Below are 71,197 nucleotides of genomic sequence, written 5' to 3'. Positions count from 1 at the left end.
GTCTTTGGTCTGGACTCTGGAGAATTCAAAGTTAAAATGTGCCAAGCATTCTGAGCAAGTCAAGGTACCAGATGTTTTCAAATTTAAATCCCAAAGGGTATAGGTCACTCGCAAATGGCTTATTTGAAATAACGGAGTAATTTACATATGCAAACAAAGATATCAAAATCAGTCTGGAAGACGGAAAGGATTATGGACCGAGTGGTGACAATTTTATGACAATCAAGTCAGGATACATTTTATAAAACTGTAAAAAAAAAACACCCCAGAATTTCTGGATTAAAATAACTAGACCTACGAGACTAAGTTCTATTTACAAATAATTATTTACAAATGAATCGGAAATTTGCAAAGTATGCCTGCTTTTTCAACCACAAGGGAATATGTGGTTTTGGGAATCCTTGCCGGGACAAAATGCGCATGCCCCCTAATCTATGTTTGTATTGTGAAATGGTTTGAAGAAAAATGCGTTTGGAACAAAAGAAAATCCTCATCGCGGTTTTATAGTTCAGTCATCAGATTCCGGATAAAATCATCACTTTGTGGCCGGTTCCATGGCGACCTGACCGGTCGGCTTAGCCTTTTCGGATGGAGCAACACAGAATGAAGGACAGGACAATGCCCAGAACCTGCAAGGTGTCAAAGCCCATTCGCAAATGGGTAAGGAAATTAATTATTAGAAAAATAACCATATTGCCATCTAAGAGGGTGGGGTTGTGTTTGCGGGGGACTACACGTCTAAATGTCCTTTGCTACGGCCGGCTAGAAATGAATGCAGCCGCTTCCATGCATAATGCGCGTGTGTAATTTCTAGCCTTACAGCCAAGTAATGGACCGATCCAGTAAGCCCCGCCCAATGCGCACGTGGGAAAATTAACAGGTGCTCCTCTCCAATGCCATGCTGCATTTTCCTGCCGCGCGCATCATACGCGCGTGCACGCATGTTGGACTTTAGTGCACGCACGTCGGACATAAATCACGGCTGTCATTGGTCAGAACACCATGGGGTGGTACTAGATCAGTCCATTCAGACACGGCTTGTTGCTGTAGCTTTAACCTCAGCTAGCCTGTAGAAATGAACTAATATGTAGTGTATTCAACTTTCAAACGCTAGGCTACATAGGCCTATTTGGACTTATAAATTCCAGCACTTCAATTTAAACCCCCAAACTAAAACTCATTTTTGCGAAAAGGCATTCTAATATCACATCTAAAAGAAAGTCCGTATTTTTGGCCGCTAGAAAAGAGGGACATTTCGCACACTCGAGCATTTTGGGGTGTGGTTGTTACCAATCAAGTTGTGAATATTAATTTCTGTTTTTGTTCTCATCTAACTTAGTTATCCTGGATTGTGGAGGGAGGGGGATAGCAAATGTTATGACTTATTTTACCTGAAACACTCCCACACCAATTAGGATTCCCGCCACATATCCCACGTGACTCCGTATGTCGGCAATTAGGGCATCTTTGCATCCCTTGGAAACAAGAAATAAAAATCACGATTTCGCATGATGGAATTAACAAGCCAACAACAAATGATATTTGCCGTCATGGCGTCACGAGGGTCGAGTCTACCTCTAGAGAGCGGTATGGTTTCAGACGCCCTGGCTTTCCAACCTCGTTCCATGGGTCAACTCACAATTTCGAGACAAAAGGGAACAGGTAGTACCATAGCAGTGTACTGCTTGATGCATGTTGACGAGGTTGATGGCTTTCTTTTATCCCCCCAGTTTTGTTATTTTGTTGATGAGATTTAAAGCGAACACAAGACAAAAACCACATGTATGGAGATGTCATCATTATAGTTTTACTGGCTTATTTTGCATAACTTGAAATATTTTAAGATGCGAGAAAGACTCTTGATTGAAAGGCACATCACTGAAATTGCTCCTTTTTTCACATAAAGGCAGCTTAAAAATAAAACCTTGGCGGGATTTATGTTTGCACTATTTCAAAATACTGTCGCATAAACTATGATTAAGGGCAAGTAGTGACCCCGAAATGTAGAGGAGCAGATATTCATTTTATAGGCGATTCACGGATTTATTCAACTCTGAAAGTCTGAACACAAAGTTGGAAGCCAAATGCGAGTCTGAGAGGTATAGAGTTTGGTATTGTCAGAGTCCGAGTCTAGGTCATTTTACGACTTTTTCCGACTCGTCGGTGCAATCGAGTCTTAAACTGGAGTGCCAGACTATAACAACAATGTTGAACACATGTTCTTGAAAGCATATCCAATATCCATGACTTTCGTAATCTTCCATTTTTTATGTTAATAAGAATAATGAACAAAATCAAGAAAACGTACTTGTACTTTGACTGAAAATACCCACCTTTTGCCACTTGCTAACGACAGCTTCCCTGCCACAGCCCGTGAAGAGATGATCCACGCAGCAGGAATCGGGCGTCTCCCCAGGCTGGCTCATACTGGGGTGGAAGCGGCTCCAGTCGGCCGAATTGTTGACGCCACAGCAAGACAACTAGGACGGACCCATTCAAAATGCAATACATGTATTATACAACTGGGCCTTCTTGTTGTCATCCCCACCCAACCTTCCGTCCCTGCCCCACCCTTATAGGTTGGGTGCAGTGTGATGGGAGGCCCCTGGCATGGTTGGGGGATATTAGTCATCATTTTGCATGCAGTTAAACATTTATCACGTATTGATAGAGATAGTTATGGAGTCCAAGGGTTGGAGAAGCACGGTATCACACTTAAACGAGGCTGTATATAGTTACAATGGTTTCATACAATTACGAATTACGATTCTCTGCTGGACCCGAAGAACCAACCTATAGACCTGCTGCCAACATTTCAGTCATGTTCCCTGTATCCAATAACAGTACTGAATGGTATTATCACTTGTGCAAAAAGGAATCAGCCTGTTTTTCCTTCCAGCCTCGCTTTGGTTAAGTTGATTTGAATGGGAAAATATCAAGATGGCCGCAACACGATAATGGCCAATGGTCTTTATCCTCCTGAGTGACTGATTGACTCACTCACTGAGTGACTGACTGAGCCACTGCCGTATGAATAATGTCACACGCTGCTAGGTACTGTCGAGCTTTCCAGTCTAGCCCTTTCCCTACTCTTTCCCTCATCTTTTGCAGTGTCAGCGGTACGGTTTACGGACACTTAAGTCGAGGAATTGTTGCTGGTCCAAGGTTGGCCAACATATAATCCTCTTCAAGTTCGTATATCTCTGGCTGACTGACTCACTGACTGAAAATTGTGAAGTACAATTGCATTAGCCGCACCTCACCTTATAGCCTAACAAAATGAATCAGATGACTACCTAGAAGCTTTAGACTACATTGGTGCAGGACCAGCTTTTACTATATTCTTTTTCTATCGTAAACGTGGCCACTCACCGAGGTCTGCAATCGATCCCAGGCCGACGTCAGGCCGTGTTGGCCCGCCTTGCCGTACAGCGGCAGCCCATTATGGCTCATGTCCTGCTCGATGAAAGCTTCCACCTCTTTCCTGTTGGCAAAGCCTAGCCCGCCAGCTATCATCTCCGCGGTCAAGATGCCAACCATTATGATAAAATACTGCCCAAGAAAAAAAAGGTTCAGAAAATAAGCCATACTTGTGAGCAAATTAGGGCAGTGTAATCATGAAGCCATATTGGGGTACAACCGATGTTAATTTAAGGCTAATACTCACCCTGTATTTCAATCGACAATTTGAGTGTTATTTACTCTAAATCGACTGTCCCTAGTTTCACTCTTTGAAGTTTAGAGAGTAATATTTGACAAGTGGTTAGACGTTGCTTTTGCATGTATGGATGATATGCCATAGGCCTAAACATCCACTTTAACCTTTTTTAAGAAAATAATTTTAATACGTCCGAATTACATATTGTCGGGTTGCCGTCCGTTATTTTGGCTCATCAGATGGAAAATGTACTGTGATAAGCAATAATATGAGGGATGAATTTTGTAGTACACTTTTCGCCGCATGATAGGTTTTTTTTTATCATACTCACGGCAGCCAGCATGCACTCGCTTTCCTTGATGGCGCCACAGCAACCCAGGAAAGACACGGCCATGATGATGCAGCCCACGACCATGGTAAGAGTGGTCACATTGAGGAAGGGGAAACTGGGAAGAAGGGTCGCGAAGGGACCCTCACGGCTGTATAAGTAAGCACCTACGGCTAGCACGGCCACTCCGGCAATCTGTAACGAAACGGGAGACAACTGTCATTGTTGTTTTGACTCATTTTCTATATAGTTTATTTCTTCTTCACCATGTTCACTATGCTCCAATTCCAGAGATTTATAGTCAACTTCTCAGAAGTATATCACAAGCAAATCATAAGTCAATCACAAGCAAATCATGTGTCAATCACAAGTTAATAATGTAATGAATCGATCACAAGTAAATCATAAGTGGATCACAAGCAAACAATAAGTCCTTCACACATATGTCATCGCAAGTAATCACGAGTCAATTTCAAGCAAATCAAAAGCAAATCGTGAGTTAATCACAGGCAAATCATAAGTAATTCATAAGTCAATCACAAGCAAATCATACGTCCATCACAAGTAAATCATAAAGTCAATCACAAGCAAATCATTAGTCTATCACAAGTACATCATAAGTCAATCATAAGCAAGTCATAAGTAATCATAAGTAATTCATCAGTCCATCACAAGTGAATCATACGTCAATCACAAGTAAATCATGAGTCAATCACAAGCAAATCATACGTCGATCACAAGCAAATCATAGGTCACGTACAAGTAAAACATGTCATCAAAGTCATCACATAGTAAAATTTGCGTCAGCAGAAGGCATCGCAAGTCGTCTCAGGTAGTCCAATCACAAGCCATGCCACAAGATAATCAAATAATTCATCTTTGTAGCCTTTGTTCCTCTTGATCTATTGTTGTTTTAACATGTCGTTTCCACTCAGCGTAGCTGCTATGCTAATAAAATTAATCACGAGTCGACTAGTCTCAAGTCGAGGGACGAGAAAGTCCGTTCATTTCCTCTAATACTTGTGACCTGGCTTTTGATCATGACTATATAAAGATATCGAATCCCCTCCGTACCATCCTGTAAATGAACTTGCAATAGGTCAATTGCATCACCATCATTACAATTATTATCACAACCATAAAGCCTTCATCATAACTACCATTTTGCCATTACTAAAAATTACTTACAAAAAATAACAAGTTGAACACGAACAGGAAACATTTCGCACAGTCTCTCGCCCCCATGTTGAAAAGAGACAAAAACCTACGGTTGAAGCTATAGCAACCTGTTACAAGAATTGAGAAGAAAATTTCAATGCATTTGATCTTTCTCCGAAGCCTGCATGTTCGTGCCCCCTAAAATGTCTCCTTCCTTTTTACTCTATATCGATCGGTACATTCTGTCTCTGGGTAAATAGAAAACGGATGACGACACTTCTTCCAATTACAGCAGTGCGGTGTGGATATTTTCACGGTACATATACCTTTTTTTCCGGTTTCAAATTTTGTTCAATGTCAGCAGTCAGAACTGTCTGTAAGGACACTTTTTTTTTACAGCACTGAGTTTTGAAAGAATTAAAATCTTCAATTGTTTACGTACTATGTTTCCAGATTTCTTTGTTATAGGGGTAACAATATTGTTCCCCAATGTTCAACCCCTGTCGCCGCACAAATGTTCCCTTTAAAATGCGCAAAATGTGTTCATGCATTAATTAAAATGTGTGCCAAAATATTTTTGGAGGAAAATAAAGAAACCATGCATTTACAAAAAGGGTTCAAAATTAGTCGCACAATATTAACTGCAGACAGCATTTCACAACTGCCGTTCTTAATATTCAAATACTGCCGTTCTTTATATTCAAATAAAAATGAATTTATTGCACCTAAGGAATACGTTGCACGAACAAGAAAAGAAGTACTCACCTCTGCTTTACAAAAAAGCTGGAAACGACACGACTTTCAAATCAAACACCTCCGTCAGAAACTTCTCGAGCTCCGCGATCCAGCCCAGGGGTTTTGGGAATTACACAAGTTGATGCAACTCTGAATTATGAAGTTACGCCCATTATGCCGCATTACATGCTTTCCATTTCAACGTTGAGTGTTCTTCTCTTATGACGCAGACTTCAACACCCTTCCCCTGTGTTGATGAAAGCTTCCCCCTTCCTTTACCGGATCGAAGCTGGGAAACAGGATTTGACTTTTTGACTAGACGGAACTGACCTTTCGTGAACTAGAACGAGCAACAGCCTCATAAGTTTGGTTCTGAGATTTCATTGGTTGCCATTTTGTAGTCCGATTCGACAAGTTGTCAAATACGCCCCAACCTCGTTCCCATGTGTAGTGGTGGTTGGAGCAGTACGCGCGTACTGCTCCAACCACTACCTGCTCTCTCACACTGGTATTAGATCGTTTGCACTATGCAAATAAGGAATAGTCTGGGGCCTGGGGTAAAATCGTCGGGGTGTGAGATCGGAAAACACGATTGTCCTCAAAGTTAAAATGTCACAAACTTATCCAATATGCAGTATCACATTACATATTACATGTATTGTAAGCAAAATGAAAGGGGATGTGTTTTTGAGGTGGAGTGGACGTAATAATTCACATTACAGGTTAAAATACGTAGCCTATAAATGGTTACTGTTGGAAACGAGGTTCAAAATAAAGTAACCCTGGGGACGAGTGTCGAATACGCGCAGACGCGTGCGACACGCATTTTGCTGCCCAAGGTCACGAAGGAAAACAATTCTCTCGACGAGCCGGCCGATGTCTGACTCATAACGTGGGGAGGGAATCTCGATCAGACTGTCACGTTGACAGTCTGTCGGGATATGGCTACTCGGCATGTTCTATCTTGCCTAGATGACGAATTCTTCCATCATTTTGGACTCCCTGTTCCGTTTTGGAAAAATTCAGCATGATTAGTCTCGGTCCAAGCCCGTACTTGGATTCTATGCCCTTAACATGCAGCCCAGTCGGTCCCCGATCTGAAATGTCATGCTTGGATACAGCGCGTGAGAGGTAGGCTGGGGATTCCTTGGGTCGAAGTGCCAAAGTTCCCAAGATAGGATTTGAACCATTTTGTTGATTGCAACCCTCTACCGTCACGGTGGCTTGCGCCGCGTGCTTGCCAAGAATCGGGGGGAATCTAGAGCCAAGACTACATGGTATAGACCTTTCTGCGCTTGGTTGGCAAACTGCATTTTTGCCAACCACGGCCTGCAAAACTATGGAAGGTCCAACACTGCAAAAATGAAGAAGAGTTATTACAGATCACCACAATATTATTTGATACTTGAAAATACAACATTTTCAACAACGCTACAAAATAATTCCCACAAATGTCTTTTTACCATGTGTTGGTGGCGTTATGAGGACTTTTTGGGAAAAATATGTTGCCAACCACAGCTTCAATTTATGCGCTTACGGCAGCCCATACAAAATGGCGCCAATGTTTACAAACAAAAGAAAGGCCCATAGTACAGTACTGCAGGCAGATGTGGGATTGTGTCTTTGATGATACAAGTATGGAATTAATTGGCACACAGTCAGAGATATTTGGCTATAGTGCCATCGCAGATTTTTGTCCTTCGAAAAAAATATAGGTAGAATAACAAGCAAATAAAAGGCAGCCATTTTGAAAACCAACTAACAAACAATGACACAATTTTAAAGAAATAAATCGGATAGATTGGCTAAAGTTGTTTCGGTCTGTTTTAATGGACATTTAAGAACAAACTTCCAGTTCAAGTAAAACGTAGAAAGTAAAAGGTATGAGCATGCTCTTGGGAATTCTACATAGTTGGAAGCAAAGTTGAGACTGTTATTCCAAAACAACGTGACTATTTTTGACTAGATGAAACGAATAATAGTTGATTTCGGATACAAAAGGTGGCCCTTAAATGAAATGTACAACATTAATTTTGGTTTTGCTGCAATTTTCAGAAATAAATGGATTTTGAGGATTAATATGTTGTAGCAAATATTGTTAAATTGACTTGTTTCACGTTTTGGGCTTGCAGATGTTGGAAAAAAACCAAGAAAACCAATCATGCTCTTGTAGTCTGGTTAACCCCAATTAAGATGAAATGGAGCAATTTATAGACTTTGGGGAATTGTAAAATTTTCAATCTCAAAGGCTTGTACCCCTTCACAGGTGTGCAATCAATTGCAAAGAAAATAAGGGAAAGGAAATGCGGAATAACTAAATATGACAAATAAGAAGCAGTTTTTGTAAAAAGCCAGTTCCTCCATTGCTGGTGGTTCGACCATAGTTCGACCAGCGTTGGAAAAGTACAATTTTTCTTGAAAATGCCAGCACACACGGAGCCATGATTTTACAGGATGCTTTAGACTGTCATTCCCTAACAATCCAGTAAGGTATTTCGTGATAACTTTATCATTTCGTTTTCCGTGTTTGCAGATGTTGTATTTTCCCTTTAGAAGACATTGTCTGGTATGTTGAAATGATAGTGATGGAAAAGAACAGAACAATTGTTTGAAAAGCTAAATACCCAAGGCACAAAAAAAAATGGATTTTCGTCCAGAAAAATCTTTAAGGCAATGGCAAAAAAATAATAATAGTAAGAAAAACTTTATTAACACAACACTAACCAATAAAGGCATGTGTAAGAAACCAGTACCTTTTTCAAAGAATAATAACGGAAAAAAGTCATCATAAGATAATATAAATAAGTGTCCACGTTATAAAAGCACAAATTACATGTTCCACTATGGTTGTAATATACCATTACAATTTCATATTTTTAATACCCACATTTCTTTTTAATTTATTCAAGCAAAGCACTTCACATTCAACCAAGTATCAACAAGTGGTCATGTAAAAAAAAAAAAAAAAAAGCTGAATTACAATTTTTTTTAGAGCACTTGATGTGACTTGTTATAGCATTATTAAGGGAACTGTAATTACTATATGATGTCCTGGTTATTTCAAAAAAAATCAATTTCGTCCAAGAAACGAAACAAATTTAGTGATTTACCATTCAATTTCAAAGTTTGGTCACCCATTTTAGTCACCCAGTCAAGCGTATGCGTAATTATACAGATCAAATTTGACTAAGCTGTTGCCGAATGACAGCATTCAAAGATCGAAGTTTGTCTTCTATAAATCAATAAGATAAATCTGATTTCTGAACAACAAGGTTTCGCGTAGACGAGACAAAATCGAATACTTTGAGATGAAAGCGTGTGCTCATTGTTTGAATTTGCTTGAACTGAATTTGAAATTGTCTCACAAAAGATGAAATTAAACATTGAAAGTGTACTAAAACAATGTTGATGGACTGTGGACGAATTTGAATATTAGAAATGGTGAATTCTAAGGCTAAACGTTTCAAAATAGCCGGGAAAACCTGTCAACAATTTTCTTTCTTGGCATGATGGAACATAATTCACGAGGTGGGACATTTGAAAACTGCTAACTTAACATGCTGATCTGTTCTAGAAATCTTTGTAGCCACTAAGAAGTACAAGTATGCCGATAGTGAGGGCACTACATATAAAAGACCATGCAGGTCGAGGGGGGGGGGTGCTTAAAAAGCAAGTACCAGATTGTATGCAAGTATGTTTGTATTACCTACAATCTCAGATGTTATCTAATGGCAGTATGGTACGCAGAGTGGCATAAATCGGTGTCGGCGAGGGGGGGGGGGGGATGACTGTACCGCAAAATCCTATTATTGCCTCGCTGTGTAAATTGCGAAGAAAACAAAAGGGGTTGGGGATGGACACCACATGACACTAGGGGGCGCTGTTCATGATACAAATGTACAAGTAACAGAAACTTGCGCGCCTGAGTCCCTTAACCTTTAAGCTTTTGAAAGCTTAAATTGAAAGCTTTTGTACTGTTCTCCGTTTCAAAAATGCATTAAAAAAATTGGGACCATTGCAAAGTTACAAGATAACCTCAAAATGGTCTTATTTTGGGGTTTTTCACCACACCAATGGGGGTGATCCAATGGGCCAATCACGCATGTATGTAAGAAGCGCTAGAATAATAAACACTAAATAAAAGCACATACAATGACAGTGAACCTCAAAAGATTTCCAGTGGCATTTGATTGAAAGACAGGCTGGCTACATATCATACTTTGGGGGGGGGGGGGGGGGGGGGAGAGAGAGAGATGAAGACGACACACTCATGCAAGGCACTCAGAGCACTTCGGTAGTGAGTCAATAAGCTAGGAGTTTGGCTTGGTGTTAATTTTTACCGCAAGCTGCATTTTGGAAACAGAGACTGTGTGGTAGTCTCCAAGTCAGCCGTTAAGAGTTGGTTGTTAAAGTGATCGGGGTATTACTGCTTGCAGTTGCAGTCATCAATTTGAGAACCAATATAACTGTTTTACAAATACATGTAGTGCAAATAATGTAATACTCAACATGACATAATAATGTTGTAATTTCAGCAATGAGTGATAACTTCAACATTCAAGGGCGGATCCAGGACACAATTTTTTGGGGGACCAAAACATTTTTTGGTCCCCCAAAAAGTGGGTCTAAAAATATTACGGCGAGGGGTTGAAAAATGTTTGGATTCTAGATGCTCTGTGATGTGATCTGAGGCAATTTCTGACCACTTTAACCGAATTATTTTGAGGAAAAGACGGTGGTGTACGCAGTGCCCGCCTTTATGCCGACGTCATTTAAAACAAAAAAAATGGGGGTTTGTGGGGGGGGGGGGGCATGGCCCCCGTAGCCAACCCCCCCCCCCCCCCCCGGATCCGCCCTTGTCTACCCTATGCAAAGTGATTCGACAGAATTTGTGTTGTTTTCTTGCATTTTGGCTACTAGGTTTTCCGTCACTTCACATGCTGTTGAAACATTTTCATCTGAAGCTCATCGAAATGCAGCACTAAAAATAACCCCCTTTTTTATTCAATATTTTCTTTATTTTTGAAAAACAAAAAATACAAGTTTACTGTACATAATAAATCTATATTGCCGTATGTTCTCGCGACGAGAAATACCTGTAGAGTGCTCATCAAATGAAGTCGTCCATATCGTCATATCCGCCGTCGGCATACGCATCGTCGATTCCTTTGCCTGACTTTCCACTTCCTGCTAAGACCGCCTTTTTACCTTTTTCTTCCCCTTGCCAGCCTGGAATAAGATCGTCGTGAATGTAGTTTAAGGGATTCGGGCGGTTCACAATGCAGTGCGCCACCAAGAGTTTGCCATGGAGAGTCCACTTTTCAAGTTTGCCGTCAACAAAACATGTCCCATTTGAATGAGTGTCAGTAAACAACTTGAGCTAATTTGTTATAGATTGGGGCACAGCGTTCTGCCACCTTACAAAAAACACGATATTGATAAAAAAAAGAAAAGAAAAAGGCAAACAGATACTCGAATCATACGCTTATGAAACCACTGACCGGAAAACTAACAAGTTCAATTAGCCCGCGCTGCGAATTTGTCAACCATCTCCTACAATGTACTGAAAAAAAATGAACTTTCCGTGGCAAACTCTTGGTGGCGCACTGCATAGTGAAACGCCCGAATTACAAATGATTAATGCACCTAGTCAGTTTCGTGTGTGGTTTATTTGCAAATAAAAAAAATAAAACATTTATATTCTAAAATGACCTAATTGATTGCAAGTAAATAATAGGATCAAGCAAAATTTGTTCCGACTTTTCTGAACGCTAACCCTAATTTTACCTTATCCAACCCCAACGATTTTTGGTATTTTTACGAATAAGCTAGTTCGGTATTTCAACTGCGCATGTGCACAAAGATGTGGGTCACGGGTCATTCAGGATAATCGAATGTTTTGAAGGCACATGAACGCTGGCGCACGACGCTTGCGTGTAAATTACCAGCAGAATGGGCGTGCGCGTAACATTGCATAACATCACGTCAGCAGTGTTATCCCAAATGACCTTGGGTCATTAAAATACAGTAAACTCCGGCTAAGGCGGCACTCTCGGGATCCGAGAATTTGTGACGACTTAAAACGCTGAAACGAAATGGCCAAGACGTTAGTGCGTGTAGGCCCGCTAGTCTAATTGTTGTGCCGTTAGAGGGCGCACTATGCACCATCCACTATCGATCACTAGCGACTTGGGCCAAGACTATGTCGCACGCAAACGGTCCATTGTCAAGGATCTTACCTTTTGCGCTTTCGATTTCTCATTCGCTATGGCCGTTAGACTTGATCCTAGTCTTTTAACTTGATCTGGTTCCACTGTCAATCAAAGCAAACCACAATTGGAATTGGTCATTTATTACGGATCGTCCAATCAGTCTGGTGCCGCGACTTGTGGAAAGAATGTATTGAAAATCAGTTTCGGTACCAGACATTGCTTTTGACACTCTTTCCTTGTGCAGTAGTGGAGCAGTGATGCACTGCTTGTTCCATGTGCCAGTTGATTTTCATGCATTCCAAAGTACCACTAGCATAGGTTTGAAAACCTGTACACAATATCAAGACACCAGAGCCACTTGTCAAACACTACCACATTAGATATCCAAAAATTAATAAGGGAAGAAATGTGTGCTTGGCTGGTGTTAAACACTATGTTTAAGACCGGTTTGGAACCTGGATGCTGATAATAACACATGCCAACGGCGAGGGTCGTTATCAACATCCAGACCCCAAACCGGTCTTAAACGTAGTGTTTATGATACCGGGCGAAGCACATATTTATTCCCATTGATAAATAGGTTTTCAGTCAAACAGTCGAAATTATAAATATTTGAACGATTTTGTTCAACAAGTTTACTTCATGTTTTTTAAAACACCCCTCCAGTTGTGTTATGGTATGTGCCTCTCAAGAGAAGTCATAAACAACTCCTTATATGGAGATTGGCATGCGCATTGTGCATACTGTGTTGTGTGGCACATAATGCAGCTGTGCTGGTGTAGTGTGAATTTAGATGAAAGACTGGCTCTTTGGTTGTAGTGCACATGCCTAACCGAGGATTATGAATGTCCAACCAATAAAAGGGAAAAAGGGACTGGATTGCACAGAAGTCCAAATTTCATGCGACACTGGAAAAGTGAATAATACCAGCCAGCTGCTGGTTTATCAACCGTTTAAGACCGGCCAAGTGACGGGCTCTTGACCAACAGGAATGGATACACTGTCTTAAAGGTATAGTCCATCATTTGTAATTTGTGCATTTTGTTCGTTTGAAGCAACAAAAGTGCTCAAAATCTAAAGAAGGGTGCTGAACAACTAACCTGATGAAGTTTCAGCTCAGCTTTAGCTGTACATTTTGAGAAAAATAGCATTCTAGTATCTCGATTTCAAATCAAAATATTGCCGAATCGTGTTTTGAATTGGGCCTGAATTCAGCGTCCTACACACGTTTTCACTGAGCAAATTGCAGCTACGCGAAGTCGCGCACTGATCCGACGAATTATAGCAACCGAGCGCGCGTGTGCGTCGTGCCAATGCTTGTGCACTTCGCCGAATAACAAAACGAACTACTAATTTGAATTTCCTATGGTGCTTCTTAAGAAGCACCGTTGGAAAGGCCTTCTTTTGTTGATTTCTTCAAAATGACAGCTTGCCAGAAAGAATAATTTCACAGGGAGTTTAGTTCCCTTACTATCTTTCAACCAAGTATGTTTTTCAACAATAATTACGCCATTTACTTATTGGATAGCTGCAAATGATGGACTGTGGCTTAAAGTATTTACGAATAATTGTTAAATTGGCCTTATATGGTCCAAATCTCGCTGAAGTCCAACTCATCTTCAACTTACAACTTAAGCTGCACCCTTGGAACACGTTGTCGAGCATGTCTACGTAGTGCGGCGATTTCTCAAGCTGCTGTAGCTTTTCTTTCAGTAGTTTGGCAAATTCCTCGAACTCCTCCTCTGTCGTGGGCTGCATGGCGTCTATCCTACCTTTGACGTCTTCTGTTACGCCTGTGATAGGGGGATGTAGCGAGTCAAAGATTTGTGCAGTGAGGAGGATTGTAAGGAAAACAACTGAGTTGTTGTCATAGTGATCACAAGTCATTCGCATGTTACAGGTACACATTCTTGCCGAGATCGCCCTAATTTAGTGTTATGATTGCTTCTAAGCACTGGTTAACTAAGGTTAAGGTCAAGGGGGATGAACCTGTGTTCACAGGAACGGAGTGCCCATCTCTCTTTCGTTAGCGATTGGGCCAGACTCGTATGCTGCTGTGGGAGGATCGCCACACCTCCTCCACAGCGAGTCTGTTACCTTCCCAGCATTGAATAATGCCGGTACCCATTTAACACCTGGGTTGAGAGGAGTAATGGAGGTAAAGCGCCTTACTCAAGGGCACAACACGCATGGCCACGGCGGGGCTCGAACCACTGATCTCTATATAAAGACTGGATAGCGGATATGCATACAACATTCACACAGTAGACTTTGCATATTGACCAATTCGCCCCCGGTCTCACGAAGATGGCCGCGTATAATACGAACGTTCTACGCGTAAATACGCGCGCGTTGTATCAACAGTTTACGCGCATTTTGGTCACGTACACATATTATGATGTTCTAAAAGGGACACATTTCCGTAGTGATTATTATTTCAAAAACGCCGAAAAAGTGATTTGCGGCATTTTAAAAAGTAACCACGACGTTAGAAAAATTGTAGTAAACCTTGGTCAGTGGGGGTGGTCAAAATATAAGTCAAGTGAACCTTGACGTTACAAAAGAAATCATGCTGTCTATAAGACGGCAACTTGTCCTTTGTAGATCACCAGCCGGTCTCACCAATATGGCGTCAAATTCATTCATTGTGCGGCTCTTTATTAGCTATCCAGTCTTTATATAGAGATCAGTGGCTCAAACCCACAACCTCACGATCATGAATCCTGTGCTCCACAGCTAGACCACATGTGCCCACTGGTTAACTGGACACTCACAAACTTACTGTGCTATATTTACAATTCGATGACAGATGGAATGTTCCATTCCACTGGGCTCTGTCTCACTGAACGGAACATCCAATCTTTCAACTCATGAAAATATTCTCACCATTCCACTCATAACCACTCATTATTTGTATACTGACTCATGAGAATGTGACAGCAGAACTTGAGAATAGTTATTTCTTATGGACTAATTTAGGAACCTGAAATAGAAGCTATTACTGAGGTAGCTGCATGTCGTACGCACACGCACAATGCTCCTTCCACCATTAGGGTTACCAAAATGCACACAACTCACGGCTCCTGGGACATTCACGCAAACATCCACCCGTTATTTGCCCTTTGCACGCTTCTGCCATAGGCATGTAGAGCCTCGATCTGGCAACTTTACACACTAAATACAGCCGGTTCAGATTGATTCCCGTGTATACGCGGGAATCACTGAACCGGCTATATTTATTGCGTTAAGTTGCCAGATCGAGGCTCTGCATGCCTAAAGCAGAAGCGTGCAAAGAGCGAATGGCTTCTACTTTCTTTGCCAGAGTAGTAATTTACACGGCCACATATATGCCAAGTATGTCCTGTAGAACCTTGCAAATATTTCCCTGCATGTAACGTATTTCATTGCCGTTGTGTTTACCAAAAGCCTCCTTTGCAAGTTCGAGATCGGAATCTTCTTGTAGTTTCTGTTGTCTCAATTTCTCTGCAAGTTGCTCTTCTGCACTCAACTCAACCCTTTGTTCCTGCAAGGCATATGAGAAAGAAAGAGCAGATAGTTACCCAAGACAACTGTACAAATGAATCAACTAAGGAGTTGATTAATGAATATAGCAATCCAAGACAACTGTACAAATGAATCAACTAAGGAGTTGGTTGATGAATATAGCAATCCAAGACAACTGTACAAATGAATCAACTAAGGAGTTGGTTGATGAATATAGCAATCCAAGACAACTGTACAAATGAATCAACTAAGGAGTTGGTTGATGAATATAGCAATCCAAGACAACTGTACAAATGAATCAACTAAGGAGTTGGTTGATGAATATAGCAATCCAAGACAACGGTACAAATGAATCAACTAAGGAGTTGGTTGATGAATATAGCAATCCAAGACAACTGTACAAATGGATCAACTAAGGAGTTGGTTGATGAATATAGCAATCCAAGACAACTGTACAAATGAATCAACTAAGGAGTTGGTTGATGAATATAGCAATCCAAGACAACTGTACAAATGAATCAACTAAGGAGTTGATTAATGAATATAGCAATCCACTTTGGTTGGTCCAACAGGTTTTGAATCGGGGAGTCAGGTTGGCGTAGTGGTACTTTCCTCGCCTTCCACCGCTATGACCCGGGTTCGAATCTCGCCTGGGCCAACATGTGGATTGGGTTTTCAGTCCCTACCTGATTCCGTAGATTTTCACCAGAATATTCTTCTGGGCTTTTCCTCCCACCTCTAAAACTGTAAATTCTTCACACTGTCTTCTCTCTAAGTTGGTGTGATGATTCCCATGGGATGCTTTGCTTACTACATGTATATGATACAGATACAGAATTCCCTTTCCATGATTGCATTCGGAATCCATTCACAATCATGGAGTAGGAACAGAAGTACTCGGAAGACTTCCATTTATATCACCAATGACCTATAGCAAGATCATCAATTCTTTCCCTGAAAATACCAGCGATCATTTACCTCTGATCACAAGTTTAGAATTACAAGTTGAGAGCTCCTGTTCTAACACTAACGATCAGCAACTCATCAACTCTGACCCGCATTCATATCCTAAATGCCACTGGGATGATGAAGATTTTTGTTCGCAATTTACTTGTAACATTAATATTGCTCTTGATAAATTTGATTGTTCTATTTTATCTTGCAGTCCAATGAATGATGCTCAGGGTGTCGTTGACAGTGTCTGCAGCAGGTTGACTACTGCCATTCACGATTCTGCCAAAAATTGCAACACCAAACCTTTTAAAAAACATCACAGTAAGAGAGCTCATTGCAGGCAGAGTGTCACTAACGTTACTCGTGGAAAATACAACCATCTCAACAAATTGTATTATCACAAAAATCCAAAGAAATTCTGGAAGCTGTTGGTGACTGCAAAAAAGCTAAACGTGATTTTCATGACTCTGTCTCAATCGACAGTTTATCAATTTTTTTTTAATCCAAATCACTAGATGAATCTAAATCACTAAATGCAAGGCTATTACAAGGTTTTATCTCCTTCTTAGGCATCTTCATCTACCACAACATTTCTATTTTGAGGTAGCTGGAATCTAGTCTTGAAAGGAACTGAAATTTGATAACTACAGGCTGCTTGAACATTGTGGGCAAGTGGAGATGCGAATCAGATTCCAAGCGTGGAATCAAACTGATTCAATTGGAGTCTCCCAAACCTCTACATCAACCAAATGTTTCGATTGTCCCTCCTGTCTCCCTTCTACTGAATCTGAAACTAACAAAGTTAAACTAAAGGCCCTTTGTTTACACGAGAAAATACACCTATTAACCATTGTTTGATGTTGCAGGAATTCTGCAGGCTTTGGTTTGGGATAAAACACACTTGACTTTCATTAATATAAATACACAAAATATAAACGATGAAGTGTCTTTGGAGCTGATGTTAACATCTTTTTACCTGTGCCTTCTTTTTCTTTTCATCAAGCTCTTTTTTCCTCTTCTCTTCTTTGGCTTTCAGGGTTGCTTCTAAACTCTTCTTTTTCTTCACTTGGACAGCTTTAACTGTTGAAAAACATAATATTAATAACAGGTTCTTATATAGCGCTTTTAACTAAGATCAAAGCGCTTTACATCATTATTACCCCGATCATTGGGCCGTTTAAACATTTGAAATACCATCTCAGCTCCCTGGGAAGTATACAGCTCTATGCTGCCATTTCAGCACAAAGCAGCTACAATCAATCAATATAACCATCTCTGCCCTCACAGGTACCCATTTACTCCTGGGTGGAGAGAAGCAATGAGTGACAAAGTGCCTTGCCCAAGGGCACACGCACCATAGCCCCAGGCTGGACTCGAACCCCACAACCTGCAGAATTACCCGCAGACCACAAATTCAATGCTCCAGACCACAAGGCCACGGCACTCCACTACATAATAATATGTCAATATTAACAATAACAACCAGTATTAAAGGGAATGTACATCATTGGCTTTTGCTGTAATTTTCAGAAATGAACTATTTGAGAGGTTGGTATAATAGATCTAATATTGTTACACTGACATTTTTGAAGTTTTGTGTTTGAAAAGGTTGGAAAAACCAAGAAAAACAAAACTTTTCAAGTAGTCTGGTTCCCTGACTCCACAAAAGATAAAATGGATCAATTTATAGATGATGGAAAATTGTAAGGCAAGGGAACCAGTCTAGCTGGCCTGCACCCGTTCATGAACATGTAACCAATAGCAAACAACATTTGGACTGAAAAAATGGTAAATTTGGAGCAGTAGTTGAAAAATAGTGAGGTTTTTTCCAACGCTGGTCGGCCGACCACCGTTGGAAATGTATACAAAAATACCATTTTCTTGAAAATGACTTCACACCAGGTGCCATAATTGTACAAGATGCTTGAGACTGTCATTTACCAACATCCTAGTAAGGTATTTCGTAAAAACTTGGTAGTTTTATTTTTCGATGTTTGCAAATGTTGTATATTCCCTTTCAGACAATCACCCATATTTCTGAAATGTAAACAAATGTTATTTCACAATTGTACAATGAAATTTGTGTCATTTAATGTATGAAATTACATGTATAAGTAATCATAATTGAAAAAAAAAAAAATTACCTGTTTCTGTTGTTTCATTTTCTTTCTTTTCCTCGTCAGACTCATCCCAAGCACCCTAGTCGCACAATCAAGAGAAGATTAAATTAAGTGTAGGCCTATGTGTATACATGTATAGTTCATCTAGTAAAGAACAGTTAGCTTTAGATTTACTGAACACCAAGATGGCAATATAGGTCTACCTTCAACTGCTTAACACCACAATCTTCAGTTTAAGTTTAACAATTTCCTTACTCCACTTCCTGAATGATTTTCGTTGTTCTATAATGACCTTTCAACTTAAAATTTAGGGAATATTTTGTCTCAAAAGCTCCTCTGAAAATACAAGGATACTTGACATCTGAATATGCCCTCCAAGCAAACAAAATCTGTCTCGTACAAAGGATTTGCCGAGACTGCAAGGTTGCACGCTACTATCGGTTAAAGAGGTTGTACAACAAACAGCTATCACATCGCAACTTGTGCAGGCGGAGCAACAAGATGATTTGCATAAATCATCGACGTCACAACATTGGGGTCATCAAGTTCTGACATTCAACATGGTTGCCAACAGCAAGCGTTGCACATTTGCACATACATTGCATATGGAATCCAGAATGGAGAGTCAAGAAAAGTTTCTAAGCATTCTCTAACAAAATTAGAAACATTTCTCAGTCCCAGAATATCATCTCATTGACGGTCAATCATTGCAAAAATGATGACAAGACATGAATCTGGGACTGAGAAATATTTCCAATTTTGTTAGGAAAAACTTTGACAATTTTCTTGACTCTCCATAGACTTTGAACACAACCGCTGAAGTGGCGTCAGGTTGCAAAATTATTTCCCGAGGATCCTACACTACACGGCTTATCATGATCAAACAACCACAATTCAGATGTCACTTTTATTGGGAATTGATCATTCCAATGGCCTGCATCAATGTCAAAGTAGTTATAGCCTATCTTTCCAGTTAAGATTACAGTGTTTTTAGTTCAAATTTGCTGAATAAAAGTAAAAAAACCTGTGTGTTTCTAGGGTCTGCCTTTCACGGCAAAATACCTGGCAGAAGGTTCTACGGACTTTGAAACTTCAAAAGGCTGTAAGTTGTTATAGAAACAATGCATCGGCATACGGTTTGCACCATTGAATTTCTCTGGTTACAAAAAATACAAGCTTTAATTTGATGTAATGTGATGTATCTTTTGAAAATTATAATTTTGGGGTATTATAATATACCTACTCTGAAGAGGTACCGAATTTAACGATTTTGTGCTAGGCCTATGTATTTAGCAGTCATACTATCAGACTATAGCTGGGTTGATTTTCTGCTGACAAGCTAATTTTTATCTTTAATTAATTTTTGGCTCCCCTGGCCCTAGCAACGGGATCATCCGTGCACATACCACATGTGGGATGTGTGACGTTAAATACGGAGGTAGGCCTAGTCCAGTATTTCTGTCACATTTAAGTAACCCAGCATGCCCAGGTTTACTACAACTTCAAATACAACTCTTAGTCTTACTCTTATTTATTTGATCGAAACTAAACCATGTTAACAGGGGCCCTACACGATCGCCCACTAATCGATCGCCAATTAACAAGCGCGCCATCGCGCCACGCCGTCACAAGGCGCCCATTCAACGGCCGACTGATCGGCCGACTGATCGACCGACCGACCGCCTCTCATGACGCGCCTGCGCCTCAGCTCACCTTGACTTCCTCCTCGTCTTCTCCCTCCCATCTGTCACTCGCTACCGGCTTAGAAAAGCCTTGATCGGGGTCGAAATCTTCGGAATCTGTCACAGTGCCAACAAACAACAATTACTTCATTATTTTTGAACTGAAAAGCCTAAGACAGGCTGAAAACAGCGCACATAAAGAGCGATGCAAACGATCAATTTCGCGCACATGTTACTCACCCCAATCCGCCATCTTGATTGTTGAGCAATAATATGGCAGAGCATTCTGGGAAATTCCGCGAACTTTACTCATATACTGCGTGTACAATATATACAGAGATCGCTCCAGTAAAGTAGACGCATTTCTGGGGGCGTGGTGTTGGGATGGGAGGGGGAGTTGACATATACAATGGCCATCAAACCTGATACAAAACTCGTAATTCGTATCCAACCATTCAATGATAGTTTTTGAAAAAAACTGAACATTACATCATTATATTCTTTTGGAAAGAGTGTAGCATCCAGACGCCGCTTCTTTGGTTATGTACAAGTCTATATACGGAGAATCAAGTGCATTTAAAGTTTTTTTCTTACAAAATTGGAAATGTTTCCAGTCCCAGATTAATGTCTTTTCACCTTTTTTTTTGCAATGCAACTGACCTTCAGTTAGACAATATATGATAAATTTAAAAAAGGATTCTTTCCATGTTTTTTTCCAAATCCCTTTTTGTTTTGGCACAAACAAGTTCATTTTTTTTTATATTGAAGTTTAGGTGTATTGGCCTACACTTTTATCATGGAGGAATAAAAGACATGGTATTGTTGCGTTCCTCACACCAACACGAGTCGCTTACAGTTTATATGGCGTTGTATTCTTTCCATTACATTACAATTGGAAATCATAGTTTATGAAGAATGTGTATGAGAGTTAAGCAACTTGACAACAAAGAGAACGACAGACTTTGTAGCATTGATTTTATTACAGATTTATCAGCTTTTTTACCATAAATTTCATGCAACAAATATAAGCTCGAGTGTGAACCTTTAGATGACATAACAAACGTCATTATTACAATTTTAAATGGCATTTCCAACAGACTTTAGCATAAAATATGAGAACTAGTGCAGTGAGAAAGGAATAATTTTTGATAACTTTGTTTACTGCTTAGAAATATACATGTGTGTAATTGCTTTTCTGTTATAAACCGTCGGTTTTTGTGTAATGGCATGCATGATACAAGCTATGCTTTCCAGGTTTTGCCACCTCTAGTGGCCTTTATATCTTGTTCAATACTTATGTAAATATAAACCGTGATTAAAGGGAAGATACAACATTTGCAAACATCAAAAAATGAAATGATCAAATTATCACGAAATATCTTACTGGATTGTTAGGGAATGACAGTCTAAAGCATCATGTAAAGTTGTGGCTCCTGGTGTGCTGACATTTAAAAAAAAAAACTCTATTTTTCCAAAGCTGGTCGGCCGACCAGCGTTGGAAAAAAACTGGGTTTTTTTTCAAAACGTGCTCCTAATTTTCATATGTAGTTCGTCTACATTTTCTTTGCAATAGATTACACACCTGTGAAGACTACAAGCCTGCTAGACTGATTCTCTGAACTTACAATTCCCAAAGTCTTTAAATTGCTCCGTTTCATCTTGAGTGGGGTCAGGGAACCAGACTACAAGAATATGATTGGTTTTCTTGTTTTTTTCCCAGCATCTACGAACCCAAAACGTGAAACAAGTCAGTGTAACAATATTTGCTATATTTATACTAATCTCCAAATCCATTCATTTCTGAAAAATGCAGCAAAAGCAAATGTTGTTCATTCCCTTTAAATCACTAAAAAAAAGTTGTTTGAATTTATCACATCCTGATTAATAAATGGACCACAGAATAATTGTTTTTTAGACATTACAATTTGTTTTCATTGCTATTGTCACATTCACTGAAATATCCAATACCTAACAGAGAAGTGAGATATTATAACAAGCAAAGAGTATCAAAAGAAAAGCTTATAACCCATAAAATTATAACAAAATTCTTATCCCAATGTTGCGAACCCTGCACCAAAACCAAAAATAAAACCTTATAGATAAATAAACCCCCAAAAAAGCAATAACATAAAATAAAAACCATAAAACTTCAATTCTAACTGTGTCATTTTCACGGTCACCTCTACTACCCAACAAACACCTTGAAACTGACAGTTATAGTGATAAAATGCAGACTAAGTTTAGAAACAAAAAATTAAGTAGTGTATTTCATAATACTTTTTCGGCAAAACTGAAATATATTTGGATTACCGTCCGATGTAGACCCAATAGTCCCACCAAAGCAGTAAAACATTCTTCCTATCTTGTAGAGATTGCATTAATGCATTCACAATGAACAATTCAGCCGATTAAAAATAACAAAACGATTTTTCTGCATTTATAAGGCTTTTCAATGTGTTTTTTTTCATTATAGTGTTGCGACGTGATACGAAAATACCAATTATTTGTAAATCATTAAATGATTGAGTAGAGCTAACAAGCAGCAAACCCACGACTCGTTACTCAGACTTGAGTCTAACTCGAGTCATATTTTCCATGACTCGGCCTCGAGCCACGACTCCGACTCAACCCTGCGGATTCTGACACGACCTGCGCAGGCCTGTGAGACTCAGGACTCTACGAAAATTACCATAAATCACCTATTTATAAAATCACGATTTACATGCAAACATTGCACCATTCCTACAGCTTAAGTATATATTGTTTTATTTCTGGTATCCACATGCCATATTTGTTAAGGAGAATCAACAACTTTTAAATGTCACTTCTACATTCCAGTGAGAAGCATTCCTATTTTATTTGTACATGAGCTTTCAATCCTTCAGAATGTTCAGAAACTCTTGAAATTCCTTCACAGTACACAATTTACGACCTCTGTAGCATGAATTTAGGTTTTATGAAATACGGACTCATTGGTGACATTGCGCATGCTCATGCATAGATAGTTAGGAGGGGGACCGGTCACTTGAGAGGGTTCAACCAATCAAAGGGAAAAAGAGTCCGGTTTTCATACGAGTCCAATTTTCATATGACACCTCCAACATTGATATGCTCTTACGTCAATAGGCTCCTTTCGCCAACAAAAGAGGCCGCCTTGTTACCATTTTTGAGAGCTCCATGGCCGGACGGACACACAGCATGTGCAAACTCGTTCATGCGAGAAGTGCGCATGACTTCATGTATGTGCCAAAGCTATTAGCCACAGCGTCTATACATGAGCATCAGGCGTCGTCAGCGCGCGAATTGAAGGCATTCAAATTTAACCTATGATGGTCTCCCAGACTAATCCCCGCCCCAATAACTTTGGATACATTTGAAATGCGTAGTGGATGGACTGGGAACCAGTCTAGGTCTCCCCCAACTCTCCTTTTCTGGCTGTTGAAGGGGTACTTGTGCACGGAGCCCATAACATGTTGCAATAAAAGAATTCCAGAGTATTAAGAGTATTAAAATGTAAGCATACTTATCATGAAAGCTGTAAATATCACTGTTTAAACATGTCTACTGCTGTTTCATGAATGACTGAAGTCATCCATGGCTGTTTAATGAAGGATTATACATGCTATACAAAGTTGAAAGCTTGAGTGCTTGTTGTAACATCTCTACAGATGTTTCATGTTTAATTAAAAGGTGTCTTCACTGTTGATAGCTCGAGTGTTCTGGAGTTCCTGGAAGCGTGCTATGACTGCATCCAGGCCGTGTTCACCGTGCACCTTGTTGTCTCGGGTGCGGACATTGACCGTCTTGTTGGTCTGTTCTTTCTCACCAACCACTGAAGATTAAAAAAACGAAAAAATGTTCAAAATTAACAAAATTTAGGTGAAAGTTGGATGTAATCACATGGTATGTTAAAAAAACACACAAAAAAACAAACAGTCATGCTTTGGGTTTTAATTCATTTCCAAGCTAAATTTTCCCCTTTTAGAAGTGGGCGATTGGACCTTTCAAAAAGTTGGGAAATAATTGGGTTGAATATCGAGCAGTTAAACTTGTAGAAAAGACGTTCTTTACCAAAATGCCCGTATGTGAATAAAACCAATTTTTTTCCATTAAAATAAAACTTGCACGTTGAAAATTCGTTATGGAAAAAACAAAATATTTGCTGAAGAGCACGTACACCTTTAAGCATTCCACTCTTTCATACATTTTCTTACCAAAATTGAAGCATTCCACTTCAAATTGTTTTCTTACCAAACACGAAGAGCACGTACATCTCTAATAAAGTGTTCCACTCTTCGGTAATTTTCTTCGTACCAAAGAGGAAGAGCATGTACATCTTTAAGCATTCCACTATTCCAATTCTTTTTCTTACCAAAGATGAAGAACACATGTACATCTTTAAGCATTCCACACTTCCAATTCTTTTTCTTACCAAAGATGAAGAGCATGTACATCTTTAAGCATTCCACACTTCCAATTCCTTTTTTCACCAAAGATGAAGAGCACATCCATCTTTAAGCATTCCACTCTTCCAATTCCTTTTCTTACCAAAGATGAAGAGCTCATACATCTTTAAGCATTCCACTCTTCAAATTCCTTTTCTCACCAAAGATGAAGAGCACAAACATTTTTAAGCATTCCACTCTTCCAATTCCTTTTCTCACCAAAGATGAAGAGCACATGCATCTTTAAGCATTCCACACTTCCAATTCTTTTTCTTACCAAAGATGAAGAGCACGTACATCTTTAAGCATTCCACTCTTCCAATTCTTTTTCTTACCAAAGATGAAGAACACATGTACATCTTTAAGCATTCCACACTTCCAATTCTTTTTCTCACCAAAGATGAAGAACACATGTACATCTTTAAGCATTCCACTCTTCCAATTCCTTTTCTTACCAAAGATGAAAAGCTTAGCATCTTTAAGCATTCCACTCTTCCAATTCTTTTTCTTACCAAAGATGAAGAGCACATGCATCTTTAAGCATTCCACACTTCCAATCTTTTTCTTACCAAAGATGAAGAGCACGTACATCTTTAAGCATTTCACTCTTCCAATTCTTTTTCTTACCAAAGATGAAGAGCATGTACATCTTTAAGCATTCCACTCTTCCAATTTTGTTTCTTACCAAAGATGAAGAGCACGTACATCTTTAAGCATTCCACACTTCCAATTCTTTTTCTTACCAAAGATGAAGAGCACGTACATCTTTAAGCATTCCACTCTTCCAATTCTTTTTCTTACCAAAGATGAAGAACCCATGTACATCTTTAAGCATTCCACACTTCCAATTCTTTTTCTCACCAAAGATGAAGAACACATGTACATCTTTAAGCATTCCACTCTTCCAATTCCTTTTCTTACCAAAGATGAAAAGCACATGCATCTTTAAGCATTCCACTCTTCCAATTCTTTTTCTTACCAAAGATGAAGAGCACATACATCTTTAAGCATTCCACACTTCCAATCTTTTTCTTACCAAAGATGAAGAGCACGTACATCTTTAAGCATTTCACTCTTCCAATTCTTTTTCTTACCAAAGATGAAGAGCATGTACATCTTTAAGCATTCCACTCTTCCAATTTTGTTTCTTACCAAAGATGAAGAGCACGTACATCTTTAAGCATTCCACACTTCCAATCTTTTTTCTTACCGAAGATGAAGAGCACATACATCTTTAAGCATTCCACTCTTCCAATTCTTTTTTTTTTACCAAAGATGAAGAGCACATACATCTTTAAGCATTTCACTCTTCCAATTCTTTTTCTTACCAAAGATGAAGAGCATGTACATCTTTAAGCATTTCACTCTTCCAATTCTTTTTCTTATCAAAGATGAAGAATACATCCATCTTTAAGCATTTCACACTTCCAATTCTTTTTCTTACAAAAGATGAAGAGCATGTACATCTTTAAGCATTTCACTTTTCCAATTCTTTTTCTTATCAAAGATGAAGAGCACATACATCTTTAAGCATTTCACTCTTCCAATTCTTTTTCTTACCAAAGATGAAGAGCACTTACATCTTTAAGCATTCCATACTTCCAATTCTTCTTCTTACCAAAGATGAAGAGCACGTACGTCTTTATCAAAGCATTACACTCTTCCAATTCTTTTTTTTTTACCAAAGATGAAGAGCACATACATCTTTAAGCATTTCACTCTTCCAATTTTGTTTCTGATCAAAGATGAAGAGCACGTACAGCTTTAAGCATTTCACTCTTCCAATTCTTTTTCTTACCAAAGATGAAGAGTACGTACATCTTTAAGCATTCCACACTTCCAATTTTTTTCTTACCAAAGATGAAGAGCATGTTCATCTTTAAGCATTCCACACTTTTGTTTTCTTACCAAAGATGAAGAGCACATACATCTTAAAGCATTCCACTCTTCCAATTCTTTTTTTTTTACCAAAGATGAAGAGCACGTACATCTTTAAGCATTTCACTCTTCCAATTCTTTTTCTTACCAAAGATGAAGAGCATGTACATCTTTAAGTATTCCACTCTTCCAATTTTGTTTCTTACCAAAGATGAAGAGCACATACATCTTTAAGCATTCCACTCTTCAAATTCTTTTTCTTACCAAAGATGAAGAGCACGTCCATCTTTAAGCATTCTGCACTTCCAATTTTTTTTCTTACCAAAGATGAAGAGCACGTACATCTTTAAGCATTCCACACTTTTGTTTTCTTACCAAAGATGAAGAGCACATAAATCTTTGAGCATTTCACTTTTCCAATTTTGTTTCTTACCGAAGATGAAGAGCACATACATCTTTAAGCATTCCACTCTTCCAATCTTTTTTCTTACCGAAGATGAAAAGCACGTATACCTTTAAGCATTACCATCTTCTCTCTTTTTGTTCTTACCAAAGATGAAGTTGAACTGTGCCAGCTGAGCGTTGCGGATCTTCTTGTTCATGGTGTCGCCGGCGTCAAGGTCCACCTCACAGCAGAATCCAGCCTGGAAGATCTGGTTCTTGACCTCGGTAGCGTAGTCGTTGAAGACGGGTCCGACGGGGATCACCATGGCTTGTCGGGGGGACAACCAGAACGGCCTGCCGATGTAAAAAAAAAACATGTTGGAGAGCTTTCAAAATCATAGAGATGTATTAACCTGGGGCTTGACTTTAGCGCTAGCCCGCTAGCCAAATGCTAGTCAAAACAGCAGTGGGCTAGTTAAACTAAGTAGCCTGGCTGGCGAGTCAAAAATTATTGGGCTACGGCAAAGATAAAAGGACACGATGAAATAAAATTATGAAGCAAACCTGTATCAATTTGTGTCTAATTTTATTAACTGTTTGGGTTAGTATACTTGATCTGTTGCTTAAAAACACTGACAAGATTGCCTCAGGATACATGTTTTTATGTATGCACTTTGTCGTTTTATGAGACACTCTATAAAAAAAAAACCAACATGTGGGCTAGTGAAAATGCCCGCAAGCTAGACTAGCTTGCGGGCATTTTCGCTAGCCCACATGTTGTTTTTTTTTAGCCCGGCTGGCTAGTGAAAAAACAGTTAAGGTCAAACCCTGATTAACCCTTACAAGGGCGTGGGTTCGGATTGGGGTGGGGGCCCGGTCGGGGGTAAGAGGGGGCAAAATTGAGGAAACTCCAAATCACACAAGACATTTTATAGTATTTTTTAACTTGTAATGGCATTAATGAGAAGTAAAAAACGAGGAAATCAGCGGATCCGAGGAAAAGTTGCATGCCTGCTTTTTAGGGTAAACTTACAAGGGTACTTGATCTGTATTCCCTTGCACGAAACACATTAAACACCTAGGCACCGTCTTTAAGAGTTTGTTGGCACGTTAGTTGATTGTATTGAAATCAGAACCTGTTTGAATTTGAAAAGCGACTGTGTTTTTTTTGCCTGGAAATGCTCAGCTGTAACATTTGATTGGCTCACCATTTTCCGCCGTAGCTTTCCGTCAGAACGGCAATCATTCTCTCCACGGAGCCCAGGATGGCACGATGGATCATGACGGGTCTCTTCTCAATACCCTCAGCACTGTGAAAAAAAATCCCAGAAAACATGATTTTATTTTTTGTTTATTTCTGGCATTTCTGAAAAGTGCACTAGGCACTGAAGCTTGCAAGCCTGAAGAAACCTGTAGAGAGGAGCGATGGCAGCCATGAAAATGAATTTCAATGGAAAAAAAAACCAGGAAACTTGTGCAATAACAGGAAAAAAAGGTGTGATATCGGCTGAAAAGCCCCCAAAACATGCTCAAAATAAATATAAACGAGGACATTTGGGCAACCCCCCAAAACACCAGGAATTCCTGTTTAAACAGGAAGATTCTCATGCCAGTAATGTGAAGGTACGACAGTTTTTAAGGTGGGAGGAAAACCTCAGAAAAATATTGCGGGGGAAACCTACGGAATCAGGTAGGGACAGAACACTCAATCCACATGTGGACCAGTGCAGGAATCGAACCTAGTCCATAGAGGTGGAAGGCAAGGAAATAACCACTGCGTCAACCTGACTCCCCATGTGAAATAACAATACAAATCTCTACAATGCACGTTCTTGGGTGTTCAAAAATATGGCATGGGGTTTGGCTCTTTCCAACTAGGCATCAAATTTTCTGTATTAGTAACAACGACTGAGTTCTACAAGTATTGTAACGCGGAATGACACTAACACTAACACAAACTTTATCATTTGAGTAGCTTGCGATTTGACTTGAGACTTTGTGGATTTGTGAGGACTTGTATTGACTTGTGGGGACTTGTGAGTACTTGTGATGGATTCAACTACAACACTGCCGACTACGAAGGGATCCTTTTATCACTTTTAGCTTGTGACTAAGCTTGTGACTTGACTTTAGACTGGGGGACTTGTGAGGACTTGTGATGGACTTGTGATGAACTTGTGAGGACTTGTGATGAACTTGTGAGGACTTGTGATGGACTTGTGGTGGATTCGTGATGGACTCGTGATGGACTCGTGATAGACTCATGATGGACTTGTGAGGACTCGTGAGGACTCGTGAGGACTCGTGATGGACTTGTAATGGACTCATGATGGACTTGTGAGGACTCGTGATGGACTCGTGAGGACTCGTGATGGACTCGTGATGGACTTGTGATGGACTCATGATGGACTTGTGAGGACTTGTGATGGACTCGTGATGGACTTGTGATGGACTTGTGATGGACTTGTGATGGACTCGTGATGGACTTGCGATGGACTTGTGATGGACTCGCGATGGACTCGTGATGGACTCGTGATGGACTCATGATGGACTTGTGAGGACTCATGATGGACTTGTGAGGACTCGTGATGGACTCGTGATGGACTCGTGATGGACATGTGATGGACTTGTGATGGACTCGTGATGGACTTGTGATGGACTTGTGAGGACTCGTGATGGACTCGAGATGGACTCGTGATGGACTTGCGATGGACTTGTGATGGACTCGTGATGGACTCGTGATGGACTCGAGATGGACTTGTGATGGACTTGTGATGGACTTGTTTATGGCTTTGACTACAACACTGTGCTCCACATGTCCACAACCCTATACAATCTTCCTTTCGCTAGATTATGGTGGATTTTGAAGGATTAGGAGTTATTAAGGTTATCTTTTTACCTTGAGTATTTGAGGTTGAAGCGGATGGGGAGCTGGAAGTCTAGCTGGATGGTTGCACATTGATGAGACCGCTTCAAGGCATCTTGAATGCTGATATCAATCTGCAAATGGACATAGTCAATATATAATATATTTTCTGCTCATGGATATATTTAAACTAAAACCTCCTTGATCTTTCAGAAGCAGCCAGGCGCTTTATGAGGATTGTGAAGGTTTGAGGCTGAATACTAAGTGCCAGTTGATTGTAAAGGATGTGTTGGGGAAAGGATAGGTCGATACACAATTTGGTTGAGGACTGTGTTTACCATGACTGTTTATTCCACAACAATATTTTAATACACATTGATTGATTGAACTGGTTACAGTGAACTAAAGAGAACTGGGTGAACTGAAACAGACTAGAATAGAAATGGAATTGAAACAGAAATGAAACAGAAAACAGAATGAAGAACTGCTAGTGGAGCAGCACTTATATGCTGGTGGAAACAGGAAGTCTTGGCAATAAGAAATCCTTAAGAATGGGGAAACTTAGTCATATCGTGGTTTCCTTGAGTCTCAGAAAAATGACTAGGAATGAGTAATATAGTTCCTTAAAACAATGATCTTGAAAGTAACTTGGTTGTACTAAGAAACTGACCAATGACTTGTGTGTGGGCAGTGAAGGTCATTTGCTCTGTATAAAAGTATAGCGACTACACATTGCATAGGCACTGTGTGGGTGTATGTGTATACAAGGAAAACGATGAGTAATGCATTCAGGAGAATTAATCATTAAAAAGTTCAAAAGGAACATTGATAATTAAAGTGTGATAATTAACTAAAAATTGAGACGAATTGATAATGAAGAATTGATGATCTGAAAACGCTACAGATGCAATGTGTCAAGGTCTGAGGCTGTAGGTTCCTTGTGTTGTTTATATTAAGCCATGCATAAATGTAGGCATGGTAGTCCTACAACATACTTATTCGGCGAACAAAATAAAAATCCATTTTTGAGGCGGCACCACATTCGCGATCATGCTGCACGCATTCTTAAAGGCAAGGCGCGTGCGCATTTTGGTATCACTGTTGGTCGAAGGAGTCCCGAGTGTATACGTAGTACCCGAGTGCGACTTGCGCAACCCTGTTGCCACCAGAGAAAATGGCCGTCGCCCAATTAGTCAACAGTGGATAGTACTACACCTCGTAAATATTCATGATCAAATCGGAGCATGTCATTTGCTGATTCCGTCGTGCGTCCGGGAAGTAAAAATGATGCGCGCCCAGGTGACGTCATCCCGGTGAGTATCCAGCTGCGGTATTTTTTTTCTGGTAGCACCAAAAATTCCCTCTGGAACCCGCGTTATAGACATGTAGTCTGTGGCATGTTATTTTTACGGAACCAGTCTAATGTTGTAGTCCTTGTAACTATACTGCAGTACAGACGCATTAACAAGTGTTGGCACCAGACTATTTCATAGACTTACGAAGAACTTGAAAATCCCGTGCTGAATGAATATGCAAATTCTATGAAGGCGAGTTATCGACAAGGCAGTGAGGCTACTTAATATTTATGAGGTATAGTAAAACAAATACAGCATGGTTTATTTCTGGAAAGTAGTTGGAATTACTGGTCCCTCAGTGTAGGTCAGCTCGACTACCTCCCTCAGCTTCTCGTTGGGAGGTAGTCAACCTGACCCACACCGAGGGACCAGTAATTCCCACTACTTCCCCTCAAACCATGCTGTATTTGTATACTATCAGCAATGCTTCAATGTCTTAAGAGTGAGTTGGAGGATTTTGAAGGATTGAGGCAATGGTAAGCCCTGTACTAAACAAATTTAAGAAATAACAATGATTCTGAGGATTGAGGCAGTGTACAATTTTTACTTTCAGACAGTTGGACAATTTAAAAGGATTGAGGATGCATTCTAGCCAAAAGAGCAATATATTGACATAAAACAATGCATTAAAGCCCGAATCCATCATTTGCAGCTATCCAAAAAAGTAACTGGCGTAATTATTGTTGAAAAACATACTGGTTGAAAGCTAGTAAGGAGACTAAACTCCCTGTGAAATTATCCTTTCTGGCAAGCTCTCACTTTGAAGAAATCAACGAAAGAAGGCCTTTCCAACAGTGCGTCTTAAGAAGCACAGTAGGAAAATTTAAATTAGTAGTTCATTTTGTTATTCGGCGCAGCGCGCACAAGCATTGGAACGACGCACAGGCACGCGCGGTTGCTATAATTCGTCGGATCAGTGCGCGACATCGCGTAAAGCTGCAATTCAAAACAATTCGAAACATGATTTAGCAACCTTTGATTTGAAATTGAGATCCTAGAATGCTGTTTTTCTCGGAATATGAAGCTGAAGCTGAGCTGAAACTTCATCAAGTAAGTTGTTCAGTATCCTTCATTTGATTTTGAACACTTTTGTTGCTTCAAACGAACAAAATGCACTAATTACAAATGATGGACTATAGCTTTAAATGAAGCAGAATTTGGTCTTATTTAGTGTTCAACTGCTGACTTATGTTTAGAGCTTCAGTTTATCAGTCTTTGCACACTTTAGACAGCTTCGTTTGCTCTTAATGTAGTTCCTACCTTAGGCCCATAGAAGGCACCATCCTCCGGGTTCAGCTTCCAGTCTTTAGTGAACTCGTTTAGCGTGGCTGCCAGTTGCTAGAACAGAATAAAAAGAACCAGTACAACTCAGTACGGACTATTGGACTGTACCCATTTCATGCGTCTAAGCAGCCAAAATCTCCAGCAAAAAAACAGACAACTGGTAAATAAACAGCCAACTAATCATTAGAAATATACAGGGTGAGTAAAAAATAACGAAACCCAAATTAGGACCTTTGTTTTAGTGAAGTTCTGCATGTAGCACTTTCAAAATCTAGGATATGAAAGCTCCATTCATAAGCTTTCTTTTTGTACAAGAATTATTCAAATCACCTATGTACTTTTGAAGTTACGGAATTTTAAACACAACCACCGTTTTATAGTTCTGTCCACGGAACAACAGAAGGTAAGTGTTCTTTCAGCAAAACGAAAACGAATCACATAGGGATGTGTGTGAATTGTTTCGTTTTGCTGAAAGAACGCACACCTCTTTGTGATCCGTGGACAGAACTTTAAAACAAAGGTTGTGTTTAAAATTCCGTAACTTCAAAAGTACATGAGTGATTTGAATGATTCTTGTAAATAAGAAAGCTGATGAATTGGGATTTCATATCCTAGATTTTCAAAGTGCTACATGCAGAACTTCACTAAAACAGAAGTCCCGACATTTGGGTTTCGCTTTTTTGGACTCGCCCTGTATATGACATGCCATTTAAGTCAATTAAATATCTTGTGTGCTTAAGGGATTTCTCTCCGAGGTGCTCTTGAAAATCGCTTGTTTCCGTGTCAATAACAGAAAATTGTCTCCTTAGCCCCACCCCTCCCCTGCTGTTTAAAAGGTCACAAACAGTCAACGTTTCCTTCCACTTCCCCTGGTATACTTTTGTCACACCAATGGGTCACTTGACCAATTTTGACCCAAGTAACAGCACAACTCAGAATGCATGTTTGCATAGGAGGGTTAAAATAGAAATTAAGTACCTTCTCAGCACTGTCCCAGACTTCAATGTCTCCAAGGTATTTTTTGGGGCGGGTAGAGAGAACCAGCTTGTAGGTGAAGCCAAAGGTGTCGTAGACAGCCTTCAGGAACTCCAGACAACCCATTATCTCCTGCTGGATCTGTCAGGAAAGAAATAACAATCTTAACTTGTATCCGCTCCGTTCACAAGTACCCCCTCACCGGCAAAGAAAGTACAGTTGGGGGTGACCGACCGACGCCATCTTGCCTGACTGCAATTTTGCCGTGATGCGCAGCCGCACCACTGCGTGTACATAGCACAAATCCCCTGGTGTACGTGCGTTACACACAAGGAACGGCGCGCGTCAACCAGCTTAATTCCCAGCCCATAGGACATTGTTGCTAGGTAAAAGGGCGCCCTCTTTGTTAGTGCACGGAGCCAATAAGGGGTTGCAGTGTACTCACACACATTGCTGCAATATTCCTGGCGCTCAAGGGAAGACACTATGGGTTTGCGAATTCAGAGTAAAATAAATCAAGCAACCCTTGTGCCATATGCATAGGAAACAGTGCGCACACGCATTGTCCCCCCCCCCCCCTCCACTGATGAGCTCTCACAAATGGTCATGAGGCACCATCTACTCATCATCATAATCATCATCATCATCATCAAGTAGACTCTCATCAGACTGCAACAAAGGCACGCCATACATCACGGTCTCCCATGGCCGTCCTGATCTCGGCTGCGGAAGCTAGCCCAGTATCACGACACAGCTGGTCCACGTAGGTTAGCGTCTGCCCACCTCGAGAGGCTACTCCATGAGTGGGTTCCCATAAGATGAGTTGGCTGGCAGCTATCTCTGGATGCCGAACGCAGTGACCAGCCAATCGCAGACGCCTAGTTCTGATAGTTGTGGAGATCCTTAGCAGGTTGCCATAGAGCACCTCATTCCCGACTTTGTCTCTCCAACTCACGTCTAGAGCCATCCTCAGCATGTGAGTGTAGCAGCCATCGAGTCGAGCCTCTTGCTTTGTAGTTAGGGTCCATGCCTCAGAGCTGTAGACTAGGATGGACTCCATGGATGCACGGAATAGAGCTCGTTTGAGTTTATCCGGCATCATAGACCTCCAGATCTTCTTGAGGATTTGGCAAGCCTTCCAAGCCTGTGCTTTCCTGACTTGGATGTCCTTGCATGGAGTCAATGATGTGGCACATGGCAAGAAAAACTCTTAAACAAGTTTGCAAGTCCACTTGTCTTTTAATGTTAAAACCTCCTACTAGTTAGACAGACACAGGCAGTCAAAATTTCCATCCACTTCCCCGTCTACAATTATAACACAGGCTAGTCACCAGCAGTCAGATCATGTCAAGCAAGCACGATGACTAGTCAAAGTCAGTCAACAGACCACGAACAGCCAAAGTTGGCAAGTTGTGGGCACAGCTGGCTTATCAATTACCCACAGCCAAAGCAAAGCTGTATCAAGTTACATAACAGTCACAGCCAGTCAATCCTGCTGCTATGTAGGCTGGGAATTCTTTACTGTTCAAACAGCCACTTGATTGATTTTGACTGAAAGGACTATTTGGCACGGAATGTATGTTTGCAGACGAGGGTTAATGTCTGGAGTAGTTGTTTCGCTAATATCAAGAAATGTAAAACAACACGATTTCCTTAGTCCTACAGCAAATAAACATGAAGGACTGAAAACTCCCTGGATAAGTTTTGGAATCTGAGGTAACTTGAGCTCTTTACAGTTTTACTCTTAATAGCTTACAGCCAAAATTATTCTTTATAAAATTCTTTCCATTTCATTCTTGTTGAAAGTTTGTCCTAAAATACATTGTAGTTTGGTAAATTTTCTTCAGCGACAAGAATTGTGTGGATTTTTATCTTGAAATTCAAGCCATGTGTCGGAGCAATTAATAACATTTGTAACAAAATTGGGAGGAACTTTTCATCTGACTACCACCCCTTGAACAGAGATATTGACAAATTGGGCAACCACCAACATAGGGCTGGATAGTTCAGTTGGTAAAGCACTGGAACAGATATCATGAGGTCGCCTGTTCAAACCTCGTTCCAGTCAATTTCTTTTTTGAACTTTGAAAAATTCAAAAAGAAGCATGATTTTGTGGTTCTGCTTTATTGTCTTACCATTTCCTGGGCGCAGAATATATGCGCGTCGTCCTGCTGAAAGCGTCTGACCCGTGTCAGTCCAGTGAGGGCGCCAGATAGCTCGTTGCGATGCAACACGCCAAAGTCTGCCATGCGGAGTGGCAGCTCACGCCACGATCGTGGGCGCTGATCAAATATAAGACTAGCCGGAAAAAAAAACCAATTAAAAAGTTTTTTACAATCCATTGAAATACATGTGTGTTGGTTTTATGCGTTTCAGAATGTTGTGTAGAATTGTCTCAGGCAATTCTGTGAGTAACGTTTAAGTCTTTTTACCGACCATTTATTCACACTCTTTGTTTGGCATCTGGGACCATTCGTACGGATTGTTCATACAGCATGGTTCTGTAAATTTTGATGTGTTTCAAAACTTTCATATAAGCCATGAAAAACAAATGACCCCCAAAAAAGTGATTTGTTTCTTATAAGCAAAGAAACGTACTGAGCGTTATTTCTACTTCAGCCTTCTTTTATTTTTACCATCTTTGATTTTCATCTCCAAGTTTGATGAGATTTGAAGGTTTGCATGGTGGAAAGATACTATCTTATCTGTCTTATCTTGTCTTATTATCCCCAAGTTTGGAAATTATTGCTTTTGTTTGTGACTTGGTTACTTTGGGCTTAATTCCCACCATTATACTTGTTCATAAGTAAATAACAACTGTTAACATTTATAGTTCTACACAGAAATGGGGATACAGCAAATATTACAAACTTTAAGGAAAGAACTGGTGATCTACACTAGTGTTGCGCAAACCCGACCCGAAACTGAAACCAACCCGACCCGAAACCAACCCGACTCGAAACCGAAACCAACCCGACCCGAAACTGAAACCAACCCGACCCGAAACTGAAACCAACCCGACCCGAAACCAACCCGACTCGAAACCGAAACCAACCCGACTCGAAACCGAAACCAACCCGACCCGAAACTGAAACCAACCCGACCCGAAACCGAAAACAACCTGACCCGAATTCGAAACCAACTCGACCCGAAACTGAAACCAACCCGACCCGAAACCCAAACCAACCCGAGCCGAAACCCAAACCAACCCGACCCGAAACCAACCCGACCCGAAACCGAAACAAACCTGACCCGAAACCAACCCAACCCAATCCGAAACCGATACCAACCCGACCCGAAACCAAAACCAACCTGACCCGAAACTGAAACCAACCTGACCCGAAACCGACCTCGGGTCGGGCTGGGTTGGTTTGTCTATCATTTCAGTCGGGTCGGCTTTGGTTTTGTGTTTGCGATTTTCGGTCAAGTCAGGTCAGTTAAGCCATTTTGGAAAAATCCGAAATAAACCGAAAAAGACAAGAAACAGTTTGGAAATTCACACGGTGCAATTTTTATGGCAGAGTCACTGTGCACGGTACAACCAAATGTGGTTTGAGGTCTATCACGCGCAGTCTATAACATGTAGGCCCACCAGTAGGTCACATTGTGAGTACTGTACGGTATGATTCAGTTACTGAGAGACAACGATTTTCACCCGATGCTGGTAAGTTCAGGCACGAAAAACGGACACAGTTGCCCAAGCCAGATATTTAGGGTTTTTCAGGTCAGTTTTCCTTGAATTTTTGTCGGGTCAGGTCGGTTTTAGGGAGTTCAGATCGGTTTTGGTTCGGATTCGTTTTATAATTATAATGTTTAGGTTCGGTTTGGCCCGGTCAACCTGACTCGATGCACAACACTAATGTACACTAATTGGTTTTCATTCTCTTACCAGTGACCGGGACAATTCATTGGCTTCAGCGCATATGTCTCCTTCTCCACCTCAAATTTAAAGATGTTGTCCTGCCAAATAAAAAAGAAAAAGAAAAAATTACAAAGCCTTCTGTATAAGTCAATTGCATTCAGCCGCCATCTTTGAGGTGACAAAAGCACACACCTCAAGTATGGCTGCCATGCAAACGATCTATCGAACGAATCGACTATCAATGTACTTAAAAGCACCATGATGCTGGCCAGATTAACCAAGGAAAAAAATGCAAAATTAAATAACTCACATCATAGTGCTGCCAGTGGCCAGAGGTTTTCCACAGCCGACTGTTGTAGATGTTCGGACTTACGACCTCCTGAAAACCACGTTTCCTGTATTCACTCTGTCAAGGAAAAAGAAATCGAAAAAAATTCAATAGTTGCTTTACTAATATTCAAAACCTCATAAAACCTAAGACAGTTTACCCATTCCTATTGGTAGAGAGACTGTCACATGGGTTCTGAGCCACATCACGCAGTACTCCCACACGCACGCCAATCTCCATATAAGGAGATTTTTAGCACTGCGCGCATAATGCAGTGAGGCACATACCATAACATGGCCAAAGGGGTGTTTCACAAAACATTATTGTTGAACAAAAGCATTGGAATTTTGTGAATTTTGCAAATTTTTGACTTGTTTCGACTTTTTGACCATTATCCACGTCCAGGCTCCTAGCCGGTTTTAACGGTACTTGTTTAAAACCGGCCGAGATCATATTTCATTCCCCCAATCAAATCCTCACAATCAATCGTAAAATCCTGCTTGGGAAGAACGCCTCTGGTTATACACGTATCTCACATGGGGTTATTGATATTAAAAACACAGAGTACAATTTTGAGAACGTTATGCAACACCTAAAATTGATTCCATATTTATAGAAGACAGTTTTACTTTTTGCTGATTTTTTTTCTCGAGATTCATGTCCTGTGGTCGTTCAACTAACCCTGATGAAGGCAATGAGAGCATTGTAGATGTGGGCTCCTTTGGGTTGGAAGAAGCAACTGCCAGGACTCAGCTCATGAAAGAAGAACAACTCTTGCTCCTGTAACAACAAAAAACATTCACAGGTATTGCCAAGTGTTGAAGTTGGCTTTTCCAAATTTGTCGCATGAACACTTGCTTTAATGTGACGTCACAAATTCATGTCCAGATTTTATACATGATCAGTGCTGTCCGTAAGTTTAAGAGAACAAAAGTAAAAGCTCGCTCAAGTGGGACTGCAATTCATGACCTCCTGCTTACAGGGGCAGATGTCTGTGCTGTTCGATACCAAGCTGTTAACAGAGAAGCTTAACCCTATTAATCGCCCTGAATCCTTCAAAATCCTCTTTGCCAAAGTGAAGGAATTTGGAGAATTAAGGTTATGGCAAAAGTGCGTTACTGATTTTGTAGGATGCACTTTATCAAGGTCTTGGGCCGGACTTTGTGTTGTTTTTGCTCAGCCATGCATAAATATAGGCCTGGATTTTGCTTGAAATCCTCAGTACTGCTCCAGGATGTCACTGGCCAAGTCTCAACATATTGACAGTCACTGCTGCAGGATTTTGCAGGATTCAGGCAGTGGTCACCCTCCATGGACTATATTCAAGAAATAATGGGAGGAATTTGCAGGATTGAGGCTATTTGCTATTTTTTCATGAGGCCAATTGGAGGATTTCACAAGATTGAGGCTACATCCTAGCAAAAAGGCCTAGGGAGTTAGGGTTAAAGGGAATACGCAACATTTGCTTTTGCTGTAATTTTCAGAAATGGATAGATTTGGGGGGTAAGTATTTTATAGCAAATTGTTACACGGACTTGTTTGAAGTGTTGTGTTCATAGATGCTGGCAAAACCAAGAAAAACTAGAGGTTGTAGGAACAACCACACGGTGTTGGGCCGTTGATTACCGCAAACTTTGCCACACACACCAACTCAAAATGCATGTTTGACTTTTTCAACATGGCGCTATAGGGCGCGCTAACATTTTACGACGTCACCTGTAATATTTTTGTAAAGTACAGCCTAGGCAGAGACTCACATCGGTGAAAGCAAGTTCACATCTTTTGCCAATTTCAAATTATATGGCACTTCCGGTTTCCACCGGAAGGAAGGGTCATGTGATTTTGCACTTAATACCAAAAATGAAGACCCTGCAATATTGTATCGATTGCCATAAAAAACAAAATTTACTTTCTAACAGTTGATTTTATATTGATTTTCAAAGATTAAATCTAGAAATCTTTGGTTGCTTGATGACGTCATCGTGACGTCATTACCTGAAAGCTCGAGGGCTATGTTAACTGTGCCATTTTAAGCAAAAATATGGATTATATCTCTTGCAGTTGATTTTTTAGCAATTTTTTAAGGTTTAAAGGTCTTCTCATTATAACTTCCGGTCTGATGATGTAATCAATTTTTTTCGCGCACAGGTCTTGTCTGCATTAAGGTCCTCATGTATATCAATTTTGAAGCGATTACTGCAAATTTCACCAATGCGTTTTGGACATTTTTAAACCTGCTGCTAGAGGGCACTCCAACACTTCATGGCATCACCGATCATTTTTTTGAAAGGTCAACCTAGCCAGACACTAGCATTGTTGAAAGCAAGTCCATATCTTTTTCCACTGTCAAATTATTAGGCACTTCCAGTTTCGACCGGAAGGAAAAGTCACGTGATTTGACATGCACAAGATAAAATGAGGATCATGTATTATCATATCGATTCCCGCAAAATTCAAGTTCCGGTCTCTCACGGTTGATTTCTTATTAAATTTTAAAGATTAAATTTGTTAAACTTTCAAGTGATGTCACGTGACCCATGATGACGTCATAATGACGTAATTTAATACAAAAAAGCACATCTTCAGTGGGTTGTGCATTCATGTATTGACAATTGAAGTCCATATATGTTTTCAGTTTGACAGACAGTTCTGGAGAAAAATGTTTTTGGGAGAATAAAAATAAGAATAGTAAATTCTTACAATAACCATTGGTGTTGGGCTCAAGGCCCAACACCTAACTATCATGTTCCTGTAGTCTGGTTCCCTGGTCCCACTTAAGATGAAACGGATCAATTTGTAGACGTCTGGGAATTGTGAGGTCAGGGAACCAGTCTAGCTGGCTTGTACCCATTCATAAATGTGTAATCGATTGCAAACAATATGTGACTTTACTATATGGTAAATTGGGGGCAGTATTTGAAAACAGCCAGTTTTTTTCCAACGCTGGCTGGCAAACGTTTGCAACTGGTACAAAAATACCCCTTTTCTTGAAAATGATAGCACACCAGGTGCCATGATTTTACAGGATGCTTTAGACTGTCATTCACTAACAGTCCAGTAAGGTATTTCATAATAATTTGGTAGTTTTGTTTTTTGATGTTTGCAAACGTTGTATATTCCCTTTAAGTTTATTACCTGCTGAAATATTAAAAATGTTGACCCTTTCAAAATCAAAAGTTGTTTTCTTTTTACCTTTCCTAGTTTACGATGGTCTCTCTTGGCAGCTTCAGCCTGGAAATGCTGCCACTCCTTGAGCTGCTTGGTGTCTGGGAATGAAATGCCGTAGATCCGCTGGAGGGACTCGGCCTCTGCGTTCCCGCCCCAGTAGGTTGCTGAATTCTGTTGGAGTGTTTATACACTCTGGGTTAGGGTGTAATTGTCTTCAATGATACCACAGCAATTTAACAATATACAGGTTGAGTCAGAATGATCTGGACCAAAATTAAAGAAGTATTAAAATATGTAGCAATTATAAAAACAAGTGCAAATGAGATATGTTTGACCTATCGGGTGAAAGTTTCTCCATTGTCATGATTGTACCATTAAGATGAAAAGTGCTAGCAAAGAACACGCTAAAAAACACTCTGACCACGGTTCCATGGTTCAACAAATTTGTTGAAATCGCGTACTGATGTGAAGAAGTGTGATACCAAATAAAAACCTACATGTACATGTAGTCATGGTGACTGACTCACTTGAAGTTACTGACATATTTAAAAAAGGCAAAACCAATTCCGAGTGCAGACTGGAAAATGAGCCACTTCAATGAAAATGGCATAACTCCTCACCACAGTCACTAATTTGAGAAATTCAAAATTCCTGTGGAAGACAGGTAATAACCATTCATATGAAACACTAAGTTTTTTTCTCAATACAAATGTACACTCTATTTGCCACACAAAAAAGTGTGAACTTGGGTACAAATCATTCTGACTCGGCCCGTAGTTCATTTGTTTCTCCAGGGCTGTACTGAATATCCGAACAGCATTTGACAAGCAGAATATTAAAAAACTGTGAGTCACCTCGAGAAGAAGATAAAGTTGTTTGTCGAATGCCACATTTTTGTGTGAACATCCACTTTACAGCATGATTTGAGGGCAAATCCGTGAGGAAAGCCTTGAATTGTATCTCTAAAATCTATCAAATAGTCATGTATCTCGAAAAAATATATCAATACATGCATGATATTCTTCAAAAAGATTTACCTCAATGTGAATGGACAAATATTCAAATACTTGATCGTATCCAAGTTCCAATAATTGAATAAGTACTATATTATTTGAAAAATGCACTTTATAACACTATTTTTCCCACACATGGAAAATCCTCCTAAAGTGGGGCACTGTGGTCCAATGGTTACAGTGTTTGCCTCATGTGCTGTGGTACATGGATTCGAACTGTGACAGGGAACACGGTGCTTGTGTTCTTGGGCAAGTCACTTTACTACAATATCCACCCAGGAGTATCAATGGGACTGTCCTGTAAAGGCAGAGACCAAATTGCGCTGATCTGGAGCTGCTGCAGAAAAATGGTCTCATTCCTGATGAACAGGGGGAATATTGTAAAGTGCTTTGAAACTTTAGGTATAAAGCGCTATATTAGCATCACATTATCAAAATAATTAGCATGAATCCCGCAATAGGGCGACAAGTTGTGCGGGACTTCCCCTACATTAGGGCGACACACTGCAATAGGGCGACAATTTTGGTGTCCCCTATTGAGGTAACTACCCTTTAGCGAAGGAATTTTACTGTCGCAAATGGGCTAGATCGATTGCTCGTGGTCCAAAACGTACACATACCAAACTTGGTTGGGATCGGATAAGGTAAAATTGGGTTTGGTCACATTACAGTTTGAACAATTTTGTGCACGTTTCTATGGAAGTGTCGCCCTATCATGCAATCCAGAGTTATATTAATAATTATTATTATTAAAGTAGAAAAGAAATCTGCACAAGAGAATCCCAACTTTTCTTTACTGCTACAGAGTAGTACATCGGGACCATTTTGCTGTGAACCCAACTGTATATTCAACACCAACGGGGAATTACAACTTGATGCTTTGGAGAAAATAAGACTGTTCCTTGCTCCCTGATAAGACCAAGCAGATACAACCATAGAGCAAGGAATATAACACAGAAACTAATCTTGACCTGTGCAAGATACACACCTTGACAATGTCCATGGCTTTGACCTTGCCAGTGTGTCGGACATGAGGACCCCGACAAAGGTCGATCAGAGGACCACACCTGGAAAAAGAAAGACAGGCATTTGAAATTTGTGACATTACCCTTCAAAATAAGAACAACTCCCAGTGCCTGTCAGCTAGGAACCTTCCATGGATTCTGGGTTAGAGTTACAAAGTTAGGGTTAGCTTTAGGGATTTATATAGTGGTTGGAGAAATCAGAGATTTCAAAATCAGGTTATCCCAATTATTTTCAAACTGAATAACAGTTATCTGATTGCAAGGGAAGCTCCCATCCCATCCAAATCTGCCGAAACATCCAAAAACAATCCTGATTTCATTAACCCTAACTGCCCAGCATAATTTACTAGGAACCATACCCATTCTGGCAAATTCCAACACCCACATGGGAAATTGTACACACACACTGTTGGACTTAGTTTCTGGAGGTATGCCAACCCCAGTGTAAAAGACCATCAGTTTAGGGGTACTGTACCTATCCCAACAGATTTAAACAAAACCTGCTGTTGGGCTTTGATGGGTTGAGTTCGGTTAGGGTTAAATGTCAACAAAGTCAAGTGTTAATGCAGCAGAGGGAAAACAGGCATCTGATCACAGTTACATGTAGATCCTACTTTTCAGACACCATGGATACCAAATAAGACGTAATATGAAAGAATGGACTAAAGATGGAAACATTACCTGTATACAGTGGTGGTTGCCGTGGTGACCTTCTCATTCAGAATGCGCTTCTTGAACTTATTGTACTGAAAACAAAGACGTTGAATTCACAGTCAAACATAGCAAGATAATCTGTTTGATAAATAAACATACATATCCACCGATGACAAAATGAGACAGAACAGGGCAGAGCACGAAAATGCGGGTTTGCAGAAAGAAATGAGGGTCTCTGGGCAGAGAATACAACTCTCCTTACATTACTGCTTGTTGAACTTCAATCAGACATTCCGTCGACAAGTTATGGTTGTTTACAGTTCGCATTCATCGACATGTCAAAAAAGCAAAATACTGAGAAAAAGCCATACAAGTGCGAGTTTTATATTCGTGAAAATGAAAGATGCCAATTGCTTTACCTTAAAAAAACAAAACACTGTTATTGTACAAGTTTTATACCAATAAGATATATGTGTAGTTTGCCCCGGTGTTTCTGGCAGTGGCTGCAATATGCGCCGCAGTACCTTGTAAACCCTTATAAAGGTGCTACATAATGGGTCTCATATTTTTTATAAACTTTTATATATACCTTTCTTTAATAATAGACATTAGTTAATAATAAGACCAGCGCCTTGAGTACCTAATTGTTGGTATATACATGTATGTGTGCTATATAAGACTCTGGTATTATTATTATTATATCAAAGATTACAAATATGAATCAATCTGAAAATCAAAAGAATATCAACCCAATTCAGCTTCTTGAATTTTTGTTCATCCACTGTTACTTGCACCCACACTTGTAGAACTTGGTTCTTGGTTGCTTCATCTCCTAAATACTCCGCGTGGGAGTTTATACAGGAGACCAGAAACACCGGGGCAAACCCCTTCTCTTAGCGATAAGTGTCACTGGGTTCTTTTACGTACATTGGATTACACAACACGCGGGACCTACAGCTTTACGTCCCATTCGAAGGACGAAGCAATAATGGTTAAGTGCCTTGCTCAAGGGCACAAGTGTCCACTCGGCGGGCTCGAACCCACGCCACTGTTGCCTCTGAAACACCAGAGCATGAGTCTGGTTTTCTTAATTGCTAGGCCATGACACTCCATAAGAGAACTGGTATTTTAATTGTGCTCAGACTTGTGATGTACCCCACTGTAACACAGGATACTGTTTTTTGGTAATTTTACAATTTTTTTTTTATTTCTTACATCAAACATCTTGAGCAGGTCTTCCTTCTTCATCTCAAGCCGGACAAACGGCTGCTTCTCTTTCTGGATCTTCTTGACGACCTCCATCAAGGATTTGAAGTCGTTGCTGGACACTTGCCTAGAGTAAGAGGGAAAAGTTAGACAGTTATAAGTCTTTCAGACCTTTGCTTTGTTTCTCAAGCTTTACTTTGCACAAACCATACCACTGGGATTACTATTAAATGTCTTTCCCGGTGATAAAACCAATGATTCCTCGAGACTGCTCATGGCACTTTAGCTAAGAAACCTGAAGAAAACTAGGAAGATGACAAAGAACTAATCAAATAATTAGCCCATTATAATCACCAAGCTCCGCCCACTTCAACCGCTGCCCACCTCAGCCCACAAGCCTGCCCACCTGTCCATAGGCCCCGCCCACCTCAATATTCATGTCCTGCCCACCTCAGCCCACAAGCCCTGCCCACCTCAGCATTCAAGCCCGCTCACCTCAGACCATAGGCCCCTCCCACCTCAATATTCAAGTCTTGCCCACCTCAGCATTCAAGCCCGCTCACCTCAGTTCATAGGCCCTGCCCACCTCAGTATACAAGTTCTGCCCACCTCAGCCCACAAGCCCCAACCCACCTCAGCCCTCAAGGAATAACCACCTCAACCATACAGCCCCTCCTACCTCAGTCCTCAAGCCCCGCCCACCTCAGTCCTCAAGCCCCTCCCACCTCAGTCCTCAAGCCCCGCCCACTTCAGCCCTCCACCCTCAAACACCACCCACCTTCCCTCGATGTAGCTATCATAGTAGAAGCCACCCTCGATGGGCGGTCCGTAGCACAGACACCCCCCGTAATGTCTCTCCATTGCCTCGCCCAGCATGTGGGCGCTGGAATGCCAGAACACCTGTTGGCCCTCGTCGTCGGTGAACTTCAGCAGCTCCACTCGGCTGTCTTCCTCTAGAGGGCGGTCTAAGTCCCACACGACGCCGTTCACTTTAGACACCACGGAATTGTCGGCCAGTCCCTGGCTGTAGAAAAAAAAAGAAAAAAAAACGTGGGGGAGATTCATCTGTAGTTTCAGCACTGGCTTCAGAGTTGCATATCTGGCTTTGGAACTTTGGAAGCTTTTTTATAACAAATACATGTAGAAAGTTCTCTTATTTTGGCCTTGTATTACAAGTTCTGATTTCCCTTAAAGATATAGTCCATTATTTGTAATTTGTGCATTTTGTTCGTTTGAAGCAACAAAAGTGCTTAAAATCTAATACTGAACAACTAACCTGATGAAGTTTCAGCTCAGCTTCAGCTGTATATTCCGAGAAAAACAGCATTCTAGGATCTCAATTTAAATCAAAAGTTGCTGAATCATGTTTTGAATTGGGCCTGAATTCAGCGTCCGAGACACGTTCTCACTGAGGCAATTGCAGCTACGCGATGTCGCGCACTGATTCAACGAATTATAGCAACCGGGGGTGCGTGTGCATCAAGCCAATGCTTGCGCGTACTTTGTCGAATAACAAAACGAACTACTAATTTAAATTTCCTACGGCGCGTCTTAAGAAGCACTGTTGGAAAGGCCTTCTTTCGTTGATTACTTCAAAATGACAGCTTGCCAGAAAGAATAATTTCACAGGGAGTTTAGTCCCCTTACTATCTTTCAACCAAGTATGTTTTTCAACAATAATTACGCCAGTTGGTTACTTTTGGGATAGCTGCAAATGATGGACTCTGGCTTTAATCAGAACGTAGACCCTTATTTCGGTATTGAAAACTCCAAAGGCTTGAATTTAAAGAAAACATGCACCAGACTACAGGGCTATTAGTTGAGTAAATCCACAAGACCTCAGAGTATGTTTCTTGCCCATTGCATAAATATACAAATTATTTGATAAATACAAGAACATTTTCAAATTATAGTTAAGGAGTTCAATGTACACTGGCAACTTTCAAAATTCTATATCATTTTACATTCCAACACAGGAAGTTACCTTGTCATTTGTGTTTCTTGAACTTTACTTTAGTTCATTGTGCTGAGGTTGTCAAGAGAAAATCCCAAGAACTTGGTACTTCACTGGCCAATTTGTAGGCTAGGATATTAGTACATACCTGATGCCAGCAGCTATCATGTAGGGTGTGGTCTCCCATGCCTTGCCTTCAACCTCCTTCCCATCTGGTAGGGTGACCTTGATGGGGGTGCGCTCTTTGGCTGAAATACAGAGATGGACAGAAGGTTTGTACCCCCGGTACTTAAAGATGAAAGCCTGTGCTGTACAACAACTTCCATTTTGTATAAGTAAGATTTGAGGCTTTGCATGGTGGAGATACTAAATAATGAAAGGTTTGCGGAAACAGTTTTGGTTTTGAGAATGGTTTTGAAAAGAACCAGAGGTATAAACTCGACGTTCCGGTCAGTATGCTCTGACCGTCTTCAGGAGAGTCTGTCCTGAAGTCTCTCCTGAAGACGGTCAGAGCATACTGACCGGAACGTTGAGTTTATACCTATGGTTCTTTTCAAAACCATTCTCTTAGTTGAGAAATTATTCGCACATGGTCTCTCCGCAAACCTTTCATTATCCATTTTGTATGTTTCATTATTTTTATGAAAAAAAACCTGAAAATCATATAGGCATCTGCAACTCTCCGAAAAAGGCATTTTGACATTGGGTTGCTTTGCGCCTCTAAAGCACAAAAATATCTTCTTGAATTTTTTCCCGGCCACAATTTATTTGAAATTTGTAAAGTAGTTTTTCCGTAACGAAACATGGGCAAATTTGTTTTAGTTTGATGTCTGATTCAAAAGCGAATAACTTTTGAATCGCAAGAAAAATAGCACTGTTCAAAAAAAGAGGGGTGCAAGAGGGGTGTCTCACAAAACATGAAGTAAAACTGTTGATCAAATTTATTGGAAATTTAGAACTTTTGCCTTGTTTCGACCATTAGCTATTGATGAATGTGAATAAATTATGTGCTTGGCTGGTATTACACAAATACTTTTAAAACCAGTTGGGGGCCTCGTCGCGGATGATGGCCTGAGCTGAATATCAGCGTCCAGGCCCCCAGTCGATTTGAAACATGCCTGTTTAAAACTGGCAGGGGGTGGGGGAAAGGGAGGGGGAAGGGTGGGGGCAGAGGGTGGGGGAAGGGTGGGGGCAGAGGGTGGGGGCAGGGGTGGGGGCAGGGGGTGGGGGGCAGGGGAAGAGGGCGGGGATGGGGGAGTTCTAAAGATTCCTCACCAGCGAGTTCTGCATCTGCTTCCGCCTTCAGCTTGTCGAACAGGTCGACCCTCTCCTGTATGTAAGCCGGCCATGGATCCAACTGAAAACAAACGACAAAACAAAATCATTGGGTTGCTTTTCAATGCACCAGTTCGACAGCCGACCATGGATATTTGCTGGGACACGTTTAGGTGTTTTGAAGATTGCAGCTGGAAAATGACAGTGGTTGTTTTGGAATTAAAGGCCCTTTCCGAAAAACACTATGAAGGATGCCTGAGCATCTTTCTTTAGATTTTGAGTGCTTTTGTTTCTTCAAACGAAAAAAAATGCACAAGTGACAAATGATGTACTCTACCTTTAGAGAAAAGGAAATGGTAAAGTCTGAAACTCGTACATCTTGCCAATTTACATTCCGACCAAAAAAGGTAGCATTTCTTCTCCTTACCTCAACAGGAAAGGCCCCGGGTGCAGGTGTTTTGCCTTTCTTGTCACCCTTGGCATGCTTGGCGGTCTGCTTAGCTTCCTGAAATAGAAAAAAGAACACATAAAATGCTTGCAACAGTTCTATTTTCTCAATGTGCCCTAGAGGAACCTTCCTGAATCTTTGGTGGCACATTCTTCACACTAAATCTTTTATAAAAAGAACGGGACAAGTCCTCTCATAAACAGTGGCTGGACTATCAAATTTGGGCGATGGTCTACTCTAGCCCGATTTGAATTATAATTCCTATTTTTATAAACTTCACCATGAGCACCTGAACTGCTGTGACTCGCATGTCTCTACTGCTTAAACTAGTAAGAAAAGTCACATTTCTTCAAACGAAGTGGCTATCGTTACGGCAGCCGTTGTTTAGCGCCCTCTACGATACTTTTTTGATACACACGCAGGTATATAATTATTTGTTTCCCCACGCTTTAGCGAGCAGTGCGACAGCTCAGTCGACAGAGAATAGGATTTTGCACCGCGAGGTTGCGGGTTCGCATCTCAGTTTTGCACTCAAATTTCTTTCCTTTTCTAACCTGAGGCTTCGGAGGATTTTTTTTTAAAAGGGAAATAAAGTCTGAATTTCATAACGTTCAAATTCACTTTTTTCCTTCTAATTTTATATTTTCTTCTCAATCTCATGTTTTTATAAAAGTTGCAGTACTACCGTAACGATAGAAAATGGGAAATGCGTTATGGCTGCCGTAACAATAGCCACTGCGTATGAAAAAGACTGCTCATCATGCTATGCTGCTTGGGGCTGCAAAAAGTCGTTTTTGAGCGGAACAAGTAAAAAGGGTAGGTGTCCTAAACTACGCAATAACCATGTATTCATTAAATGATCGAGCTTAGTATTTTGATTTCAGTTAATGGAGGTGAACAATCGAGTCACTCAGTCATCATTGTCAGTGATGATGAGCAAACGACGATCATGACGATGAAATTGAAATGGCAATTTTACCGAGGACATGATTCGTTTGCATCTACCAACAGGCTGGCGTCTTGAAATCCTTGCAAAAGCTCTCGCTAACATATGGGGCAGTGGTCTGACTTAAAGTTATTTAAAAAAAATGTCGCACTGAAAACAACAGGAATCGTTAGCCTGCCTTTTTCTGGTCTCCCTCCATGGAAAGCTTGGACACTCCTTCACCCACGACGTCGGCCATGCTGGAATTAATCAACAAGCGTAAAGGGCGCCCTCACTCGAACAATAAACGAAGTTAGTGGGTCAGGGTCCGCGCAGTACATGAGTGCAGATTCAGTTTGACATTTCTTTTATATCGGAAAAAAATCGTACTTTGTTCTTCTGGCTGATGAAATGATCAACTAAAACATTGCATCAGCTGGTCATCCTTATTTTGTGATTTCTTTACACAAGTTGCACACATCATGAAATCATAGAGGAAGTCCAAGTTATTTTGTTCCACGATCATTCGACGATAGTAAAAGTATACGGTTTTGTAGATGATGCAATCGCATGCACGGATGGTTCCCAGTCAGAAGTCGACAATGTAGAACGCGGATTGCGGAAACCAGCTTTTCTGCGTGCGTAACCAACTGCAATTACTGCAAATAGGATAAGGGGATAACTTTTAGTTCGTGTTAGCATGAAGGATTATGCAAATGTAAAAACTGCAAACACGGCCCGCCCATATGCCCATACTAAAAATAATTATTGGATGGGATCATCGCTGATAGACTTAAACAAGAAGAAGAAAAACAAAAGAGCTATTAATTTCTGCCTCAGTGTTTTCGAACCCCCCATCCCAGTCAGAAATTTGGGACTGAGGCGAAAATGAAAACGTCCCCCTCCCAAAACTGAATTCAGGGGCAGATCCAGGAATTTCTGCAGGGGGGGGGGGGGGGGGGAGGGGGGGGGGTGCATGAATGCCGATCAGCATGTAGTGGCCGGTTGTCCGGCACTTGACCCGAGTCCATAAAGTCATTATGTGTGAGTTTGTTTCTGCATTCAATAGTTCAACAGACTGGAGGACAATATCTAAACTACGGTCCCCAATTCCCAAGAGGTCCCCTATTTGGATTCGTGTACAAAACATATGGGAGGTCATCCTAAAGAAAGTACAAACAAAAGAGGGACAATAGGGGGTCCCCGATTGCAGGCAAATATACACACTTGTTTGTACATTAACAGTGTAATACTAGTACGAGTATTTTTTGACAGAGGCTTTTTTTTACCCTTACCCCCCACCCCCCATCCGCTCCTGAGAATGCGCAACTGCTTCGTCTCTCCCCAACACCGCCCCCCCCCCCCCATTCAGTACCGCTTCCTAACTTGATTCGCTTTTCCTCAAAATAGGGACTATGCTATTCTCCCATATTCATCAATTAAAAGCAGGCCTTATACATTTAAAACCTTGTCATTAAGCCTAACATGAGTGTTGGAAAGCCTGACGCTTCGACGGTAGAATTAGCTCTCATTTCCTGCCCGGATACTGAAATTGAAACGCATAGCGAGTGAAAATGAATAGGCCAGACTTGAGGAGATAGTATACAATCAATGTTATCAGGAAACGTTAAAATCAAGCTGAAGAAATTGTTTCCAACAATTAAGTTGTTTCAAGCAGCAAAATGAGGACAAAGACACACACCACAAAATACACACAAAGACCTAGACCTACATTCGTCCAGGGCCCACCGTCACGTCATAATTTATTATCCAACCCCACGTGCTTCAGTTTAGGCAAATTTGGGCAGCACTGCCACAGCTGCTACACAATTTAATTACTGAAATCGTTAATTAATCAATTGATTAAATCCACAAGCGAATGAAATAAAGTCTGGAGTCATTTGATAAAATTGGGCCTACATACATTCAATCAAGCTGTGATTCTAAGGGTCTTGATGAATGTGCGACTAACATTATAACTGGATACGCCAACGTGCGCAACCGGCCGATCAAATATAATGAAATTCCAAAAGTTGACACGATTTCTGCTAGTGCTAGTGTTCGCCATAGGCACTTTGGTGTTTTTCTCCAATCTCGTTCTCTTGTCTCAATCCGCGACCGGCCCGATCAACCACCTCCTACGCCCACCCACCGCCCGGGCAGGCAAAGATCCCACCGCCGCGGCGGAGTCAACGCGAGGGACGTCGGGCAAACCCCGCCCCGTCAATCTCAGCCGGAGACACGGTGCCGGATATTTGCCGGCAGAAACTGGAAGGAAGACCTCAGAAACTGACAGATTGAGATCCGGTCCGCCAGACGGAACAGGCCACGAGAACGGCGCGGTCCCACCTTGGCGTAGCAAACAGGAAATTGTATTTCTGAAACATCTCAAGGTAGGGTAGACCGCGACGATATGACAGGTATTTTTCAAAGCTGACACGTATAATTGAAATATATGGGGAGGTGATGTTCACGTTAAAGGGACGTGCGAAATGGACCCCCCAAAAAATCATACCATGGCTACGTGCATCGCGGTCAGAAATCCGTGCAACACGCCAGCCAATTAAGGCGTGTTTTTTTGCAGGCAGTATATTATAAGGTTAATTTCTTCGGGGTCTTGCACGAGAAAAAACAATCAATGCAAAATCTCTGCAAGTCTAGTTTTCCCTTGTCCCTAGTACATGGATCATATCGGGGGGAAGAACCAATCAGGCGCCGTGAAAGTACGGTATATGCGGATGTCGTTTGGGAAAAAAATTCGCATCCGGCGAAGGGGGAAGACTTGGGGGGGGGGGGGGGTTCGAGCCCTTCCTTCCTACTTTAGCCGGACTCCCATCTCTACCCCCTCACCTCCCATTAAACCCTTTTAAGCCCGCTCCCCTCGCTGACGAAAATTATAGTATCCGTGCTGTCTTGTTCACATGTATTGAACAGCGCCACCAGGTGTCATGATGATAAATAATGCCCCTGTGAAATTTGAAACCGCCTGACTGTGACCTCCTCAGCACCAAGATTACACCGTTACCATGGTTAATACCAAAAATACAAATCACGATTTCACGTTTTTTGGTAATCGTTGGTGGCTGTGGAGAGTGGAGACTCTAAACACTCGCTGGTTGACCGGCAGTTTCGCCTATATGTTCCTCATGATTACCACATAGTACAGCGGGCATTTGATGATGCGCACAGTCTCTCTCTCTGTTGTCATGGTATCCGTTTGGAAGATCAAGACTCTGGATGTACACATTTGAGAATCCTAACGAGCCTTTCATTTGCTCATTATTTATTATTTGAGTTATTATCCAACACACTTGACTCAGAAACATGCCATGTTGACTGTTGGCTGTAATAGGTATAAGGGCTATAAATCGGTACATTACAACATCATGAATAATATGTTGGTTCATTAACGATGGTAATGGCTACATTAAGCTTAGAGCATCATTATTAGGTAACTATGGTCTGGAGAGAATGTGCAGACTCTGTTTCCATGGAAAACAAAATCTGCCTCAGTCAGCATCCTTGTTGGAGGAAATAGCATCGTTAAAAATTTACTGTTTCACTCAGGCCACCCCCATATAAATGAACATATAAATAATGATGTGGTGAAAATGGAAAGCTTCGTGACCGGGCCGGAAATAGCAATTGGACGGTTGGGACATAACATTTGCACGTACGGACACAATTGAAGTGATATTTTCGGCGATGCGGCATGTTATCTATTATGCCAGGGTAGCTTTGTCTATTTAAACAAGAACAATTTGCACTCGGAAAGACTGAACACTCCCTTTGATGTAAAAGCGCCGAATATTGCTAAAAGGCCCATACCCTGTGCTGAAACTCCCCTTTGAGCTCATTCGAAAGACATTAGAAACCGAACATTTTGTGATCGGCGCATGATTGATTGTGCCATCACGGGCGCTGTAATTGCGCGTTTCCCAAACTACGGTGCGGTTTTCCCTCGTTGAGATGAACTTGCAATTGAGCAAACATACTTCCTCCATTCTATGTTTTTTTCCCCGAAGGAAGCGACATTTCCGTTCTGTCGGGCTGTAATAAGGTGCAAACAAGAATAATATGTACATGTATTCACAATGAACTTTTTTCTTTACTGAACCATGTAGGTGGTTTAGGGATTACCACTAATTTGTTTTCACCGCAACTTATCTAATATTAAAGGGGGAGTAATAGAGCGAATATTGTATTTTTGATTTTTAAACCAAGGTTTTATTTTGTGACGTGTGTAGTTCCATCACTTTCCCAATTATGCATTACATCAGCGCACTCGTTTTAATTGAGGGCAAGATATAAGGAAGGCTACATGAAGTTGTACTACGGTTCAAAATGGCTCTAAACATTATGTAAATCAAGAATTAGCGGTTTATTTTCATTCATTACATTACTTTTGTCCATCACAGAATCTGACAAACACAACGACGCAAACTCGCAGAGACTGCAATGGCGCTGTGCAGGGGAGCATCATCAACCCTGATGACGTCACTCGTAGTAGCCAATCATCTCCCTCCGAGCGGTTTCTCCTCACAGTTATGCTTGGCAACCAGGGCCCCAACAACCAACTCCAGGCCTTCCGATTGGTCGCGGCCGTTGCCATGGAGCGCAACTACACGCTGGTACTGGCGCCCTTTTTCAACCACGCGAGCGTGGATGGACTGGACATGCGCTGTTTCGAGGACACCCTCGACCCCGGGGCGATAAGCCGCCTCGTGCCGTCCATCACCATGGACGGGTTCCGCGAGAAGTGCGGTGGACGAGTCGATACCGTCATGTTGGGGACGAGAATGAATGGGTCTGTGCACCACGAAGAGCAGCGACGCGGGCTTGAACTTTACATGGATGGTCAAACTCAAACATTTGCAGAAATGACAGGCATCCAAATACCCAGCATCGTCTACCATCGGCAAAATTCTCAAATCATCATCGACTTGCCTAATGACACACCAACGCACACTGTCACACTCAAAAACTACTTAGACTGGTACCCAGCGGCTTTCCAATCTAAATCCAAATGCGTTGCATTTGTGTATCCGTATGGCTTACTTGGCAGGTTCCCACACAAAGATTATTTGCCCCTCTTGGCAAGATATCTCATCCGACCAAAGGAGATTCGAACTTTGGCGGGAAGTTTCCTTAATGAAACTGGAGCTGCTAAAACAGGATTCATCTGTGTTCATTGGAGGTTCAACGCCGAATGGAAAAACTTGTGGTAAAAAAGCTGAAAGTTTAGAATGTTAGATATACAATTATTAATATTCCTACGAGAAGAGGTAATTACATGCGGGCCCCAACATAACGTATATGAAGTCTGATATGAGTCTGTATTAAGTCCGATGTTTTGTTTTAATCTTCACACAATGTTACAGCAACCACTTTTACTTGTTAATCTTTTACACCCATTCATGTGTCACTCGTTGAACTGGCTGCTCGAATGTCTTTACTTTGAGAACTCACCAAAACATAATGTCCAGGGGCAAAGAAACAATCTTGGCACTCTACAACCTATACCTTCTGTCACGAAGATAGCAAATCTTCTTCAAAGTTAATGTTTTCCACTCGCAATATCACTGCAGGTGTTCTTCCCACGGGAGGCGGATCTGTGACACTCTCAACACAATGTCCGTGGGCCGGGTAGCGGAGAGATTCGCCCGTCTGCTGGATCGCTATCCGCACGGTGCATTGTACCTAGCGAGCCCTTTAGGACAACAGGTGAGGGCATATGGCACTTTAAAGGTAATGAACACCATTTGCTTAAAACAGGTATTTTTTGCCGATTCAAGGGACAACAAAAAATAAAGCTGAAGAAGCTTATAAAAAAACTAACCTTAGCTTACGATATTTCAGCTCAGCCTAGATATACATCGTAGCTATTTTTTGAGAAAAGTGTTAAAACGTTTTAGTGCTGTTGAATTTAGGTTTTCCCGGCTATTTTAAAACATTTATTATTAAAATTCATTGTTTCTGATATTTAAATTCGTCCAGCACCATCGATTTTGTGCACTTGCAATGTTTAATTTCATCTTTTGTCAGACAATTTCAAATTCAGTTCAAGCAAATTCAGACAATGAGCATTGGAGTATTGGATTTCGTCTGTCTACGCCAAACCTTGTTATCTAGAAATCAGATTCGTCTAAATGATTTATTTAAGACGAATTCGATATCTGCTGCCATTCGGCAAAAGTTTATAGACAAATTTGATCTGTAATGACGAATATTTTCGACCCGGCGACTAAAGAGGGTGACCAAGCTTTGAAATTGAATGGTAAATGACTAAATTGATTTTGTTAAAAGCGTGTGAAATTTTTCTCAGACGAAATTGAATGTGAGAGTGGGTGAATTTGAATTATTAAAAAAAAGTAATAGCCGGGAATTATGGCACTAGTAAAATAGGGCCAAAATAATAAAGAAAATGCTAAAATTCGTACATTTAGTATGAAATTGCCTTTAGAATGCACAAGAAAGCATCAAAGATTTCAAAATTAGCAAGGCGTGCCTTCGTTCACCGCCCCCCGTTTCCTGAAAGCTAGATCCGCCCCTGGGTTTCCGTTGAAAGCGCGATGGTCTGGTCCTTACCATCGCGAGGAAATAATGGGAATTTCTCTGTTCTCAAAAATGACAGCTTCCCGGGCAAAACGATTTCACAAGATGCAAGGTCTCATTATTTACTCACGATCAAGTGGGATATTTCAAAATATAAGTTTTCCCGGCCAATTTCCTAAAATGTTCATGCACTTCTGAAAATCGGTCATTCATATTCCGTCTGAATTTGAATGCACGTCTTTAATCCCATTTCAATTCAACGAAAGTTCAATCGTTTTCATTGTCTGTACATTCGGTTTTGAGAAACAGACGGACAATGGACCGATCCAGTAAGCCCCGCCCACTGCACACTGGGCAAACTAACACGTGCCCCTCTCCAATGCCACACTGCATTTTCCTGCCGCGCGCATCATACGCGCGTATACACGCATGTCGGACTTTTGTGCACGCACGTCGGACATAAATCACGGCTGTGATTGGTCAGAACACCATGGGGCGGTGCTTACTGGAACGGTCCATTACGTAACCCGTGCATTCATTTTCGAAAGCAGGCCTTTTCTAAATTGACTTCAGGTACATCTTATTTGATTGACGGTTAATGAAAAAGAAACACTTAATTGTATGGTGCCGATGGCATTTCAGTAAAAATAAAATAGAATGGTGAATGCTTGAGATCGCCTTCTAAAGGCGAAAAAGAAATCTTGTAAACGAATCTGAATGGGCATTAACGTAAGGTGCTGCTCAATCACTTAATTGATTGAACTAAAATGGAATCGAATGCTCTGGTAGCGAAAATGAAACGCGTGTTCAGAGCGATTCTCAAATTCAGACGAACATGAATGACCGATGTTCAGAAGCGAATAACCATTTCAGGAAATTGGCCAGGAAAACCTATATTTAGACGGTTTCATCTTCGAATGTTTGCAAATCGTATTACCTTAAAGTATATACAGGTGAAATTACAGACTTGAAACCCATCCAGCTTATATTGTTATGTTCTAAAAACAGATTTCCCAGCAGAGCATTCTTTTTATGGTATTTGTATAAAAAAGGTCCTATTATGAAATTCTCACGGGAAAACCTTTCCTCAATGGTACTTTCAACTAGACCTAAATGTTTGATCAATTATTTGTCTGCAGGCAAATAAGGCGCGCTTATAATCTGCGGTCACCTATGAGGATCGGACTAAACTGTCCTGTCAAACAATCACGTCGACGAGAATAAATCCAAGACCACGGCTGGGCCTGCGTGGAGTATTTCAGAACGTTTATAATTGGCCTTTTCGTTAAAGGGAAGATGCAACATTTGCAAACATTAAAAAACGAAATGATCAAATTATCACGAAATACTTTAATGGATTGTTAGTTAGGGAATGACAGTCTAAAGCATCCTGTAAAATTGTGGCTCTTGGTGTGCTCACCAAGAAAAATTGTATTTTTCCAACGCTGGTCGGCCGACCAGCGTTGGAGAAAACTGACGTTTTTCAAAACTGCTTCTACATTTTCATATTTAGTTATTTCGCATTTTTTTTGTAATTGATTACACACCTTTGAAAAGGGTACAAGCCAGCTCGACTGATTCTCTGATCTTACAATTCCCCAAAGTCTATAAATTGCTATGTTTCATCCTAAGTGGGTCAGGGAACCAGACTACAAGAACATGATTGGTTTTCTCGTTTTTTTCCAGCATCTACAAGCCCAAAACGTGAAACAAGTCAGTTTAACAATATTTTCTATAACATACTAATCCTCCAAATCCATTTATGTCGGAAAATTGCAGCAAAAGCAAATGTTGTACATTCCCTTTAAATTCATGTACGTGCACGTGCACTGAACGCAACCAGTCATATGCTCTCTAGCAAACGCCTAACTAATCAACTGAGAGTTTCAGCTCCCCACCACAATATCTAACCAATCTTCCACCATGCAGATGGAATCTGTGGGGTTGACAGTTTTGTAGGTCACAATGCGGCTTTTAGTTTCTGCAATTTTGACCTTTGTCTCAGAAAAAGAAATGGAGAAGGGAGGTGGGAGATGAGGTAATATCTGACAGAAATATCGACTGATTGACTGCACCTGTGGCATTGGAAGACAACAGGTGCAAACACGTGTTTGTGCAAGGCAAGCGCGTGGAGAATGCGATCTATGTAATTACTGTGTTTGGATTGAGAGGCAGTTTAATTAAATAGATTAAGCCAGCAATATTTAGTCAACAAAGAAAATTGGACACCTCTGTGACCTTAAGACCCGCGCTCGGCAATCCAATCAATTATGGTATCAGTGAGGCCGAACATTAAATATCACGCATGTTAAGCCTCCGTGGTATGGGAACGGTAGCGCCAGTCGCACATCACGCGATACGAATACCAAGTCGACCTCTCATATCTGCAGACGAGGTTTAAAGAGAGTTCGAAAATTCCGTTAAAATGAATTGAAAGGCCAATCTCAACATAAGATAAAAACCAATATACATGTGATTTGATGCCAAGGTTGAGAGTACGACTTTGGCCAGTTTATGAGGAATCTCCATGTGAAAGTACGATTTAACTGAACACTACATCAAACCTTAATGTTGTCATATCTTTGTAGTTTTTTGGGTCAACGCATATTCCTTCCCAATCTCAACCTATTTGTAACAGACAGCGATCCCTCGACCAAGGAGAGCTATTTTCTTCCACATACAACTCTTCCACATACAACTCCCGAAAATACTAACGCAGAAAAGAGTGTTAAGTACCAGTAGTTTGTCTACACCACTTTACTCAAAACTATTGTCTTTGAATACCTATTTCAATTTAATGTCAGTTATTGATCTCCTTCTAAACAATCAATGATTGGTTATTTATAAGAAACTTCTATTTCAAATTCAGCACACCATTTGTCGAATACCAAACACCAACAGATCACAGACATCCCAAACCATTTTCGTTATCGGTGCTCATCCATCACAGCTTTTTAATTTTAATTTATTCATTATTCATGTCAGATAAAGTTTCACAACTGCCTCACAGGGAGAGTAGTTGATTCCCAAGATAAAACAACCCCACTGAATTGTTATTCCATTCTGTTAAAATCGTGATCATCAAAAACGATAATTACTTTGAATTTGCTTTATCTTTCTTGTAATGGTGTTAAAGGAAGCGATCGTGGCAGCCCTGAGGCGTGCCGTGAACGCCTTCTATTCCTCGGGTGACATCACCGACGCGATGTGGGGCAAGGCTAAGGACCGCCACTCCCCTAATGGCCCGCTGAAAGACCCGTTTCGGCTCTCACTGCTGGAGCAGGAGATATGCTCGCGTAAGTTTTTTTTTAAAGTGGGCCTGAAAGAAGTCAATAAGGTGAAGCAAATTCTTTTGAAAAACAACCCATTCCAAAGTTCGCCTTATTTTTTTATTCCAAAAAGAATTTACCATAATGCATTCAGCTTGCAATACAATTTTAAGGCTGCTCTGTCAGTGCTATTTTCGAGTTTTATCCCGAAAAGTAGATTTTGTTTTTAAAATTGCTATTGTTCTAACAATACAAGAGTTATTCACCTGAATGAGACATCAACAAGAAAAAAAAGATACGCCAAAACTTCGCCAGGGAATGTTTTTTGCAAATTTGAAATTATTTGCGGTCCGACAATAATGCAGGCGCATCTTTTTGTGAGTTATTGGCACAAACCGAAGGCACTTTTTCGGAGGATTAAAAGCGTCAAAAATAAGAAGAAAAGTAGCTTTTCAGTAAAAATAAAACAACCAAATTGACAATCCGTTAGGACAAAAAAACTAACACTTGAAAGGGTAAGGGCAGAACAACTTCAATTTATGAATGTAAGTTTTCGTCACAAAACCTTGTGAAATTCTCCCCCGTCCAGTTTATTAAAAGTAATTTTTCCGATGGTGAAATGCTCAAAGAAGAATTTACCCAACCCCGACCCTGACGAGAATATACCTGTTCATCTAGCTCGCCTTAATGGTATCATAGGATCAGTTGCTTTTCATGCATTTTAACACTGCTCAGCCCCTTATAATACAACTCAAAATTCAAAGAAGAATGTTCAAAACCTAACCTGTTTAAGTTTCAGTTTCAGTGGATATTACACTTCTCGAGAAAACCATGCACAACCTTTTTGAGCACGAAACACGATTTCTTTACTAAGCACTCTGTATATTTCCAAAAATTAGCCAAGTGACTCATTGTTGGAAATCACCTTTATTTCTTGATTTGTTCTTAATGACCTCAAGCCAGACGGAATAATTTCGCGATGTACCAGCACGATCTTTAATCCAAGTATAAGGTTTTGTTTGATAATACACTCTAAAAACAACTATTGCCTGGTTTTTCTTGTTATTGGAAATTAAATAGAAATTTAATTAAACATGCACAGCTGCATACTATGACCAGAAAAAGTAGTCATACTAGACTAGAAAAGGTTCGACTCCAATTTTAGTTATTTGCAAAACTATTTTTCCAAAGTCAATAATGCTGACTGGAAAAATCTAGTCAGATTGCCTAAAAACAACTATTGCCTGGTTTTTCTTGTTATTGGAAATTAAATAGAAATTTAATTAAACATGCACAGCTGCATACTATGACCAGAAAAAGTAGTCATACTATGACTAGAAAAGGTTCGACTCCAATTTTAGTTATTTGCAAAACTATTTTTCCAAAGTCAATAATGCTGACTGGAAAAATCTAGTCAGATTGCCTAAAAACAACTATTGCCTGGTTTTTCTTGTTATTGGAAATTAAATAGAAATTTAATTAAACATGCACAGCTGCATACTATGACCAGAAAAAGTAGTCATACTATGACTAGAAAAAGTTCGACTCCAATTTCAGTTATTTGCAAAACTATTTTTCCAAAGTCAATAATGCTGACTGGAAAAATCTAGTCGGATTGACTGATTTTCAGTTGCACCCAGCTGACCCTGAAAGGCTAGTCAAATTTAACCGGTTTCTAGTCAAATCTGACTAAATGCTTTTTTAGAGTGTAATTCTGTAAGTTACATTTGGGATAAATGCAAAATAATAATCCTATACTATTATGTCAAAACCTCCAGTGCGTATTCTATCTTGTTTATGACATGAATGATGTTACTCTCTAAATTCCAAAGAGTGAAATTAGGGATTAGACGTTTTAGAGTGAAAATCAGTCTCATTTTCGATTGACATAGTCTGCAAAATGAACCACTTCAGTCGAAGCTCGAGTGAAACCTCGATCTTTATGATTGAAGAAATTTCACTCTAAAACGTGTAGTCCCTAGTTTCCGACTGTGGTAGTGAATCTTCTCTCGAATGGAGTGAATTTTCACTCTTAATAATTTAGAGTGTAGATCATTTCCTTTGTTTTGTCCTCTCGTTGGTTTCAGGATCCCATCTCTTCATCGCGAGTGAATTCTCCTCATGGTCTGACAACGTAATAATCGACCGCCGCGTACGAGGCTTGAAGAGCATGTACATAATGGACGTCACTGCAGGGGACGAGGTTGCAAAAGACATTGCTTTAAACTCATGATGGCGTGACAAAATGGTGCTTCGGACTTTGTCTTCATTTCGTTTCTATTATTGTGTATGCCATTTTGAGAACGACTGTCCTTGCCCTTATGATATGTCAGTTTCTCCGGTGGGATTCTTTTGTTATTTGTATAGCCTTCGTCAAAACAAATCTGTTTTAAGGAGTGAGCCATCAGCGCTGTTGTGTAAACATTGACATTAAGTGATCTAAAATCGACCTTGGAAATGGGGCAAGGTCGGGAGGTGAAATTTATTTACCTTTGGTTGAAAGGAAAGATGGAAAATCGATGTAATCCGTGTTCCTGGACTTAAGTCGAGATTCCTTGGACACCACTTACTGCCGACTTACCGAGCAGCGTCTATCAAATTATTTTCCAATAAGCTGAGACTTAACGCTGCGGACGTGCCGCGACATTTCAAAGACTGATTTTCTGTAGTGCCTTTTTAGATACTTGAAGCGTCTGTAGATATGACATTGTGGGCGAGTTAAATTAAGAATCTTTTTTATTCCTTTATTTCGCGGATGCAATTGTAGTGACTTTAACAACAATGGAAAAGGTATCTTGATTTTTTAAATATTTTTATTCGAGTTAACTAGTTGAAATTGTGCCGTCGGTGTTTGAACTCTAAGACAAGAGGGTTTGATGTTCAGTTGAACTTTGGGTGTGATTGGCAAAGGCAAGATGCAGAGGAATGACCGCCCTCTAGCGGCATTATATAGAGGGACGTTCAATACAAAAATACATGATTTATGTTGGGTTTCCCCGGCTAATTTAAGACGTTTTCTCTATTCCTATTCACCAATTCTATCAATTATTCAAATTCGTCCGAGACGCTTTTAGTAAAATCAATTTAGTCATTTCTCATTTAATTTCAAATTTCGGTCAACCTAGTTAAGTACTTATGGTCAAGAATGTTCCGTCAATATAGATTGAATTCGTCTCAGCCATTGCCCAGTGACAGCATTCACATATCAAATTAGTCTAATGTCAATCAGTTTAAAACTTGTGTTAAGTAAATTGGTCGTGTGTGTGCTAAAGCATTTCCTCATGTCCTCGAGCACAATTCGGCACATTCGGTCGCATGTTATCAGACTAGGTAGATATAGAAAAACCAAGAAAAACAATCATGTTCCTGTAGTCTGGTTCCCTCACCCCACAAAATGAATAACAGTCATATCAAACTGGTACACACACATCGTAGATGAAAATATAGACGAAATTTGAAACAAAAACACAAGGACTGTACACACAGTGAACGAACCACAATAGAACACCAAGGCGAAGAATAGCAAGACTAAAATGTACTAAAAACGTACAATAATAATTGGATGGTGAACAAATTCAGTACAACATTAATACAACAGACAGGCTGTTTGCATTTTGATTAATAAACGTACATGTACTTTCGAATATATGCCCATAAAAAGGCTTTTACTTTCAATTCAATTTCTTTTCCTTTTTTTTTGAAAGGCGGTTTTGCGAAAAGATGATGTTTCATATTATGAGCTAAGAACCCTTATTTGAAAGGGATTCCTCCATTCCATCGCAAAAAATGAACGACTTTTGCGTCCAATTTTAATCAAATTTCTGATAGGAGTTTCTCATTCCTCCTTATTGGCACAACTTTAAATGATCATGGCTTAATCGGACCATTCCAGCATTATTTACTGAACTTTCATGTATATGGGCCATAAAATGCTCTAGCTAATGTGAGGACTCTGAAATCATGATTTTTATCTGCGCATACGAGCAGGCCATGAAGAAACCCGGATGCGAACCGGCTGTAAACACTATGCAAACGGCTGACTTCATGTCGGCCTTCGGTATGGGGAGGTGCGGGGGGGGGGGGGGAGGAATCGCGTCAATTCATCTTGGACAAACACCGGCTGGGGTAATATGCTTTAGCATGAGGCCCCGATGGTATGGTGGCATTGCTATCTTGGGAAAACCTCCCAAAACCAATCAAATCTTTTACTCAGAGTTCACGTTCAATTTCACGCAGTACTGCATGCGTGTTATCTGATGGTTATTACTACGTGTGAGACGAATGTCTTCTCAAAACTAAATAAGTTAGTTAACGCCATTGGCGCATATATAAGATGGGGGTGGGGGACCCCTCGAGACCTGTTCCATCCCTTTTCCCCCTGTCAACTATCTTGTATGCCCCTACATAACATCCTCCTGAAAATTGGACACTAATTAGGGGCGGATCTAGATTTCAGGAAACAGCGGGGGGGGGGGGGAGGGGGATGATTTGAAGGTGGAGGCTGTGGGGGAGGGGGGGGGGGGTGAGCGCAGGCCTGCCAAAGGCACCTTGCTAGCTAGCTAGGGGTCCAGGAGTCTAGGGGCTTGCCCCTGGAGACATTTGGAAATCTACGATGCTTTCTCCTGCATTCTAAGGTAATTTGAGAATTACACTTTAGCATTGCATAATTTGCATCGTTTTGCCCCATTTTACTAGTTTCATAATGGGGTGTGCTTGCGACCCCCTCAAGATCCGCTTCTGCTAATGACGCCACTGATCAACAATTTTGGTCTGTCAATCAACCAGAGGAAAAGAGGCTTTCAGGTATTTATGGACCACTTTGCTGAAGAACATCAGTCAAAGAGGTGGATCTGTACTCAAACAGATTGTATTCTGTATAAAAAAACTAAAAATACGCAAACCACATTAGGATTTCTCACACCTCTCTTCTGTATACTTCCGTAGAACCGCACCCGCTAAGTGACTCACAGTAACAGTACAGGCACAAATGGAGGCCTATCCCGCCCTATCATTACCATTTAATTATCCGGACGAGGGTCAAATTAACCATTTTAGTTTGGCCAAAATTGACCGCCTGATAGTCCAATTGACCGAGTTTGGCTCACATTGACCGAGCCTCTGGTCACTTTAACTGAGTTTGATAGCACACTTACATCGCCCCGATGGTCGCTATAATCTAATTAAGGCAACAGAGTTAAAACCCAAAAGGGTTGTGCTTTATTTATGCTCTGGCCACTTGCCACAAGCATTTTTGTCACGCTGGATTTTAGCTTACTCGGACTGGAGGCCTTATAGTCCTGTGCTTCCGCAGGACAGACGTTTTCATTTTCTATTCTCGAACGAAATATAAGAAGAAACAAAGTTCGAAAAATGTTTTTCGCATTATGAAGCGACAATTATCAGATTTTTCAAACACCTTTCGTCGGTTACTTGTAAGCCTTGCCATTCTCTGCCGGCCGCCTTTTCGCTGGTGAATGCTTAACAAATTTCATATTTTTTATTTAAGCAAGGAAGGTTCTTGTCATGCCAATCACTAATTACATTGGCCTCCTTCACATGCGTCATTAAATTCAGGCCTTTAGTTAACTATGAATGCCTGTGCCAAACTGTGAATGATTAGGAAGAGAATCTAGACCCAATGTGGAAATGATTTTCAGATATGTAATAAAATAACTTCGAAATTTACCATTGTGCTTGTCTTGTCTTCGCCTGTATTGTCACTCTTGCAGTGCACTGTTTTGAAAATGCAGAAAACGAACGAGGAATTCTATTTTGTAATTCTATTTTGTAATTCTATAGAAGGCGAACAGTTTCTTAACACGAGTAATGTCATTTGCAAATTAAAAATGACACGTATATTTTGCACAAGTCACCCATGCGCTAGAAATTACCAAATTTAAAGATTATTTCGAATTCAATATATTGAACTTGTTTTGTGGTTTGGTAAAGCTTTTTACATTCTAAAATCAATCACAGACTTGAAAAATGGAAGTGTTTTTAAAGCATGAAGAAGACAACAACCTGACAGAAAGGGCACTGGAATATAACAGCTCAGAATTTGAAATTAAATTTTCCTGCCGGTCAAAAAAATTAATTGCAAAACACATACAAAAATGATAAAAGAAGTGTTCTATTTTCGCGATGGAGATTAAATTTTGCTGCACAGCTCGACGGCAAACCAATCTGGTCGGATTGAAAACTGCAGGGACTATTGAATTATTCTCGCGCTATTTATTACATGCGACGCCATTCATGGATGTCTATAGGTCCCTAAATTTAAAATTGGCGGTGCCATAAATTAGTGTCTTGTGTGCGATTCTAAAGGAACGCACTGGGGAGTAGTTTAACTGACAACTCACTCTGAGCTAAATTGAAACCGATTGTCGGATAGATACTTTGCTTTTGTCGAGGACTGAATCTACCTATAGAACGGCGAATACTTGTAATAAGATGATTTGATATCAAAGGAAATGTGCCTTGGAAGAGCGAGCCCGTTAGGTTTTTAAGAGTGTTATTATCTTACCAATAAATTTTGGATCGTTGTTATTCGGACTTCAAAGGAATATGTTGCTACTTCAGCAAGTGCGTTTTGAAAGGAGAGGACATTATTTTGACAAAACTATCCAAAACTTCCTAATGTAATTGTAAGGTTTAATGTTATGTTAACTGTTGTTACATGCTATCTTAACTGTTATGCAAACTGTAATGTTAATGTTTTCTTAGTTGTTATGTTAAACTGTTGTATGTTGTCCTAACTGTTTTGCAAACTGTTATTTTAACTGATATCTTAACTGTTATGTTAACTGTTATAGTAATTGTTACGTTAACTGTTATGTTAACTGTGTCATTAGCTCCTATGTTATATGTGATGTTAACCGTTACGTTAACAGTTTTGTCATCTGTTATGTTAACTGTTAACATGTATCTGAAGAAAGAGTACTATTATAGCTATTTAGTCACGTATTTATTTTATTGGCAATCTCCTCGCTGCGATCTTTTAAAGGGAAGATACAACATTTTGCAAACATCAAAAAACGAAATGATAAAATTATCACGAAATATCTCACTGGATTGTTAGGGAATAACAGCCTAAAAGCATCCTTTAAAGTTGCGGCTCCTGGTGTGCTGACTTTTCAAGAAAAAGTGTATTTTTCCAACGCTGGTCGGCCGACCAGCGTTGGAGAAAACTGTTTTTTTTTTTTCTCAAAAAGTGTTCCTAATTTTGCATATTAAGTTCGTCTGCGTTTTCTTTGCAATTGATTACACACCTTTGAAGACTACAAGCCTGCTAGACGGATTCTCATGATCTGACAATTCCCCACTAATTATAAGTCTATAAATTGCTCCGGTTCATCTTAAGTGGCGTCAGGGAAGCAGACTACAAGAACATGATTGGTTTTCTTGGTTTTTCCAAGCATCTACGAACCCAAAACGTGAAATAAGTCAGTGTAACAATATTTAATATAACATACTAATCCTCCAAATCCATTTATTTCTGAAAATTGCAGCAAAAGCAATTTTGTACATTCCCTTTAACTAGGACTACAATTAAAGAACCCCAATCTTACAGCACAATCAAGACATTTCGGCTATAGCCAATATTCTTGACTCTATATAAATCTGTCAGGTCTGTTTGTTACATGGAGATATGAATGTATGAAAAAAGGTTGAGCCAAGAACTTATAGTTCACCATAATACCAATTCGTCCGTCCCTGGTTTAGTGATTCAACTTCATCATTGATCAATGTCTGGCTTCCTGATTCTCGATATTTCCCCTGACAAAACGATTTCTGCATATCCACCGGATTCCTTTACTCTCCAAACTTGGCTTTGTCTCCGGAGTTTTCCCGAGAGGGATCGCATCTCCAGCATGACTAGGCGGGGAGGCGGCGGGGGGAAAGCGCCTACAAACAACGGTGGCAGATGTATCGTCTTCCCACGCTGCTAACTTCGTCTCGCGTAATCGAAGACTGACACGTGAAAAAAAGTGAAGTCAAAAAAGCTGAGGTGTTCTAATTTGAAGCAGAACATATTAGGTTCATAATCCTATATCACTGAGTCACCAGTTTCCTCTCGTCCGTTAAGTTAACAAAGCCTGGCGTATGCCCTATGATAGTACAAATCTTATTCCATTATTGAAAGGTATTAGTAATAATGTTGCCTCTATGTTGATTTAAAACGTTTATCTTTTCTGGTGTGTCTCTCTGTAACATGCTACGAAGCTGCATCTATGCACGTGCAGTTGGGTTGTGCTTGCTGCAACGATCACCAAGTGGGGAAAAATCCCAGACGCCAAGTAAATTTCACTGAAGTCCACATTCATCCCAATTGATGTTTTCTTAAAAAATAAACAAATAGTAATTGAAACATAAATTTGGTAGGCCTATATTCTTTTTGACGGATTTGTAAAGAAAAAAGTGATGCGGATTGGATACATGGACTATTTTATGCTTGCGTATACTGCTGAGCATGACATCACGTAAACATTCAGTGATGTATACTCGTGCTAACTTAGGTCAGATTAAGCAGCTTATCGACCTTGGAACCAAAACATAATGCCGGATATCATAATCTGTGCTACGAACATAGTCATTAAACGCATTCTCAAATGATGGATTTGAATAAAAAATAAAAAGAAAATCATTATCGAATTCTCCCTACATCTTCCAATAACTTCTGATGACATCATGATTCTGAAACCTTGCAAACTCATTTGTGGTTGCCAAGAGAATATAGGGGGTAATTTGGTAAAAATGTGACCAATAATTTGTAATTTAGAAAACAAAAGTTTATCTGTTTTGATGTGCCGCTAGAGGACGTCCTTTTCACGATGACGTCATCATGCTGTTTTTGATTTTGACATTCAGTACCTTGCAATTTGGTAAAATTGTAACAAATGGTTTTGAATTTAAGAAAAGGTTAACTGTTTTGATGTGCCGATAGAGGACGTCCTTTTGAGCGATGACGTCATCATGTTTCTTTGTTTTTAACATTCCTCACTGAACACTTTTTATCTCTCAAGTCTTTACTATGTGAATCAACAGGCTATGATTGGACTTAACAGTCGAGGAATGAGCCTAAACTCTAAAGAAATGATTTTCAATCCCGTAAAAACAATCCTCTCAAAAGTCCACGAGTTTTTAATGAAAAAATTCAATCAGATATTGAAAAAATGAGAACATTTTCGAGTTTAATTAAAATGTCGATAAACGTCGACCTCTCCCTTCTGCCAGACCCTTACCAAGAGGGAGAATTACTAGACAAAAAAGAAGAACAGAAAGTCATAGGTCAGTACGAAATTTGTTCGAAATACACATCATTTTGATACACATTAAATTACACTACTAAAAAGGCCTACAGACTCCCAGAAACAAGCATTCATTTCAAATGCCAACATTGCAATGCCCGAATCGCAATTGTTCAGGTGACGCCAGTTTTCTTTAATCCCGACTAGACATCGCCGCCGTTGGTGCGTATCAACCTGGTTACACCAAGGGTTACGCGTACTCTGCGATGAAAAAAAAAAGTACGATGAAAAAAATTACAGGGAATAGGCCACTTTTGAAATTTTCGGTTGGCTTTGCGCTTCAGAGAACTATACAACTGTTAATTGATTAATTAATCAATTCCTTTTCATTGATGCTCAATTGACATTTGGGCGAGAAGCTGCGGCAGGAAGCAAGCAGTTAATGGTTCGTGCTCTCTTTGTGTATTTTCTCGGAGTGAATGCATTATTAATGATAGGAGCTCACTCTATAATTTATAAAAAAAAAATATCATCATCACCAGCTAGGATCGAAAGCCTTTCCAACTTACAGTTTTCGATGTGTTCCGGAAATCGTGGCTATATCGTGGCCCAATTTTTTTGTTTTTAAGTCACCTAATATTGTAAGTAACATTTAATAATAACAATAATAATAATACCGGAGTCTTATATAGCGCACGCCTATCTACCATCAATTAGGTACTCAAGGCGCTGGAAATATCTGTGTTTTGAGAATCAATGTTTGCATGTTTGGCTCCAAATATCAAAAATTGTACCGGATATCATTATCTGTGATACAAACATAATTTTCATATTCTCCATACCATAATTTCCGGTCTGATGACGTCATGATTCTAAAACCTTGCAAATCCAAGTTACATGGAAATTTAGTGTGATATTTTGATGGGGTTTCAGGACGGTTCAACATTTCAGTGCATACCCGTATGCTTTTCAACTAAACAACCCCCGGCCGGTCACCGATAGGATAATTTTGCCGTCCGACCTCGGAAATACTGAAAGAGTTTCTGGGTGGTTTAACTTGTCAGTGTATATGCTGCGCAGATGGTTTCCCAGGACTGTTTTTTGAGGGGTCATTTTTTTTCTCATTGGAAGCTACGGCCAGTCACTGTCTCACCATGTGCCATTGTGCCGTTTAATTATTCATGAGATCTGTCTACGGTCGTATTTGTGTGAGCCCCCTCGGCACGGAAGTCATGCATAGAGGTATGATTGCGTCAGAAGGGATTATGTGCCATGTACTGGAGGCATAAACAGTGCCAGCCTTATCCTGACTTTTTCTTCGATTTCCAGAGGTGTTAAAAACGAAAACAATCCCCTCCCTCGGCAATATGGAGGCTAACATTTCCTTTACTTCCCCCAAACCTCTTCCCTCATTTTTTCATCCTTTTCTCGAACCATAAAATGTTAAGTTTGTCACTTTCGCTGGAAAAACGTCTTCTCCGGGCATTTCGTGGGCTCACATTTCCTCTATGGGCTTTTCCCGGCTATTTTAAAACCTTTTTCATTCAAATTCACCAACTCTAACATTCAATTTTGTCCGAGAAAAATTTACACGCTTACCAAAACCAATTTAGTATATTTTAGGCTATTTTAAAACGTTTGTCATTCGAATCTACCGTTTCTAATAATCAAACTCATCAATCAACATCGATTTAGCGCACTTCTTTTGTTTAATTTCGTCTTTTGTCAGACAATTTCAAATTCGGTTCAAGCAAATTCAAACAATGAGCACTCGTTTTCGTCTCGGGATATTGGATCTCGTCATACCTACGCCAAACACGGTATTCAGAAATCAAATTCGTCTAAATGATTTATATTATAAGACGAATTCGATCTCTGAATGAACGAATTCGAGTTACGTTCACGTGAAAATGTTAAACTACTTTGCATAATGGGTGCTCTCAGTCGTTAGCATTGGATCCTCTCCAGTCTGACCTGGAGACTCCGTAAAAAGTCAGAAAATATTAAGGTAATTGCATTCCTTTATTTCAGTTCTTAGCACTTTATATCGATGGTATACCATATCTTCTGTTACGATTTCTTCTCAAGATGATATGCTTCCCTATCCATTTTTTTTTATCTAGCTGTAAAGGTTTCATAGATTCAACATAACAATTTGTTTTGAGAAATCATCAGGCAATGGTTAACCCCGCTTTTCGGTTTGGGGGATTGTGGAGTTACATTTTTTAGCTGCCGGATAGCAGATTAACAAATCATCATAATCTACCCGTTAGTTAGATAGTTAGTAAGTAACAAACGTTGGCATTGTCTATTGCTCCTACATATTTTGGCCGATTTCAACCAAACTTTGTATCAGTATCAGTAGCCCAGCCTCAACATGTCACATGACCAAATTGGGGCCAAAGGTCATCATGGGGTCCCTGGGGGTAAAAACCTGATTTCTTTTTCCAGAAAGTACATGGCAAAGTCACGTCACATAAGTCATGCATGAACTTGTCAAAGACCCGATTTCAATATTTAGGAAACTGTTCTCTAAATGACGTAAAAAACCCAGATTGTACTTAATAAGACATTTTGGGGCCGAGAGGGGGGTAAACTGAGTAAACTGAAGTTATCCCTTTGGGGCGAGGCGGGGGTTGGGGGGGGGGGGGAGTGGGGCTGGGGGCTGGGGGTGGGTGGGAGGGGAGGGTAAACAACCGTCCTTGCATTCACCCCCGCATTATTCTAG

At 40.4% G+C, this 71,197-nt stretch overlaps 3 protein-coding genes across 4 annotated transcripts; all 3 read right to left on the bottom strand.

Annotated features, from left to right (window-relative positions):
- Window positions 1–95: 95 nt before the first annotated feature.
- Window positions 96–5,386, bottom strand: LOC119746180 (tetraspanin-9-like). The gene is made up of 6 exons (XM_038222990.1): window positions 5,175–5,386; window positions 3,990–4,181; window positions 3,373–3,552; window positions 2,334–2,480; window positions 1,392–1,475; window positions 96–629 (listed from the first exon to the last, which is right to left on the bottom strand). The coding sequence occupies exons 1-6, from the start codon at window positions 5,229–5,231 to the stop codon at window positions 576–578; spliced, it is 714 nt and encodes a 237-aa protein (XP_038078918.1). The 5' UTR covers window positions 5,232–5,386; the 3' UTR covers window positions 96–575.
- A 5,314-nt stretch (window positions 5,387–10,700) lies between these two features.
- Window positions 10,701–20,666, bottom strand: LOC119746292 (eukaryotic translation initiation factor 3 subunit J-A-like). Its single transcript, XM_038223154.1, has 8 exons — window positions 20,592–20,666; window positions 20,383–20,468; window positions 18,694–18,748; window positions 17,526–17,629; window positions 15,512–15,614; window positions 13,720–13,884; window positions 12,119–12,192; window positions 10,701–11,108 (listed from the first exon to the last, which is right to left on the bottom strand). Exons 1-8 carry the CDS (start codon window positions 20,662–20,664, stop codon window positions 11,070–11,072), a joined length of 699 nt encoding a protein of 232 aa, XP_038079082.1. The 5' UTR covers window positions 20,665–20,666; the 3' UTR covers window positions 10,701–11,069.
- Window positions 20,667–23,119: 2,453 nt separating this feature from the next.
- LOC119745492 (threonine--tRNA ligase 1, cytoplasmic-like) lies at window positions 23,120–49,880 on the bottom strand. Of its 2 annotated transcripts, none has more exons than XM_038221863.1 (19): window positions 49,597–49,880; window positions 48,452–48,529; window positions 48,025–48,106; window positions 46,898–46,997; window positions 45,574–45,819; window positions 44,805–44,922; window positions 43,617–43,681; window positions 42,899–42,977; window positions 40,922–41,068; window positions 38,411–38,509; window positions 37,712–37,807; window positions 37,429–37,499; window positions 35,675–35,837; window positions 33,542–33,679; window positions 32,540–32,617; window positions 29,958–30,058; window positions 28,267–28,368; window positions 27,225–27,412; window positions 23,120–24,183 (listed from the first exon to the last, which is right to left on the bottom strand). In XM_038221863.1, exons 1-19 carry the CDS (start codon window positions 49,654–49,656, stop codon window positions 24,035–24,037), a joined length of 2,160 nt encoding a protein of 719 aa, XP_038077791.1. In that variant the 5' UTR covers window positions 49,657–49,880; the 3' UTR covers window positions 23,120–24,034. The 2 variants fall into 2 exon arrangements, with proteins under 2 accessions (XP_038077791.1, XP_038077790.1); XM_038221862.1 differs by having other exon boundaries at window positions 49,452–49,601.
- Between the last annotated feature and the right edge of the window lie 21,317 nt (window positions 49,881–71,197).

This window comes from Patiria miniata, unplaced genomic scaffold (genome assembly GCF_015706575.1).
Source record: "Patiria miniata isolate m_02_andy unplaced genomic scaffold, ASM1570657v1 HiC_scaffold_7, whole genome shotgun sequence".
NCBI classification, from domain to species: Eukaryota; Metazoa; Echinodermata; class Asteroidea; order Valvatida; family Asterinidae; genus Patiria; species Patiria miniata.
Note: the sequence above shows the minus strand (reverse complement) of the source record. Positions and strands in the feature narration are given on the sequence as shown.

Bases quoted from the DNA above. Each gene is read 5' to 3' on its own strand.
- LOC119746180 (XM_038222990.1), bottom strand. From the start codon at position 5,231: ATGGGGGCGAGAGACTGTGCGAAATGTTTCCTGTTCGTGTTCAACTTG. The intron at 4,182-5,174 runs GTAAGTAATTTT...GTTTCGTTACAG, and splicing joins TGTTCAACTTGTTATTTTTT to ATTGCCGGAGTGGCCGTGCT. The intron at 3,553-3,989 runs GTGAGTATGATA...TTTCTTGGGCAG, and splicing joins GCGAGTGCATGCTGGCTGCC to TATTTTATCATAATGGTTGG.
- LOC119746292 (XM_038223154.1), bottom strand. From the start codon at position 20,664: ATGAGTAAAGTTCGCGGAATTTCCCAGAATGCTCTGCCATATTATTGC. The intron at 15,615-17,525 runs GTAAAAAGATGT...TATGCCTTGCAG, and splicing joins AAAAGAAAAAGAAGGCACAG to GAACAAAGGGTTGAGTTGAG. The intron at 13,885-15,511 runs GTAAACACAACG...CCCCTATCACAG, and splicing joins ACTTGCAAAGGAGGCTTTTG to GCGTAACAGAAGACGTCAAA.
- LOC119745492 (XM_038221862.1), bottom strand. From the start codon at position 49,523: ATGTTAGCGAGAGCTTTTGCAAGGATTTCAAGACGCCAGCCTGTTGGT. The intron at 48,530-49,451 runs GTAAAATTGCCA...TTTCTATTTCAG, and splicing joins GCAAACGAATCATGTCCTCG to GAAGCTAAGCAGACCGCCAA. The intron at 35,838-37,428 runs GTAAGAGAATGA...TTTTCCGGCTAG, and splicing joins ATGAATTGTCCCGGTCACTG to TCTTATATTTGATCAGCGCC.